Source organism: Euleptes europaea, chromosome 5 (assembly GCF_029931775.1).
Source record: "Euleptes europaea isolate rEulEur1 chromosome 5, rEulEur1.hap1, whole genome shotgun sequence".
Taxonomy (NCBI): Eukaryota; Metazoa; Chordata; class Lepidosauria; order Squamata; family Sphaerodactylidae; genus Euleptes; species Euleptes europaea.
Genome location: NC_079316.1, coordinates 62848254 through 62920342, shown reverse-complemented (window position 1 = coordinate 62920342; position 72089 = coordinate 62848254). Strand labels below are relative to the sequence as shown.

Genomic DNA, 72089 nt, shown 5'->3' with positions numbered 1-72089 from the left:
GTTATAATGCATTTTAAATGTTTGAGAAAGTTATGTTACAAGATTTACGGCGCATTTTATATGCAGAGTTACTTCCATCTTAGCTGTATTTATTTAGGAGATTTCTGTTCTCTTCGGAGTCCTGCTTGAGGCACCTTACAATTAAAACAATTAACTATCAATATAAAAACAACAAGAAATTAAAACAAGCTAAGGGAAAGCATGAAACAGTTTACAGAACAGCATAAAACTGAGACCATTGATTTGAGTGGAGTGATTCTGTAAAGGATTGCACTGTTAGAGATGTACATGCGGCAGCCAAATGCAATTAATGGTGTTTCTGAAGTTGTCTCTAAGCCAGCATGTTTTCTGGAAGGTCCTTAAATTACTGGGCTTCTGATCCAAAGAACATCCATTATTCCTAAATCTAATGCAACCTGTTTTATCTCTTAGTGCTCCTTAGTGAAACATTAATGAGATGCTCATGCACAGCCACTGAATTTGTCTGATTAGTTCATTCATGTTTAATAAGCTTGATGGTTACACTCTTGCCTAACAACAGGCATTGGACAGAGTTGTATTTCATAAGTCAGAATGCCCCTAAATTTAGATCTGAAATGGTAGCTGAGGGCGACTTGGCACGAGATTGATCTAAAAAACTCTGAATGTAATTTGCGCACAGTTGTTGCCATTTCCCCTTACAAATAAAAGCTCAGCTTATTAACGGCAGTCTCCTCCAGTTTCCTTCTCCTGGTAAATAAAAAGTGATCCTACAGAGGTAGCCTTTCATTCACTACAAATGAAATAAAGCCTATGTCGTATTTGCATTCAGTGACCGTGTCATGGTGGAGGTCCAGAGGCACCTGAAGACGACTAAATGCAATTTATTGCAGCAAACCTTTTGTGAGTTTCCTCCGATGATGCAAGATGTGCCTGGCTCATAATTGTGTTGGTCTATAAGATACCATGGGACTTTTTTTTGCAACAAACTAGAACTGAGACCCATTTCTTTGATCCAGAGATGTAAGGAGAACATAGTGAACAGCTCTTGCTGCAGCATCCAAAAGAAGCCAGGACAGGGCAGGGGATGACCATTTCAAGTAGTTTCATAATATATGAATGTACAGTTAGGTATACTGTGAGGTACAGTCTGCTCCAGAGCGGTCTCCTGGCACTCCTCCATCTTGAGCACCCCTTTTTCCCCACAGAGGAAGGTTCCCACAGGCCTCAGAATGAGTGGGAAGGGGGTTGCACCATCTTGTTCCTCCTCCTCTCGACTGGCCACAGCCCCTCCACATTCAGGGACAGCCAGTTGCTGCTTCCTCCCAGGCCTGCCTCCAGAACCATCCTTTTATACCCTGACAGCTCCTCCCCCAGCTGCCCCAATCGCCTCCATGATCCGTCTTCTCCCCCCTTAATCCGCCACCTACTGGGTTGTCACTCACCCAATCAAGCTGCCCTGGCCCTGGGCATTCCCTAGTGATGACGTCACCGACACTTGTGTTTTCCTGCCACTTGTGTAGGTTTGTCCCATGCCACTTCTGTAGGTTTGTCCCATGCCAGCCTCTGCAGGTGAGTCCCAGGGGGTGTTGGGCCAACCTGGGAGGTGGAGGAAGCCACCTGGCTCGCCATGGGGGCAGCCAGCGCAGGGGAAGTCACCTGGTTCACCCAAGAAGCGGCTGGAGTTGGCGCAGTGGTCTCCATCGAATGGGAGCCCAGCCCCGGCTCCAGGCTTATACCCTTCTGGGGAACAGTTACACTCCCGTCCTAAATGGGATTGGCAGTCAGTCCTACAGTTTCGTACGAATTACTTCAAAGTAAATACAGTTAAGATTATAGCCCAATACTATGCACATTTACTTAGAAATTAGTCCTGTTGGCCTTTACCCAGCTGGGCACACCACTGCACCTAGTTACATGATTAGTCACTGACCAACCATTTGTGGGATAAGAAACAAGTTGGTTGGCAAAAGAAACCCTTTCCCCGAGATGCCAAGTCCTGACCCAGAAAACCAGCACAATGAGCCATAATTTTGCACTTCGGAAGCAAAGCAGGTTCCACTTAAGAGACATAGGACATCAGGAGTTGAGCATCAATGAGGTATGGCAGGAAAGAACTTACTTATATTCTTGGTTGGAGAAGTTAGAATGTGTTGGTAGAGCCTGCACATAACTTCAAGGCAAAGCTTTTTCTTAATTGGTTTGAAGAAACAGGAGTCTTGTGGCACCTTAAAGATTAACTAAATTTTGTTTCAGCATAAGCTTTGAGTCACATGAACACATGAAGCTGCTTCATACTGAATGGTCCATCAAAGTCAGTATTGTCTACTCAGATTGGCATCGGCTCTCCAAGGCCTCAGGCAGGGGTCTTTCACATCCCCTACCTGCCTGGTCCCTTTAACCGGAGATGTCGGGGATTGACCCTGGGACTTTTTGCATGCCAAGCAGATGCTCTACCACTGCTCTACCACTGAGCCACAGCCCCTGAGTCAGACTTCATCAGTTGTGTAGAGTGCACAGTGGGGATTTATAGCTGGGTTTCCCAACTATATGCTGATAATAATGATACTGCCAGAAAATTGTTTTAATGATGGCTATAAAAATAATTATCATAAGACAAACTTACCAGTAGTAGGGTGGTCCAATAACTTTGCAAACCTGTGTCTCCATGAGGAATAATATTTTGACTCCACTGAAATCATGGCATATTCTTTGTCACTGATGCCCAAGTGATTCTGAGTGTTTGGACACTCTTCTGTTCCTCTTGGCTGTCAAATGTTTCATATGCAAATGCATTATCAGAAACTCCGTTATGAATAATAGTAATTAGTCAAGTTAACAGCCTCAAAGTACGTAATCTCTTACATGTTCTGTCCCTGGAACACATGTAAGGACAGCTTGAACCCTGCAGAAATAATTCCCATAAAAGAACACTTTGGGGAAAGGTCACTACATCCAAATCTTCTAGTTGGGAGCCAGCTAACAGATGGAAGGAACTAAATGTCCCAGAAAAAAGGACTTTGCGGACATGGTTGCTGCTGCAACAGGTTGATACCCTGCCAAATGTAGGGCCCTGATCAACGAGCTACAGGAAGCTTATGGGGAGACAGCTGGTGTAACAGGAATTGCTGTAATGAATAAAGGGCAATTGGACAAGCTCCTACAAATGGGCAAGGCATCATGTTATCTTCTCATCTCACACCCAAAAAAATTGAACAGAAGATTCTGAAAAACTAATATTGCCAGATTTTATAGTCAGATCTGACCGTTGTCATGGTTGAAAAGATCTAATGCAATTGACACACCAATGGGTGATATTCAACACTACACAGTGAACAAGCGTCAGATCTAAGCACCTTTTTATTTACTTATTTATTTATTTATTTATTTGTATATGGCCGCCTTTCTCCCCAGGCATCTGGGATGCAAGATGATCCAGTTTGGGATCTTGGTATTAGTGGGGAACAGTTACAAGTTATGTGTTTTTGACTTTGGCTGTGAAATTAGTCCACTCCTGTATTCTCCCATAGAGGGGCTTTTGTCAAGATTGTTTTATGAACAATTTTATTTTTGTTTTATTTTGTTAAAATTTTTTTTACCACATCCTCTCCTATACAGTCTCAGAGCAGTATACAAAACATTACACAATAAGCATTCAATACAACATGTCTAAACATTAAAACAGCACTAGCTAGTCAAACAAAAACAATGAAAGATTCATTGAATAAATATAAATAAACAAATTCCTGAAGAATAAGCCATTCAGCAGTTTCCAGGTACAGGCAGTGGAAGTTCACAAAATTTAACCCAAAGCCTGACGGAATAGAATGGCCTTACATGCCCTGCAGAACTAGGGTTGCCAGGTCCCTCTTCGCTACGAGGGGGAGGTTTTTGGGGTGGAGTCTGAGGAGGGCGGGTTGGGGAGGGGAGGGACTTCAATGCCATAGAGTCCAATGGCCAAAGCATTTGTTTTCTCCAGAGGATCCAGACGTCATAAAAATATATGTCCTTCAGGGTAGCTGAAGAAATATTGAAACAGGCAAAGATACCGGAATCCTGTTCTACCCAACTGGACTCAAGGACATTTATGGACAATATATATATAACTCAAGAAAGAAAGACACCACAAGTCAATTGCTAATTTCTGTTGAATTTTATTTCTTATGAATTTTGCCTTGTTGTATATATAATACTGTACATTTAATTTTGTTGTTTGAAAAGGCACTATGAAGCAATAGTGCAATCTGAGGAAATTATATTTATAAACATTGATATAAGTGAATTGTTAGCCTACATCTGTGATTTTTGAATACTACCAATTTACAGTTGAATTTACATTTTTTTTGAATAGTACCTGGAGGTTGGCAACACTATGCAGAATGCAGAAAGATCCCACAGAGCAGGAGCCTTATCAGGGAGTTGGTTCCAAAGGGCAGGAGCAACAACTGGGAAGGCCCTGTTGGAAGATAAATGGGCAATCTAGGGGACATACACCTGCAAGAAACCCCAAGATGCTGACTGGAGGGGGTGTGGGGTTAAATTGGGAGAGGCAGTCCTGCAGATATGAAAGCCCTGTTAAGGGCTTTATAGGTTAAAATCCAACACCTTGAACTGGCACCGGAAACTAACTGGGAGCCAGTGCAGCGGCCACAAGGTAGGGGTGATATGAACCACAGCCATTTTCTCCAGGGGAACAGATCTCTGTAGTCTGGAGATCCGCTGTAATTCTTGGAGATCTCCAAGCCCTGCCTGGAGGTTGGTAAACCTAGAATTACTTGAACTGCTGAATGTAACATGTCTGAAATAAAGTCCTGGCCCATTGCAGAATCATGTTTAGCTAAAAAGAAATGCTATCACTCACTCCTGTGTAGATCTGCCTGCTTAAACCAGATGCATGACCAAATGGGCTTCCACATTCAAATATAACATCCCAGACTTTCCTGGCACTTTGCTCATCATTCAGTGTACAGCCAGAAGAGATGGCATATAAAATTACTACTCTTTAGATGGTGACCACTTTTAGCAGTTCTTTTTTTATTTCATCTTTATGGGCAATTATAGCACACAATCAAAAGGCAGTTGTGTGGTCAGCATAATGGTCTCTTGTGTGGCCAGCATAATGGATATCTAACACAAGAACATTAAAAGGTAGGAGAACCTTTATATAGCTTACATTGTCCAGAATCATTAATTTCCTTCATTTATATACCGCCTTTCTCCTCAGTGGGGACCCAAAGGGGCTTATATCAGTCTTCTCTCCTCCATTTTATCCTCAGAACTCTGTGAGGCAGCTAAGGCTGATAGTGTGCAACTGGCCCACAGTTACCCAGCAAGCTTCCATGGTGGGGATTCGAACCTGGGTCTCTCAGATCCTCTTAGTCCAACACTCTAACTCCCCCCACAGTGCACTTGGTGTATACCCTCATTTATACATTCTTAAGTGTGTTAAGTAGCTTTAAAGCAGAAGCAGGCCTCCATGCTCTGAATATGTAGTGTAGGGTTGCCAACCTCCAGGTACTAGCTGGAAATCTCCTTTTATTCCAACTGATCTCCAGCTGATAGAGATCAATTCACCTGAAGGAAATGGCCACTTTGGCAATTGGACACTAAGGCATTGAAGTCCCTCCCCTCCCCAAACCCCGCCTTCCCCAGGCTCCACCCCAAAAATATCCCACTGGTGGTGAAGAGGGACCTGGCAACCCTAATTTAGTGTTAATCCTTATATTCTAAGAAGCAGAGATGTAGGCACACAAACAGTGTAAAATGGAATATCTGCCCTACTCAAGGGCGGTGTCCCTTTTATGGATCACCTTGGCAACACAGTAAGTGAAAAGGAATGCTCCAAAAGTGTGCAGATTCAGCACCAAAAAGATGCAAAATGACAGCACAAGGGATGACTCGACTGTGCCATATCTGCCTATCCATTGCTAGTAACACCCTGAGGGAAAGGTTATTTAATGCACAGATATGAAAAATCCATTGGGTGCAATGGAAGTAAATATTCAAAAGTATTCCCAGGTAAATATTCAAAGGACTGTGCTGCACAACAGGCAGTCTCAAAGAGTACCACTTTCCCACCTGCAGTGGAAGACAGGAACCCTTTAGCCTCCCAGCAGTGCCATTATGATGCAGTGGTTAGTGTTGTGTTAAGATTTGGGAGGCCCAGGTTTGAATCATCCCTCTGCCATAGAAGCTTGCTGGGTGACTTTGGAAAACATTGTTGTGGCGAAGTAGAGAATGAGTCAGTTGTTCTGGATCCCTACTAGGAAGAAAGGCAAGATATATCTGAAGTAAATAAATAAATGGAGTGTTTTTATTTTGATTCTAAATAAGTTACACGTTACAATTATCTAGATATATTTGGTGTATGTGCCCTTTCTGGGTATAAGAAATAAAGAACTGCCATGCGTTTCTTGATGTGACCTTCTTCCAGGCTTTGCATCTGAAATCCATCCTTAGGGGAGTTTGCATATTTCCTCCTTGCCTTGAAAACATAGATTGCTCAGTCCTTGTGCTTTGAGCCAGAGTTTTGAATTCACTCTGCTAAGAACTTTAGTTCAGGTGTGCCTGGAAGTGTATGCACAAAGAGAAATACTGTGACTTTATCTATCTGTGACTCTGGATGCTCAGAAGTGATTACTGGAATTTAATGATGACTTTTTGTTTTAAGAATTTCTTTAACCAACAGTATTTTTTTTAACCTGGTAAATATATATGGCCCAGGCTAGCCTGATCTCGTCAGATCTCAGAAGCTAAGCAGGGTCAGCCCTGGTTAGTATTTGGATGGGAGACCACCAAGGAATACCAGGGTTGCTGTGCAGAGGACGGCACTGGCAAAACCACCTCTGTTAGTCTCTTGCCATGAAAACCCCCAAAAGGGGTCACCATAAGTCTGCTGCGACTTGACGGCACTTTACACAAATATATATACCATTCCCCATCCAGATATCTTGCCCACCAATGTTGATTGGTTCTTCTGGCTCACTATATCTTCTTCTTAAAAAGAAAATGTGCGAGACTCATAGGATTTTGCAGGGAAAGTGAGATAGACAGGTGCCAGAGACAGCAGCTGGGGCAGGAAGCCATTCCTCTCTTTCCCACGTTGAAGTCCTTCAACGTTTAACAACCACCTGCAGAACAGATTATTTAATCATTGTACATTATAAACTGTTCCAACCCTAGTGCAGTAGTCTTCCAAACCACACAGGTAATTTCCTTGAAAAGAAACACAGACAATATAGGCAGCTCTGAGTTAGCAGTGACCATTTGTCTGTGCAGAGCTCTTTGCAGTATTTGTGCTTGACGCTTAGGGAATCCATACAGGTTTTTTTCTTTGAAGTTGGCACTTGCTTGCCGCTTGCCTTCCAAGTTCTTTTATAGTTCTTATTGCGAGATTTGTTTTCCTTTAAAGAAAACAGCAAATCAATTCCTAACCCAGAGTTGGAAATGTAATGTGCTTTCTACCCTCCCCCAATGCAATTCGATGCAAAAAGACAATCTTTCTGTTCATTACAACCTTTTTTTTTATCAACCCTTTACTCAAAGGTAACTATTAAATATCACTAAAAGATGGATGTCAGTGTGTTACTGGAATTTCTGTGGCAGACTGCAGCACTTATCAAATCAAGCAGCTTTAATCAGTATTGGTGAATTCTTGCTGAAAAAATAAAGGGGAAATATCACCCACCCAAACTTGCTCTTCTTGCCCTATATCTACTGATCTTTGCAGTCACTATTGTCACCAGTAGTCTCCATGGCTTGTTAATGTGGGACCAATCACAGAGAACCTGTTTCACTTGAACGTCAGCTTTCTGCAGGGAGCCAATGCTCAAGGTTTCACTAATCTAATAGTAAAGAAAGAAAACAAATTTTCTCACTGCCTTCAATGTCATTACCAGTGGAACTGGCTTAAGAATTAGAGTTGTAGGTCACTTGGTGTTTTGGCAGAATAAAGTTGTGAAATCTAATGTCTTAAGATGTCAGTATCTATCATCTAGCTCACTATACTAACATTTTGTAGGTCCAGAATTCTACCTAGATCTTACTGTTCCGCTTCAAATATTGTTCTACTCTACCGATAGTAGCTTCAGTGAAACTTTTTGAATTAAGGTTAAGGTATAAGGTGAAGGGAGCTTTGACTCTCAAAAGCTTATACTGGATTCAAATCTAGCTGTTCCACTGTAGACCAACACAGCTACCCCCTGAAACTATCTTTTGAATTAAGTAATTGGATAGATGGAAAGCCAGTGTGGTGTAGCGGTTAAGGTGTCAGACTAGGATCTGGGAAACCCAGGTTCGAATCCCCACTCGTGCCATGGAAACTTAGTAGGTGATCTTGGGCCAGTAACACACACTCAGCCTTGACCCTGGCAAGTATTTGGATGGGAGACCTCCAAGAAATACCAGGGGTGTGACACAGAGGCAGGCAATGGCAAATCATCTCTGAACATCTCTTGCCTTGAAAATCCTATGAGATCGCCATAAGTCAGCTGTGACTTGATGGCAAAAAAAAAATTAGACTGATGAGTATGTTGAAATTCTAGCTACTGTCAAAACAATATGAGCTGGCTAATTTCCATATAGCCAGGCATAATGTAGCTTTCCAGAAAACAGCTTAATGACAATAAAGATATAATGAAGTACACATTAAGTCTGATGTAATAGCTACAAAAATACTCAACAGTGGAGAGGTTTTGCAGTGGAACTTACCTGTCCAAGCATCAGATATATCAATGAAAATTTTTTATTTCTCAGCCACTTGTGCAGAAAAGGCCTTCAACACAACCAGTTTTGGAATGCGTGGCCCCTGCAGGGCCATAAATATTCCAGAGGTGCATTGTACTTGCCATAAGAAAACTGAAAGCATGGGCCAGCTCTCTCTCCAAAGGCTGCCTGGGATAGACTCCAGAGACATGGAGACAAGAGGTAATATGAGTTAGAGGTTCTGCTCAAGATCCATTAGAGTGGGTTTGCCTTCTCAGTACCTTTAAACCCACCCTACTGAAGGTGGTTAAATCTGATTTGCCCATGCTAAGTCTACCACTTTGCTCCAGCACATAAGCTCAGTGAGTCCAGCATGAGAGGAAAGGAAGAAGACTAGTGGAGACCAGCACCAATAGCAAGAAAAAGGTTAGTATTGCCCTGGAGAAAAATGTTCTGTCCCTTTAATAGAGGCTTAAGGTGTGAAAATGAGCAGATAAAGTTTTTCATGGCATGGAGGTAAACAATGTATTAAGGCTCTATGAAAAGGACAGGGCATTTTTTTCTTCAGCTAGTTGGCAATCCTAAATGCACATTGGTCTTGAGGACCAAGGGATGAAACCGGCACTAGTGTAAAATCCTGTTCCTTTGGTCCTAGATTCAGGTCTTTTCCTCCAAATGCAAATGTTAAAAAAACCCACAGAATTCTAAAAAAAGATAAAAGATCGTTTTTGTTTAAATTATATTAATTTATTTTTAAGAATATCCCTTTTCATCCTTCATGCATGCTTTTAAAACCACAACTGAATTTGCTGGCGCTTTTCTCCATACAAGTTATCACGGTTTGTACTGTAACATGACTATCCCAACTGTTCCCCGTGGGTCGATCACACCTTGGCAAACATTGTTAGCAAGCGGACTACACAAAGTTCAATAGAAAAAGTCGGCTAACATTTTCTGTTTAATGTAAACAACACAAGAGAGAGAACAAAACCAAGAGAATATATATATGAGCGATACTTTGTAGCACTAAATCACAGAGCACAGGGATTATTAATCATGGTTGTACAGCTGTGTTTGTTGAAAGGTACAGCTCTTAATTTCTCATTCAACAGAGAGTAACAGCGACTAACTTTCACAATGTACTTCGCAGGTGCTCTTCCTCAGTTAAAAGAGGAGTTATTTCACAATGCAAAGATTTGAAGCATTCAACAGCTCATGAGGATCATTCAACAGCTCATGAGGATCCACTCTCCTTCATTTACACAGGAATGCCATGATTACTGTGTCCTGTAACTTTGTGTTACAATCTTTGCACCGGTAATGTTGCAAAAGCAGGATTTCATTCCATTAGTATACAAATATACACATGTAAACAGGTGATGTACAACCAAGCTGAAGCTGTGTCTTGTATCACAGCTCCCATATTGCACCGATAAATATCATAATATCAGATTGCTACATAGCGAAGATCAGAGGGGCAGGTAGATGACAATAATCATAAGAAAAACAGAGAAAGGAGAAATGGCCATTCTATTAGATGTGGCATGTTTCTTATTATAAAGTTTCCAACAATGGAATCTATATCAAATACATACAATAGTTGGTGGAAAGATGAAAAAGTGTCTTTATTTACACAAGTGTGCATCAGGGTAAAAATAAAAACAACAACAACTGGATCTGTGTTCTCAAAACCAAACAATTCCAGCTTTCCCCATCCATTTACATATATAAACACTATTAGTTGTATATTTTATAGCACTGAGTAGCCAGTAGTGACCATTAACACCTTGACAAAGTATGGTTGCTCAGTATTTCTGGAGAACTGGTCGCATGTTCTCCAGTGTTCACTGTTCGGTAATAAATAATCACACGTGCATCTACACATACACAGAAACACACACACACTAGCCAGAATAAGAGTGGTTACAAACATGCATAGCAAACAAAGACTCAGCTAGCCTTTAAAATAAAAGTGCATGAAAAAAGAAAGATATAAAAGTTAAACTAGTTTCATTCTGGTAGGAGAATTCTACCATTTTTACAAAAATAAAAGGTTGTTGCTATAATTTACAGGATCATAAAAACAACTCTCATTCCAGAAGCAAGGGCTACAGCTCTTCCTGGCTTTGTGACAGGCATTATGACAAACAGATTCCCTTCTTAAAAAGTTATCGGAAATTGCTGGTGTCTTGAAATGACACCACTGGGGCTTTACTGACAAACTTAACATATCGTGAGCACAAGTATATTAAAAGTAAACCCCCCTGTCTCTGTTAATATGCATAACCTATGAAAACAGGCTCAGATAAAAACAAAGTGAACTTTCATGTTACAGTTACTCTGCTTGAACAAATCACTATATCTCTTGCCAGAAAAACCCCCTGAAAATCTGGATTTAACATTGTTGGAATAGTTATATAACTGAACGATGGATTAGAAGGCTATAATAATACAGAGATTGTTTAAAGAATAATCTCTGTATACTTCTGAACTGTTAAATTCTTCCCACTTTTCATCTATCATAAGGGCATGGGGCCATTCTAAACATTAGCTTTTACTTAAGAAAGTGAAAATAGTACATCTTTAAAAATTAAGGCTATCACCCACTTACTTTGGGGAACTGTATGGATAAATCTAATCACCTTCTATGTAATTTCCCAACAATAATCTCGTTTTAGATTTCATACTACGATCTACCACAAACAATGAATAATCTACAAGAACCAATGAATATAGAGCTCAAACATTTATCCTACAGCATGTACCTCAGGAGTTTTGACCAGAACTTAAATACATGCTTGATTTTTAGGTATCTGCTCAAGTACTATTTTACTGAAGAGACCTAGTTCAACATGTGTGTGCATTAATCACAATTGTATCAGACTAGCTTGTGCTACCTGTGTAGTTTTGAAAAGTTGTTTTGCTAAAATATTTTCAGATGGGCCAGCTTCCATACCCTATATCATTTACCTCTTTCCTAATATCTGTCTGGTGCTCAGGAATGGTACTGATCCCTGCTTTATATTTATTTTTACAACCAGATTTGTGAGTCAAATTCTGTGGCTTTGGCGAATAAAGGCGTTCTACTGTGCTCCTGATTCCTACTAGGCTGCCTATGATCTTGTTGAGGAGAGGGGCACTAACAGAGATAATCTGTTGGGTCATGCTGCTCCTTGGCCAGGTTTTTCCTGTCATAAGAATGAGCCTTTTCTTTCTCGTACAGCCTTTAACTCTGCTTGAGTGTGTGGGCCCATAAGGGTTTAATGCTGCAAGGAAGAGGGCCTATCATTCGTTTTAGTCCAAATTATGCTGCTTTCCAACATTTTACCTTCATGATTTGATGTACCAGTTGCTTGCTGTTTAATAGCTAGTTATTACCGCATTAGAGCACAGCAATGGTAGAAATCATTCAGGGCTTTGTTTTCAGCTTTGTTACAGGACAAGGCAGAGTTCAGGACATCATTGAGACAAAACTCATTCCCACGTAAGCCGATTCAAATAAGAATTTAAGTGAGCAGCAAATATGAAGGGACAATTAAGAAGAAAGAATTTTAAAATCATACTAAAATACCTAGGAATGGGATAACCAAAACAACTATTTAAGAATTAAATTCTGCTTTGTTGCTCCCATGGTATTTTGTCAGTAGGGGCAAATCGATGAACAGTGGCACATGCTGTCTTGTCTGACCATGGTTGCTCCTCCTCGTTCCTACAGAGAGCGCTAAGATTTCAGAACCAGTATACAGACTAAAGAACACAACTAGTTTCCCTCACTTCCTCACCAATAGTGTGCAACAGCTAGCTGAAATGCAAACTACGATCACCCTGGCAGCTCTATAAACTGAAACAGGACACTATCATGACTGTGACCTTCCACTTAAAGGAGCAACGCAGTCACTTCACGCATGGCTTCTATTCCTATGTTTCTCGTTCCATCTCAGGGAAGACAGTATACAGGTTTGAAGTTCGCAGCTGGCAGCGATGAGTAATGTCACAAATTCACAAACCAAAGCATGCAACAGCTTATAAAGAATTTGGCTTCATATACAATGCTAGACATTGCTTGGCCTGGATGCTACAACCATTCCTATTAGATAAGCAATAAAGTATCTTTAAAACCACACAACATCGATACTGCCAATCAAGGCACAAATACTTTTCAACCAATTAATCTTAGAACCTTAAAAAAACTTGTCAAGTGTCCTGTATTACTAGCATTTGTGTAAACAGACATTTGGATAATACAGGCTAGGGCTACAATACAAAACAGAAGGCAAATTAAATTATGCAACATAACAAAGTAGAACAAATAAAGATTCAAGGAAAACCAACACTTAAGCATACTTGTGGTCACCTGTTACTCTAAAGTAATGATACATCAATAATAAAGTGAAACAATACAGTGGATATAGGATTCAGACAACATAAAATGATAAGCAAAAGAACTTATTGTAGCTGTGTGCTTACAGCCTCTGTTTCTTTTCTGCTTTGCTTTAAATACTTTGGAAGGATTTAATCGCTTGCTGGTTTTCATTTAAAGAGATAAAACACACTTCAGCTATCAGGCAATTTTTTTTAAAAAGCCTATGAATTCTAAAGTATATAAAAACCCCTAGAGGTACATCGAAATAAGAGCACTCTTCAACTGAAGTCCTGATGTGTCCTCATTGAAAGCATTCTATTCCACCAATACATCTCTTTGATTGCATTGTGGGTAAAATGTCCATTTTTCATTCCTATATGGTCATGCCAATGAATTAGGAAACCAACAGTATAATTTGAATGTGCCCCATACAAATCTTCTAAACATATGCCAATACTTTGGGGTTTGGTTTTCCTTTTTTCCTTTTCTTGCTTGGGGATAGTTATCAGTCTTTTCTGATTGAAATACGAGATGACCTCCTAGTTGGACACTTAGAATAGATACTTATGGCGTTGACGAAGCATGGTATTTCACAAATGCGATTGCAGCCAGCTCTTTACAAAACTCTTCTAACACAATGACACCTTCTAGTAACGTCATGTGGTCAACACTGGAGAAAGAAGAGAAGGAATCAATCAGAAGCTAATACAACATTCCCTCAGAAACAATTTGTCGTAGACTGGTAGTTTACTTACATAGGCCCTTCAGGTTCTAAGCCAAGGAGACGCTTCCTGACCAGCAAAAGTTTAGGTGTGAAGTCAGGTATGCGCTGGATCCTTACCATGAGATCCCCAACAACCTGAACACATTATACAAGACAGAAGTGAGTGAAATGAAACAAGCAGTAAGTCAGTAGATGAAGGAATACCAATAACTATCTAATGCTGACAGCTCAATATCCATCTAAGTATCTTCAAACAAAATCTGTTACAGTTTTCCTATGCAGAGATAATCTCTGCCCAAGAAAATATTTGTACACTGTTACATTTGAAGTACAGTATGCTTGAGCTACCCAATTGCATCTTTGTAGGAAAACCAGATGTTCTGCCCTTTTAGGAGTTCCAGTGAACACTCTCCTACATGGAGGTTTTTTTTATTATTTGAGGTTTTTACTCAAGAATCAAGAAGAAGAAGAAGAAGAAGAGTTGGTTTTTATATGCTGACTTTCTCTATCACTTAAGAATCGAACTGGCTTATAATCACCTTTCCTTCCCTTCCCACAGCAGACACCCTGTGAGGTAGATGGGGCTGAGAGAGCTGTGACTAACCCAAGCTCACCCAGCTGGCTTCGTGTGTAGGAGTTAGAAAACAAATCACCAGTTCACCAGATTAGCCTCCGCCGCTCATGTGGAGGAGTGGGGAATCAAACCCGGTTCTCCAGGTCAGAGTCCACAGCTCCAAACCACCACTCTTAACCACTATACCATGGTGGCTCCCAACACATTGATTATGCAGGATACAAATGTTTCAACTGCATTTATTTCCTTATTATTTATTTATTTCATTTATACCCTGGCTTCCTCCTGAATGGGGATCCTAAGCAGTTTACATCATTCTCCTATCCTGCATTTTATCCTCACAACCACCCTGTGAGGTAGATTAGACTGAGACTGGGTGACTGGCTCAAGGTCACCCAGCAAGCTTCCATGGCAGTGGAGATTTGAACCTGGGTCTCCCAGATCCTAATCTGACACTCTTAACTACTACACAACACTGTAAATAAGAGTTTCAAAAAACATACTGAAGCTGACTTCATTTACTACATACAACCTCAGTAACTTTGCAAACAGTTCTACAGCAGACCCCTCAGAACAAAGCCCACCTTCTTTGATGAAATATTATCATGACTGGTTTGTGTGTTACCTAAATTAAAACACAGCAGTAAAATACTGGGGCACTGAGAATAGGTGGACACAACACAGGTTGCTGCTGCAGAGAGGGTAGCTATTTGTTTACAGCAGCAATGAATTTGGCACTATAACAGCCCATTCCTGAGGTTGGGGGCTGAATCGGCTTAGGAGGTGGCGTGACCCCTATGCTAGCGTCCATGATACCTAAGCCGGCCCCCCCTGGACTGCGGCGGCAGTGTGGCCCTTGGACGCCAGCTCGGCCTCCCGCTGGTGTCCTCCTGGTACAACTCCTTGTGCCGGCATCCCGAGGAGTATCCAGGGGGCGGAGTTGCCATTAGGCAGCCTCCTAACCCTTTTCAGCCCAGGAAAGCCCCCTTAAACAACAGCGGTGCTGTGCCAGCTTTTTGTTGGTGCAGTGTCACTGTTTTTAATTGGACTATTTTCCCTCTTTCCTAATTTTTAGTTAAAAATAGCCCTTTTCCCCCTTCACTGCAGCAGCGAAACCTCTTTGGAAGTGCTGTAGCACCGCCATGGCCACACCATCCCTGGCTGCTGGAATGGGCTGTTAATGTTGCATTTCACTAGTACCTTACCGGTGAATGAGAACCTGTTATTTATTGTTGTTGTTTTAAAATGAGCAAACAGAAATGTGGTGGAAGTGGCTGGCCACGTATTATTTGCATGTTGCTATCCTGTATATGTTTTAGAAAGCTATCTAATTTAGTAACATTGGACATTGCATGCTGTTGATTTACTCACCCTAACAATCACTGAAAAAAGAGACCGGCACCCTGAAGCTAGATTTACATAGGGATCCAAAAGGTATTCATGGATGTGTGGGTGGGGAAACAAGGACAGCTTGGACAACACAGATGTAACTTGCAGATTGACATCATATGGCTGTAGGGGGGAAAAGCAAAAGAAAATCATGAATCGACTGCCTTCTTTCCTCCTCTCTCCATATGTTCCTATCCGTTACAATATGCCTGGTTTTCAGGTGAACATTAATAGCTTTGGGGGCTTCCCATATGAAAAAAATTACCGTATGTCATAACCATCAGCTGCATAAGCATGTTGCTTTAAACCTCCTGACTCATTAGCCACAATCTCGGTACTCTGCACAGATCTGGAAAAACAGTAACAACCCAATTGCTGTGTTCAGTTCCAATTGGCAATTATTTATCCAAAGCAATCAATGTGGGGGAAAAAAACCTCTCTCAGATTGCAAGCAGAAATGGGAAGGCAAACAGGGAATAGAAATCTGTGGTTAGTTTTGGGCTGCTTGTAGATGGAGGCTATTTCTGTGTCAGGCACATTGATTCAGCCCACGCAGCACCTACAAGCCATATACAGGAATTGTGGCACTCTCCATATTGATCACGGTAATCCAAATGGCAGAGTGGGGGCAACACAGAGTGACACCCCTCAATCCAGCTGGGGGAGAGTGGAACTAAGAAATCATGGCTACAGGACTGAATTCCCCCCCCCAAAAAAATGTGTCACCGCTTTCATAAGCTGGACCTGAATTTCAAATTCACTTTTATTTGCTGCCACTGACTGCAGGTGTTTCCCCAAAGTCATTCCACAGCCTTTCCTTGACTTTGCTACAGCAACGTGTCATGTGGCAACAGCAGGAGGGTCAGGGCTGCCAACAGCGCAGCCACAAAGGAATACAAAGGAGCTCCCAGACTGGGTGGCTGGGGATCGATTATTCAGTCTACCGAGCTGCTGCTTGCAACAATATCAGCAGCGCGACAAACCGACACGAGGCAGTCGGCAAAGCGTCACCCATCTCAGCTACTAGGATAAGCAGACAAGAGGAAGGTATCTGCGAGCGGCCTGATAGTCAAGGAAAAAAAAACCTTGGGGAGCAATGATAAGCACTGATGTTGCAATTACAGACAGTGTTCACAGTCGTTGCTGATCTCGCAGCAGGAAGGGACGTGAGAACAAGGGCCAAAGAACCTAGAAGTGCAGGCAAAAGGGCATGGACAGCAAATTAACACTGGGTTGAGGCTGTGATTAACTGGGAGCCTCTCTGGCCTACAAAGCTATTAATAAATGAAACAGAGGATTATATTTTGCTTATTCCAATTTACAGTCTAGCTCATGCTAAGGGCTTACTGCATGTAGTGTTAGAAAGGGAAGGGGGCTGTGGCTCATTGGTGGAGCATCTGCTTGGCGTGCAGAAGGTCCCAGGTTCAATCCCCGGCATCTCCGGTTAAAGGGACTAGGCAAGTAGGTGATGTGAAAGACCTCCGCCTGAGACCCTGGAGAGCCACTGCCGGTCTGAGTAGACAATACTGACTTCGATGCACTGAGGGTCTAATTCAGTATAAGGCAGGTTCATGTGTTCAATAAACACAAAAGGCACTGCCCTGACTCCCCTTCCTGTTGCAGACCGCTGAAACATCCCCAGTGCTGCAGGCTTCACTCCACTGGAAGTAATCAGAACCCAACCCTTTCTGTATTTAATTGGCAGCACAGCTGAACTGGGATTTTAAGCGGAAAATTCTTCTCTGCATAAAAGAACAAAAGCAGGATAACAGGCCAGAGATGTATAAAATTGACATATAGTGTGAACAAACCCACACAAAAATTAAGAACCTGCGTCAAAAGACTTTCATTCAGTTGTATCAGATATTTCATCTGACATAATTATTACACTAAGTGGTTTTAATCTGTATTAACTAAACCAAGCGTTTTCTGTTTGAATCACATTAGCATTTTGTAAACAATTTACACCTAACCCCCTCCCCAAACTCTGGCTCCAAGTGAAGATTTTTAAAGGGTAAGAAAGGGTTTAGGGATTTTTCTCATCTTCCTGTACAGTTTAATTCCCGGAGCATCAAGTATTGCCCTTGACGCAAGAGAGAACAGCATCATGCTTGACTGATCCAGAAATGTTGTCATTCTGACAGGTACTATATCAAACTGACATCATGCCATAATAACCCATAGTATTTTTTTGCAATGCTGCTAGATATTTTCTCGCCTGACAATCTTTAGGTAAGGTATTTCAGCCTTTTTTTCCTCATCACTGGGACCAGATTTTCATATGCACAAGATTAGTTTTCTTAAAGCTGCTGAAACTCGGATTTAAGTCTGAAATCCAATCACCATTTCAGAGGAAGCATGTGTGTGTCTAATCAAGGCTGCTTTAGTGTCATACTGACCTGCCAGTTATTTAACAACAGAACGAAGGGGACCAACCAAAGGCAGAAAATGGTTTCAGATAACAAGTCTTAATAATACGGGGATGGCCAGAGTAAACATTGGCGGGCAAACTACACATGTGGCACAGACTCATTTCTTCAAGTAAAAATCTGCTGCAGACAAATGTTCAGCAGGCAGCAAGTGTGATTAAAAACATAAAAATCAGCATGTGGAGAGAGGCGTGCTGGATTCCCTTGCCTGGCCTTTACATTCTGGCCCCCGAGGTCCTTTTCCTTCCAAGCCAGGATGGAAGCAGGATTGCCAGCAACCTGGAGGAAAAAAATGTCCTGCTGCTTTAACAGAGACTAAACGAGATGTTATTTACTTCCATGCCATGAAAGATTCAGCTACACAGTAAGCCTCTGTAAAAGGGGCATTTACATTTTTCTTCCAGGTTGTTGGCATCCAAAGATGGAAATGAGCCTAGCTGGCAGCAAAGCGGCTGGGATCCTGCGCTCACATCCCCTTCTGGCACTTTACTTCAAGCCCCTCGTCCTAAATCCAGTTAGGGTCTGGGTCTGTTGCCACTGCCACGCGTATACAGGTGTTGGACTCAAAAAAATAACAGGTTCTCCCTCCTGTGCAGAAAGGATGTATTTCGCTGCGATCGAGTGTGCTTGAAAGTCACCGTATCCTGCTGCTTCACAAAACATAATCAAACATAACACACGAAATCAGCCCTGTGGCACGGCTCTAGCTAAATTCCCAGAACCTTCCCTGCTGGTCATGCAGCTCAGGCTCAGCTCAGAGAGTCCCTGCATTACAGAGCAGCTCATCTGGAATAACTTTCAAATTACAAACAAGGAATTGCAACACCAGAAGAGGCTTTGCAAGTCATCTCATCAGCAGGAAGGTTCCTTCAGGTTTCTCCTGGGGGGAAAAGCCTACAGAGGTACAAAATTAAGCACCTTTCTATATCCATCAAATATATTGCCGGCATTATCTAAATCTGAGAACTCTAGTGGACCTGTATACATTTCAGTTTGATCTGGGCCTTACTAAATTGCATACTAAAAATAATATTACAGTAGCACCACTTGATCACATGAACACATGAAGCTGCCTCATACTGAACCAGACCCTTGATCCATCAAAGTCAGTATTGTCTACTCAGACTGGCAGCGGCTCTCCAGGGTCTCAGGTTGGGGTCTTTCACATCACCTACTTGCCTAGACCACGGGTCGCAAAAGTGCGGCTCCTGAGCCACATGCGGCTCTTTGAGCCCTTGAGTGTGGCTCTTTCCAGTCCCACCCAGCTGGCCGGCGGGGGTTTGAAGTGCTTCCCGCCCCTTCCACCTTCCCCGAACTTCCAAGGGCACTTCCGGTTTCCAGCCCCGCCCCTTTCCTCTCCGGCGGGTGGTCTGGTCGGAGGGCTGTCTGGTGTCTGTCCGGGCCCGTCTTCCGGCCGGCCGGCCTGAGAGCTACCTCCTCCCGGGGCCTCCTCTAGGCCGCCCCGCTTTGGCTCCCCTCTCCCTTGTTGTAAGGGCCGCCTGGTGCTGGAGCCGTCAGCATCTGCGCGCCGGCCCACTGGGGCGTTGCCCTGCCCCAGGTTGCTCCTGGCCTCGCCTCTCAGCCCCGGCATGCTGGCCAGGAGAATGCCTTTCCCGCCCACCCTCCTGTCAGGGATGGCTGTCGGGGGCCCCATCGCTCACCCCTCCCTGCTCGGCCCGGCATCGCGGCTTGGCTCCGTCCATGCCGCGCTCCCGCCGCGCTGCCTGTTCCCCGGGCTCGGAGGTAAGTGGGACGCGGGGCCTGTCAGTGTCCGGCCAGGGCAGTCCTGGGTCGGGTCTTGAGGGAAGGTAGGAAGGAGCCCAGGGGACGAGGAGGAGATGGTCTTGGATTTGCCACTCAGATGCATATTTTCCCCATCCAGATTCTCAAAACTCTGCATGGGGGTTATTGGCCATTTGTGAATGGGAGGTTTTGCATTGGATTTGCCACTCAGATGCACATTTTCCCCATCCAGATTCTCAAAACTGCATGGGGGTTATTGGCCATTTATGAATGGGAGGATTTGCCACTCAGATGCACAACTCAACAATAAGCCCCCCTGCAGAGTTTTGAGAATGCAGATGGGGAAAATGTACAGTGTTTGTCAGTCATTGTCATGATTTAATTTTATGGATGCCTTACTTACTTTTTTCCCTCCTCCGAGGCTATGTCTACCCACTGGCTTTCTTGTCGGTAGACCTGTACTCTGAGGAGGGGAAAAAGTCCCCCTTCAGAGGCCAGGTCTACCAATTGGCTTCTATGGGCCTCGGGAGGCCAGGTCTACTGCCAAGAAAGCCAATGGGTAGACCAATGGGACTCAGCCGGAGGCCTGGTCTATCAATAGTATTTTATGGCTGTAGACCAGGCCTCCAGACGGGGAGGGGGAAATGGCAGGGACTTACAATTTAATTTTTATCAATAAAAAAGATCATTATTAAGTACGATATCAAGTTTTATTCAGTGTACCTATAGTTTAATTAAGACTTAAAACTTTAATTAAAGTTTATTAAGTTAATAAACAGTGTACCTACCTATATAGTTTAAGTTTAAGAAATTTGGCTCTCAAAAGAAATCTCAATCGTTGTACTGTTGATATTTGGCTCTTTTGACTAATGAGTTTGCCGACCCCTGGCCTAGACCCTTTAACTGGGGATGCTGGGGATTGAACCTGAGACCTTCTGCATGCCAAGCAGATGCTCTGCTTCTGAGGCTCTGTAATAAATAACAGGCAGAGGTCCACTAATATTAACTTGGCCTATTAATTAACCTTGAGTGCCCACACACCTTCCCCTCACCATGGCCCTCTGGCATGCAGAGTGTGCTTGAAGGGCAGGTAACACATAAAGAAGGTAAGAAACACGGGAGAGGGGGCAGACTTCTACTCCTTTTTACCTTCTCCAAACCACAAAGAATGTGAAAGGTCATAAAAGGGAATGTGTGCTCTTTGGCATCCTTCTCAGGATGCCAAATCCAGGGTGTTTTAACCCTGGTAAGCCAATCTGTGGATGCCTCCTAGTTGGTCAAACTGTAGCAATTTTCAAAATACACCAACATGCACAAGCATATGGGCAGAGCTTTGATATTCATTCTCATTAACGTAGGCCAACAAAGCCTCCACCCTAAAGAGCAAATGTCTTTTTGTTCAAATTACTACAAACACCTAATTTTTTTAGAATATGTGTTAAAACAACATCTTAGATCGGGGTGGGGAACCTTTTTCCCGCCAAGGGCCATTTGGATATTTATAACATCATTTGCGGGCCATACAAAATTATCAACTTAACTCGTCCGTCCGTCCCCGCCCCGGCGCATTCTGGCCCTGCCCTCTTTAACCCCTCCATGTCGCCACTTCCACCCCCAGCCCTCTTGTAGTACAGAGGGAATACGTTTCTCCATGGCCTCGATGGGAAAGGGTTAACACCGTTTCTTGGGCGGTCCTAGCAGCTCCATAGCTAAGGACTCTTCTGCAAGGGGGGGGAAAGGTTCCTTTTCTCGGCAAAACAAAATCACATCTGCCTCGAACAGAGGCTATTCCTGTCCGCGGGAGGGGGCGGATCGCCAGTCTTAGATTTTTCTGAGCTAGAGATCTGCCATGACCCACGAAGGGCCAGAACAAATGATTTTGAGGGCCTTAAACGGCCCCCGGGCCTGACGTTCCCCACCCGTCTTAGATACTGAAACTAAACACTAAGAAACTAGATAAATACAAGGTTGTCCCGCGGTGGCCCCAACCAGGGCGTCTTGGGCCCTCCTCAACACCCGACACCTACCTCAGAGCCAGGGAGGCCCAGGGAAGACGCCTCCAGGACTGCTGCTCTCCTCCCGACGGCTCCACCCACACCTCGTTTCTCCCTCACAGGCCAGGCTCCAGGACCCCAGGAAGACCAGGCCCCTTCCCCCAAGGGCTCAGAGGATGGCAGAGTGAGCCGGCAGCCAACCCCCGTCCAGCCGAGCAAGCGGCGCCGCACTCAGGCCCAGCCTCGCCACTTCAGGGTGGGCCCGCCGCCCAGCTGGTCGTTGACTGGGCGCGGGGCTGAGGAGCAAGAAGCCCCCACCACCCTTCCAAGACTGGCTGGGGACTAACAGAAGCCCCAGCCCAAGCCATATATAGACTCGGGGGGTGGAGTCAGGGGGCAGAGGCAGGACAGGAGGGGCGTGGCTGCAAGGCCCAGCCCTTATATAAGGCCAGTTGAGGGCTGAGGCCGGGGAGGATGGCCACGGGTCAGGCTAGCTCCTGGAAAAGCCTGAACCCTGGCAGACTCTGAGGGAGAGGCTAGCTCCCTCTCCCCCTCAGAGTGGGCTGAGGAGGCTCTACTGGCCAAGCCTCTCCTGGGTCCTGGTAGCAAAAGGGGGGTCTTCTCCCCGAGCCGGTGACCCACAAAGGTAATGCCTAAATTATACTGAAGGATATCTGTGAAAATAGCATCTCTGAATATATAGGTAAAATTTCACCTGTCTTACCCAGGCAAAGTGGTACTAGAGCAGCTGAATCTCTGATATTGTTTTAAGTTATATAATTAAATCATATTTCATTCAAGCTCTCTGAAGAGCTGCACTCAGCTGCAGGGTGACCTGTAGCTACAGCGTGTATATATTAAGGATTTCTGTGATCAGGCAAAAACCAACCGTGTCTTTAAAAAAAATAGCCTCAAGAACTGTAGGCCTACCTGATCAAGAATTCTTCCCATTCTATCAAACAGAACTTTCAGGAAATGTCCTTCAAAGAATGAAGCTTCTAAATTGCACTTTTCCAAAGGTTTAGGAGAGCCGGGCCATTCCCATCGTAAGCATATGGCGCAATAATCCCGGAACTAGAAAAAGCAAAATATTAATCAACAGCTCATTTATGGCGCAAATTTTAGCAGGCAGTTATTGCAGTAAACAATAGCAATTACTTGTTTTTGTCTATTAGGCATGTTTAGCAATCAGTCATTCTCAAGAATGCAAACTAGAGTTTTGTAGGATTTTCCCCCTCTCCCTAAACAGCTATTGAGAAATATTTTCAGGGTCCTATCTGGCATGGGCTCTATCTTCCATAACTAGATACCTTAACTTTAGAAACAAAAAAGCTCTTTACACCAGTGTTAGGATTACTTCACATTTTTCCTACATGGGAAAAAAAAACCTTGCATGCACACAGCCATGCACACAGCCATGTACATAAAGAACAAAAATGCATATTTTACTATTTTTTTACATCTGTTCATTGCATACCATATTCTGAAATGTTTCTGAACATGAAGCTTCTCAGAGGGGGGAAACTGTACCTTGTTTTCTTACACAGAGGTTAATCTCCATGTAGAAAAAATTGTATGCATGAAGTAGCTTTTGTTCAGAGCACAAATATAACTAAACCCCTTTGGCCATTTACACAAGCTTGGAGGGCACCAATGAATCCTGTCACCCTTCCCAAAGGAAAAGGGTAAAGGACCCAAATGTATTACTTTTACATTTTTAACCAGCTCTTCCTCCGAGGACCTTAGGGTAGCATACATGGTTGTGTGCCCCCTCATCCCCATTTTATCATAACATCAGCAGCCCCAAATGGTGGGTTATGCTGAAAGAGAGTAAATAAAAGCACTCAGGGGCTAAATGGGGATTCAAACCCAGATCACCCTGGTCAAATCCAGCCCTTGACTCTGCAGCCTCTTCACCCAAAACGCTGCCACCCTTTAGTGCAGTCAGAAGGCATTTGTCCATTTGGTACAAGTGTACAAAGGTAGGAAACAGGTACAATCAAGCCATTAGATGCAATCAGAGCTGTAAGATTTGATTGTGAATGTAATGTACTACAAGAGCCAGTGTACAGGTGAGCATTATTCTGTTCTGTTGGCAACTATTTTCTTCCTTCTTTCAAGGGAACCACCCTCAAAAAACTGAATGCTATTTTCTGCTTCCAGGTTTGGAGTTGTGCAGGTTTTCAGTGGCTCTTCCATCTCCCCATTTTCTTCATATTCAGGAAGGTTGGAGAGACAAAAAATGCAAAACTCAGAGCATAAAGGAAATCTTTTCTACTTGACTGGACAACCTATTGCATTTGTTTCTGAAACCGTAACATTTCGAAAATTATCATTCCATGTATCTGTGTAGCACTTGTGCGGTTCCCGAACCCACTTTTTGTTTTACTGCATATGCTTGGAGCAGTTTCGCAATCTGCAAGTAAATCACAGGGCTGCAATCAAGTGCAATTTGTCCTCAGACCACAGAGACTTGAAGTTTTTTTTTTTAAAGAAATGTGTATTGATGTTACAAAATAAGAACATTAAAGTACTCTTTTTTCATGGTTATTGTGCACTTCAAAACTGCCTGCCTGAGGCTACCCATTACTTGTACTGAATCTTTAACAAAGCTATGGCTTCAAAAATAACTTGTGTAGCATTTCCTCAGTGACTTGCCTCTGTCAAAGGCATTGCCATGAAAGGACAATGCAGATAAATACAAAGGCAAACTTGAGAACCATGGTGCAGTGCAGAGTAGTGTAGTGGATTCTTAAAAAGGTAAAAGTAAAGATAGTCCCTTGTGCAAGCACCAGGTCATTACTGAAGTTTACGGGGTGGATTGCCATTGCCTTCTCCAGTCATTTACACTTTACCCCCAGCAAGCTGGGTACTCATTTTACTGACCTCGGAAAGATGGAAGACTGAGTCAGTCTTGAGCTGCCTACCTGAAACCACTTCCATCAGGATCGAATGCAGGTCGTGAGCAGAGCATTTGACTGCAGTACTGCAGCTTACCACTCTGCGCCACAAGGCTCATAAGAAAAGTAGATTCTTAGGATTATTCTGTTTTGCATCATTGCACCTACAGCCTCTTCTGCACACAGAAAGTAGCACAAGTAACTCAATTGGAAATTTGGTGTGCAGACAGGGTGTTGGACCAGGACTAGGGAAACAAAGGTTCACAGTCCCACTCGGCTATGAAACTCCTTGGGCGACTGTGGGCCAATCACCCTCTCTCAACCTAATCTATTTTACAGGACTACTCTGAGAGTAACATGGAGAAAGGGAAAAACCATGTGCCACACCTTTCTCCTGACACAGAAGACATTCTAAGAGACCCAGCCCCAAATATCTGTACATTTCTATAAATATTTTACTTTTATAACACTATATGCCACTGGTTGTTGCAGAGTGAGAGCTCTCAACTCATACGTGGAGGACAATGTAGAGCTGTTGTAATTTGTTTTCTAGAACCCAGACCAACTCTTTTTGGAGTAGAAGTAGAGTTGGTTTTTATATGTTGACTTTCTCTACCACTTAAGGGAGACTCAAACCGGCTTACAATTACCTTCCCTTCCCCTCCCCACAACAGACACCCTGGGAGGTAGGTGGGGCTGAGAGAGCTCTAACAGAGCTGTAACTTGCCCAAGATCACCTAGCTGGCTTCGTATGTAGGAGTGGGGAAACAAATCCAGTTCACCAGATTAGCCTCCGCCGCTCAATCAAACCTAGTTCTCCAGATCAGAGTCCACTACTCCAAACCACTGCTCTTAACCACTACACCACGCTGAACACTTAGAAAGCTAAATAAGCAGATAGTCAGATCTAAACATCAATGAACTCTCATACAAACCAGAGAACATAAACATTAAGCTGGGATGTTTTTGAAGATGATGGAGGGAATGTCTTTGGAAAAGGATGGTCTCAATAGCAACTGAATACAACTGAGACAGAGTAGCGAAATCAGGACTTCAAGGACATCATCCTTGCCTGGCACACTTTCTCAAAGGCCACTCCTTCAACTACCAAGCATTCTACTTCTGTCACTTACCTGCCGGTGAGCATCTCTGAGGTAGGTATCATAACCTGTGCCCTCCACATGGTAAGAAGATTTGGCTTCATCTGGTACTAGGCAAAGAAAACTGAAAAGAGAAACAAGAAACGAATCAATGTCATTCCCCCCCCCCAAAATCATTAGAACAATGGGTATGTCAAACACTGTTAAGCCCCTGCAGTTATCCATACTGCTGTGCAATGAGGACAGATGAAGGAATCAGCAGAGGCATTTCTGTCAATCTGACTACTGAGATTTTGCACTGCAAGAAGAGAATTCTGTCTTACTGTTCACCCAAAGCACGTTCAGTTGTCACATTAACTTCACAGTGGCAGTGCACACTAAGGGGTAAAAAATATCTGTGAAGAGTTGTGCCCATTTTACATTCTGAGGTTCACCCCTGGAGTCTACGTTGCATTTCTTTCTGTATCCAATACACAGAATGTAGATAATTCACAGTGGGTAGCCGTGTTAGTCTGTCTGCAGTAGTAGAAAAGAGCAAGAGTCCAGTAGCACCTTAAAGACTAACAAAAATATTTTCTGGCAGGGTATGAGCTTTCGTGAGCCACAGCTCACTTCTTCTTTAAGGTGCTACTGGACTCTTGCTCTTTTCTACTACTACAGAATGTATAGTTTTCTTTTTGCTGAAAAACACGCCTACCATTTTTGTACTTCAATTAGTCACGAAAGATTTGCAAGGCCCACTAAAGCACATATCTACTTTTCTGCACTTCTTTTTTTTGGGGAGGGGGCATTATGGGAAAGTAAAGAACTGGCTCTATATGTGTGGTTCTTGGTCCTTTTCCAGTTTCAGCTGCCTGTGTGTGTCTCCTAGCTGTTTTGGACCTACTTGAGTACGCTGTGTTGCTTTGGTATTACTCACAATGGAGTCCTGTTTGAGCTCCACAGGGAGAATGAAGTACTGGATCCACACCACTGGATTTTCTTTCTCCTGTTAATGCTTAGGTACCACTACAGACTACCTTTGTTAGTTTGTTTGACTTTCCCTGAAGGGCAAGTACACGGTTTGTGTGAAGCTCTGGTGTGTGTGGCTCCCCCAGTACGAAGGATCCAGCAATTTATCTCCTTCACCAGCTGCTGTGTGCATTACAAGCCTTGGAGTCTGAGCTCTGAGAATCAATGGTGCCACCACCTAGATTGTGGCTAAGCATATGGTCATTTGCCTACCCTGGACTGTGGTAACTGCTTCAAGCTCCAGAGAAGGAAAGCTGCCCCAAACCTTGGTTGATTGGGGCCAGAGCCTCCTGCATGACCAATACAGGCAGGCCTGATTTAGTCATGGCAAGGAAGGAACTTGTGGGAAGGGGGAATCCCGTTTCCTCTTCCTTTCCTTCCTCCCCACCCGCTCTGCCTACCTACCCTCCCATCCTTGGTGGCTCCTCCCTATGCCTTTCCTGCCTACCCTCTCTCCCCCCATCTCCCCATCCTCATTGCTATGTCTACCCACTCACCCACTTGGCACCACCTGCCCAGAAGCCATGGCAGAGCCAGGGGCAGCAGCAATGCCAGGAGCCATGCTGGCCATGCTGGCGATGCTAGGAGTTGTGCTGGGCCTGGGGGTGGTAACAATGGGGTAGAAGTAGTGAGCCACAGTGGGCCTGGTGGTGGCGATGGACAGAGACGTGTGCAGGGCCTGGGGGCTGTGGTGGTGATGCTTAGAGCTGTGCCAGCCACAGTGGCAATGCAAGGAATTATACTAGGCCTGTTGGGGGGGGGCAGACTCAAATCCAGCGCAACAGCAATGGCTCCTGTCCTAGCCAGGTATTGGCTTCTCATCCCCTTCCCACCCCACAGCAATGGGGACCTGTCTCCTTCCCCGGCATTCTGCCCTCCCAGCCTCTCTACCTCACTGGGCAACCCAGTTGGCAGCCAGCCAGCCCACAGAGCTGAAGTGCTGCTGCCTGTCTATAGCTTCCCCCTCACCGGTCCACCAGACTGGTGTTTTCTGCACATGCACAGACACTTCACTATTGGATATAGGATGCTGCCGAGGCAAAAACTCTTGCCCATGGAACTCTACACTCACACAGCATCTTGTTTAATTTGGCCTGCTACCCATGCAAAGCTACTATGAGTGCCTAATTAGCACTCCAGCACAACCCCAGCCTGGGTTATGGGCTTATGGAATACTAACAACAGAGAGGTGCTTCGTACATGCCCCAGCCCAGTTTAAACAAGATACAGAGTCCCCTGGGTCAGTGTTTTTATCTTGTCAGAATCATGTCTAAATCAGGCTTTAACTGGTGTAAGGGAAGGCTGTTCATCTGAGATTACTCCATTTAACCATTTTCTTGCCCCATAAAAGGCAAACAATTAGAACAAAAACCATACTATCCAGCTGTCTCAATACAAGCGAAATATGTGGACTTCACATAATTTATTCTGATAGCAGAACCTGGATATTCTGGACAGAGAATACACACAGCTCTAATTTTAGTGCTACACACTTGTCATCGCCAAAAGAACATCTTAAAGATTGAAACATAATTGTCATGTAATAAATGCATATTTCCCCTATGGATGTAACTTGCAAAAATTTATCAGAACTTAGACCAAGTTAATATGGATGGCAACAACTGAGAGAGTGAGGCCAGTATCACGTTTTTAAAAAACCCCAAAGAAAAACAAAGAAAAAGAAAAGTCAAATGTGCTATATCGAACAAGTATAAAATCTATGTTAAAAGCTACTGCAGTTTGTGTTTAAGTAGCTTGTTACTTAGTACATTTAATATTTAGTAAGCTGTTACAGTTTGCTATGGTTCAAGAGGAGAAATGGAAAAGCAGAGAAAGGGTTACAAAAAAACATCCTACCAAATTAACTAACCTGCTTGCCATTTACTTTTTCTTTGTTAAAGCTTGAGGGGGAGGGGGGTATTGAGATGACTTGTAAAGAAAGCCCTGCAAATGTTCCAGTGATTGATGATATAAAAAACAGTGTAATACTAACAAAAGTACGTTTACAATTCAGCACTGAGTTTTCAAAAACAAAAACCTTTAAAGAGATGAATAATGCAAGCAAAAACATGAATTGTATTTTTAAACTTTCTTTCCTGCATGCTTGAATTTGTCTTCGATAACTACGAATTCCACCCACTCTGTGAGCAAAGAACGTTTGAGCCAAGAAACGTCATGTGGAATCTATTATCTACAAAAATGGTTTAAACTGTGCCTTTAATGTTCCATCTGATAAACAAAAGATGAAAAATACAACCAACCATTTTAGGAAATACTAGTTTTTTATCTGGGTTAATAGTATATGGGAACTATGATTATAGTAAGTCCATGTTAAGCAACTGATGGTACTAGGTAAAAAGTCCTTTTGTAAAGATAAGTATCACCTGGCTTAACATCATTATTTCTGGCCTCACATTTGGATTTTGCTAAACTGCTAGTTTTCATGAATGTGGGCTTTATTTGTGGGTTTTTTTGCTTAATTTAATGACTGATATACAAACCTGAGAATACCAGCTTTCAAATTTCTAATCAACAAGATTGTGAATATATTCTGAAAATGTGCAGGCAGGCAGCATTTGTAAACGTTTCCAGGGTTCAAAAGATGAAAGCTTCTGTGCCCTGCCTGACCACGTACCCTCCTCATTACTTTATTCAGGCTGTAATCATAAGAACGCTTTTCTGGGAATAAGTTCCACTGAATAAAATGGGACTTCCTTCTGAGAAGATCTGCTTAAGTTTGCTCTCTTGTTTAACAATAGTCTTAAATTTCATCCCCTTTTCCTCCTGCTACTAGAAGGCTGTTGCATTGTACATGTTTTCCATTCTGAAAATTTTCTTGTCACCTTTTCTATTTATTCATCCTCATTTACATGTGTTAATTATAGAGGCATCTAGATATCCCATGCTAATGTCTAATTTAGGTTTCCTATCTGGAAATGCTGCATAAATATAATTTATAATTGCTTCAACATTTACCCAGGTTGATGAATACAGAAATTGGTTAAACAGAGTGTGAATTTATCTGGCATGGGGGGAGAATATGCATGTGGCGATGTGTGTGCACAGTGTAACTCTTAACCTGCTGCCTAGCTGAGAGGCTTATCCTTCCCACATCAACAAAAACTCTTACGAAATTCAAATAAAACCTGAACTGATTATTCTCTCAACCGCTGTTGGAAAAGCACCACCACCTAGTGGCATTTGTCTTTTAGTTTCTTCTTTTCTCTTTGAGCTGTCTGTTTCACTGTTTTACTTGTGCATATTACACAGCAGTATGTCTGCTCATTACCTCATGATCAAACCCCAAATTATTATATGAATGAAGAACATGTTATAGATGAACATGTTACAGAAACATGATGTAGGTTACGAATACAGAAATATTTTTTTTAGAGTCTGAAAAACCGTTTCTTTATGATTTCAGGGAGCCTGGGTACTATACCTTAGGAACTGTCTTGACAGAATAATTTCTTTCCACACAGCCAACTCATTTTTTGCTTTTCCCCTTCCTCCACTCACTCCCCCTTTCACACTCCCTCACCCCCAAACAGTGGCAATGGTCTTTCCTATCCCACAAAACATAAACCTCTACCATCTTTTGAAAAGCCAGAGATATACGCCAGCTGGGCTCCATCAGTCCTACAACCCTACTTTTTGATGGGGGAAGTGGAGAGGAAAGGTCACAGCACATCCAGAAGAACTAGAGAGGGGTTGATAATATATGTTTCATGATTATTTATTTTAAAAGAAAATTATTTACTTATTAAGTTCAACTCTTACCTATTTACAATTTTATGAACTTCTGTCTTCCCGTCACTTTTCAGATGTTCTGGGCTGGCAGGTGGAGAAGCGCTAAGCCACTCTTGGTTTGACAGCATGGTATCAGGAGAAAGATCAGTAAATAATGGATCTTCTTCCAAGTCTCTGTGAATTTGGTATAAAACAAGGAAAGGAAGGCTTTGTTCTTTATTTTTTAAACCCAGAACATTATTCACTATTCTGATGAAAGCCAATTAATCTGGGATACAAAGAGCTGCTTTAGGCAAGTTCAAAGGTGTGTATTAATTCAGTGGAACTTTGGTCTTTTTGGCCAACCATAAACGGCTTTAGAAATTAGCCTCAAAAACAGTTTGCAATGTGGTGCCGGCATTGGTGTGCAAGGAACAGAAATACAAAGTTCCTCTCTGGGTAGGCAGAATTAGTCCCACAGTCCTTTGGATACTGCCCTGGTTTTACTACTTTAAGCGCCTTCTGTGTGTTGAAGATAAGCAGACAGTATTACTAGTTAACATTAATAGAGTTCATTAGAGAGCCAGCGTGGTGTATTGGTTAAGAGTGGCATACTCTAAGCTGCAGAACTAGGTTCAATTCCCCATGCCTCCACATGAAGCTTGCTGGGTGACTTTGGGCCAGTCAGAGTTCTCTCAGAACTCTCTCAGCCCATGCAGAGGCAGGCAATGGCAAACCACCTCCGAAAGTCTCTTGCCTTGAAATCCCTACGGGGTTGCCATAAGTCAGCTGTGACTTATGGCACATGCGCACTCACAGAGTTCATTAACGACAAATTGACTGGCAGATAAATAAAGCAAGAAAGCATATTCTTGTGGTCTGAAGGGGGCTTACAAATTTCTGATCCATTAGAAACACGGTCTATAGTGCAGGATAATGCGCAAGATTAGGGAGTTCTTAATGTTTGCCACAGCAAGCCCCTAAAAATTAACAGCTTGAGTCTAACATAAAGGCTTCCAGAACTTATTCATGTAAATCAATCACAAAGGGAAGAAGCAATTTCAGATGAGTAAAATATATTTAAGGTCCTGAAAATAGAACCCAGAAAAATAATAATGAACCCTGCAAAAATTAAGGAATTTTTCCATATTATTTCCACCATGAAATAATGCATGTACTAAGGCACCTAGCCACATGTGTTAAACTGAAGGAGATGATCAAAGTGTGAAAAGGAAGCTCAATTAAGACATACACAAAGGAAGAAGGATACAATACCATTGCTGTAATGACCTTAACATGGTATAGACACTATACTATGAATGATTTAGGGATAAAGCGTTGTATATAACCCCCCTCCCCAATCATTCAGAATTTTCTTCCAGTGTTTGATTGTTCAGAAACTGCTATATAATGCTGGTTTGGTAACAATTTGGAAGATACTCCAAATACTGCAGAACTGTTCAGTGACACAGAAGGAAGGGGGAAGAGGGAAAAGAACGTACACAGCTCCTGCTATCTGGCCATTCTCCACCACATCTTTATCTTCTTGGCAGGGTGGTTTATATTCTGTGTAGTTTCTTTCCTCTAAATTTCTAAGAACCAAGTTATAAAGAATGTGCTCATCAGGCTTTTGCAAAAGGTGCTCAAACATTCTTAGTGTCATTATGCTGATCTGCAATAGTAAAAAAGAAAATGGCATTAAAGACAGTGACCCAAGATCCTGCTTGACTGGGCTCATGCCTACATGCTCCACATACTGAACAATATTCTACTTCTTTAATTTTGTTTGTCTTTTCCACACATCTTCTCAGTGCTGGTAGCTTCTGATCACTGAGAAAGCCAACAGATAAAAGACTCATCCCCCAAATTATCAGTCTACATATTTTACTTTGGTTCTTTTCATTTGATATACAACAGAAAGACTTTGACTTGTCAGGCAGCCATTATCGAAAGCTTCAGCAAACAATGCCATCCTAAGCAATCTTACACCCTTCTAACTGACTTTGTGTAAAGTGGATTAGGATGGCACTGAAAGTCTAAACCATGACAGAGGTTGCATATGTGGAGAAATATAAAAGTTTGAGGTGATCAATTTAAAGTCTAGCACAATACTCTTGAGTCCTACACCCACACAAACATCACTGCAGAGCATAAGTTTTAATTTCTGTTTTCTTAAATGATTATAATCTATCATATCTCTAGTACTTTTAATGCAGGGGTGGGGAACCTTTTTCCTGCCAAGGGCCATTTGCACATTTATGACATCATTCAGGGGCCATACCAGGTATAGATCTCCCGGTGGTGGGGGGGAAGAGGCTAGGGTTGCCATGTCTCCAGCCACCACCTGGAGGTTGGCAACCCCAGGGGAGGCCACACAGAGAAGGCCTGCAGGGTGCCCCCACTCCCCCCTCCCAGGCGGAAGGGCAGCCAGCAGTGGGCCCGAGCAAGCGAGGTGCCAGGGGGGCGCAGCCCACAGTCGATCGGCAAGGGAGGAAGGAAAACAGAGAAAGAGAAAAAGGGAGGGAGGGAGAAAGATGAGATACACAAACACACTACGTTTTTCAAAGTTGCTGAGCATCTGAGGGACTGACCTAAGGATCTAAAGATAGTGGTTTACTGATGTGATGACACTGACAGTATTTTGGAAAACACCACGTGATAATTTCTTACCTCATCTGAAATGTGATCGCAGTGTTCGATTAAACGATATCGCAATGGATGCCTGTTGATGTCCGTCAGTGTTTCCGGCTCCCTTTGTTCTCCAAGGATGAAGCAAACCATTTCATGCACTAGGACGTTCGAAGTGACTTGACGAACGATACGATGCAATAGAGCGGTTGATGTGAGAATCCCAATCTCTGAACTAAACACAAGAAGGGTATTAGGCAAATGTGGGGGAGCCCCATCTCTTTCTCAAGGGAAAAGATTACTTACGTTTGCATTAGCTGGGGCTCCATGACGCCGATGAAAAAACGGTCTCGTATTGAGCTTGCCATGGCAATGGCCGTGGTCTGAAATAAAGAACACAGAGAAGTTGCCTTTCTGATTCAGAAAAGTTTTCCAAACTCATTTTAGATGGTACACAAACAATGGTTAAGAAAGGCATCTCTAACCTTCTGAGCTTCCTTGATGAGCTGATCACAGTAATCAAACCAGGAGAGAAATGAAATCAGGGCTCTTTTCCCTGGAAAAGCGGATGTATCTTCTTTGTGGCTGTATGAATCCAAGCTGAATGGCAGCAAGAAAAAAACACTGAGCACATACAATTTGGAGCGTACTCGGTTCTCATCACAAATCAACCAGAGGTAATCTGACTACAGTTCAAGAATATTGCTGGTGTTACTGATGCCTCCATGTTTACTATTTCTGAGCTACCTGAAGCTCAATGAATAAGGTGGGATGTAAATGTCTAAAAAAAACCCTAATTAAAATGGCTCAGGGCATAAGATGGAATGCAAATAAAGACAATATATTCTTACCCCCAGTTAACACCTTCCACCGTTTCGATATCTAAGGGATCCACTGACTGAGGGAGGGCTTTGTACAGGGAGGCCAGCCGGTCCGTCAGCAGTTCGCACAAGCACGTACTTTGTGTCAGGCATCTGGCAGCAGCTGGCTCAGGCAAGCTTACTAGAAGCATGAGGCCTTCACAAGCTTTCACAGCTATTCGGCCATCCTGTCACACATGAGAAGAAGGCAAAAATAACATTTTCTTGGGGTTCAAAAGTTCAATGTTTAGAGCAGCTGTTTACATTACTTTTGTTTTTGTTCATAAAAGGAAAAAGCAGAACTCTGTACAACCAGCACTACATCCTAGAATATATCCCAATAAATCAACAAAGTGCTGCCTCAGCCACTTCTATCATGCTAGTTTCCATGCCCAGCTAAATACTTCAAGTAACTACAGCTTACCTCTGTCCTAAGCATACAGCTCACCCCATCCTAAGAACTTTTACTTTGTTCAATGGGGCTTATTTCCAAGAAGCACCTGCATAAGAATGCAGCCTAATGTAGTGAAGGTGGCAAAGCAAAGTGGGTGAATGTGAGAGGTGGGAAGTCCTGGTTTAAATCTCACCAGGCCCATAAACTTACTATAAACCACTACTCACTCAATACAGCTCCCTATCAACAATATGGCAAGGATTACTAACATAATGGATATGAAACACTTTGACCACTGTCAGTGCTATATCAATAGTAATACTTAACATCATCTCCACTGACACATGAGTAACTGCAGATAACTATTGGGTAGAAAATGAGACTTGCAATCCCGAGGAATGCTGTCAAGAGCACCAGTTTGGGCACCAGTAGTAAAAACACGTTCACACACAGTGCAAATATTATCTTCTCACTTATGAGGGTAATAAAGCTTCTTGCTCCAAGCCTAGCATCTACTACTTGCTTTCTAGTGGAGAGCCTATGGTCATTTACACAAGGGTTGTTTGCCTTGGCTTGGATGCTATTCGCAAGCAGGTTCTCCCCCACCCCGCCCCCACTTCCCCACAGGGTTGTGGTGCTTATGAGCACCTCCTAGGCATTCCCTGTCTTCCCTGAGATCTTTCCCAAACCTGCTTTGTGACAACACTTTGGAAAAGAATGCAGCAAAGCCAGGGTGTCACCCACGTAAATAGGAAAGCTCGGGTCTTTATTTTCCCATCCATATCTGCATCATTTAGCCTGCCTCAGCCCCTCACAACAGTCATTTCCCCCCGACCACCTGTATCTCCACTTCCTTGCACCAGGTCACCATCAGCCTTTGCTGGAACAACGTTCACGCTGTAATGCTGTTGGCGCCAGCAACCTCCCTAGACTCATGGACCTTAGTCTCAAGCAGGATGGGGGTGGAGGGAATGTAGAAACACACTGTGTATTTTCTACCAGGACAGGAATATTTTCCTTCAAAACTAAATGTCACATAAAGCGATATTCATGCGTTTGAATAGAAAAAAAATACAAGCTGTCTACCAATAAAAGTTAAAATGCATTCACAATATATGTGCAAAATATGAAAATGGATGCTACCAAATTACAGAACATTCAGACCCTTCCTACAATGGAGAATTTCTGTTCAATCAAGGAAAGCCTTCTGATCTCAATACATACACACTTCTCTCCTCAACATCCAAATGTAAATTTGGCCTCGTCAGACAGAGTCAAACACAACTCACCGGGCTTTTGGTGAGATTGAGTAGAGAATTCACCAAATTATAGTTCCCATGTGGATGAACAGCCAAAGCCTCGGGGGATGTAGGGACACTTAATTCATCCAGACTTGTGGACAGGTCATCTGCCAGCTGAGGAAGGTCATTTCCTCTCTGTCCTTGTTCCACTCTTGGTGTTTCTTTGAGCTGAACAGATTGTTCCGGATCAGTCATCCCAAAATCCTGGCCTTTTTGAATGTCTTCTGCAATTAAGCTGGCTGTGCTTTTTGAAGCCACTGCTTTTAGCTTGTTCTGAAAAGTGTAAGATCCATACAGAGAATTACATAGACAAATAAAATGGTGTTTGCCCTAAAAGAGAAATACATCAAAAGGAACACTTCCTAACTAAAGCAGTCACAAATGCAAAGGACGTTATCCTAAATGAATGAAGCAGCAGTGAAAATACAGGCAGATGGTTCTGTGGGGGCTAAAGTACTTTTAATAATAAAAGTTACATTATCTGCAATGTACTGCAGCTCAGATAGTACTGAAGAGATGCAGCATTTTATCTTTTAAAGAGTGGAGAAACTTTCAATCCCAATTGGATCTTGATATGGATCAAGTGACGAGTTGCTCATTTAATACTTGTGATTCATTAACTTTCTTCCAGCAATCTTTCAACGTTGAGCCCTCATTTATATATCTTACATTGTATTTCATCCATTATTATCTTGTGGTTACTTGAAATGTATACATAATAGACTTGTATGATTAAAAAACATTATTTGTTCATGTTCCAGCCAAGAAAATACTAATGGTGCTTCAGATGTGTGGACTGTATTCCACAGAGGTTGTTGGCTATACAGCTATGATCAAAAGACCAGCATTAACTCAAAGGCTCAACACTTCTCCAACATACATCTTTTAAACAAGCCTCTGTGTCAGTCAGTCCAACAGGTCTGCAAATAAATGTCCTTTCCTTATTCCATCAAGTCACTGAAACAAGTGGCTGCTGCTTGATTTGTCCTATCTTCAGTACAAATGTCACATTGACTATATGAAGTCAACCTTTTGACACCAACAGATGCAACAGAAAATGTGGATTTTCAGGTCAAGACCCCAATCCATCTTATCATTGTAGTTCTGGAAATACCATTTCTGATTCCAATCTAATCATGCTTCTATGCAGCATACCTCTAAGAAAAACAAAAGATGTTCTAAGAACCAGGAGTTACTGTCAGGAAATGGATCAAAAGACAAAAAATGTGGCCATATTCCCCTACCCATGAAAACTATTACTGTGCACTTGGAATGATAACAAAACCTTATGAATCTTACTGAAGGTCTTGGAGATGTCTTGATTCATCTTCTTGAAGTGAGAAAATTACACTCCTGCTAATAAATCTTATCCTTGAAGATGAAATTAATGCATCTTTCATGGGAAAGCCAACAGGATGGAATTCATCTATTAAACTAAGCCCGCATAAACACCAGTTGTGCAAATAAATACCCCTGAGCAATGCTGTATGGTCACACAAGTTTTTCTTTCTGGAGGAACGTGCGACACTCCATGCATCAAAGAAAACAAACTCATGGCACTTAGATATATTTAAGTCTGTATCCACCCTATACTAGTAATTCCAATGTATGTATTGGGCAGAAGAGGAAAGAAGAGGACAAAAAGCAAAAAATAAATAAATAGAAGAATTAATGAGCACAGGATTACAGTATATCACTGCAATATCATTTCTACAATATCATTTGCACTAAAACATCTCACTCCACATACATTTTTTATCTTGGTCTTCTACCAAGGAGTTCAAGATTGCATACGTGGTTCAGCCTTGCTAACCATACATGGCTTTCTGGCATCATAACTAAATTACACTGTTGCCTACATGTGCAGCAGTAGCACATCAGGGCACATCAGGAATTCATGGCCACACACTCAAGAACAGCTGCTCAATTTAAATGTGACACTGGCTGAGTGTTAACTGTTGATGACTAGGTTTCTTTTTGAAATTTGGACCTAGAGAGGGGAAGTGGGTCAATGATATAAAATAGCCACAACAAGTCATTACGTTACTTTCCCAATAAATATTGAAAATTAGCACAGCTGTAAGATAAAAATAAGACATAGACCATAAGGGCTATGCCTAGAAACAGAATTGACCCTCCGAAAGCATGGCTTTATGTATTCTTTGACCAGCTCCAGGTGTCTTTTGTTTCCAAGAGTTAGATACTAAAGACCTCCTCAGTACTGCGGCTGCAGACTGGAATCAGCTCACAATAATTCAGTTAGTTGGTTAAGAAAAAGCAAAACAAAACTCAACAACTGTCAGTTGATGCATCAACTCAGCAAAACATTCAAGGGTCACGAGTCTTTCATGCAGTCCTGAGGCCCACCTGCTCACCTGCCTCCTGGAAGTATGTAAGACTGAACCTTGAACCACCTAATAGGAAAGTTTAATGAAAGAGGCCATATGTTTTCTGATTCATGATTACCACCAAGGAACTTCATTGCTAGCCCAGTAAGGATAGTAAAAACAAGCAACAGTTTGCTATATATAATAGAAAGAAGGGGGGGGGGGAACCAACTAAGTTCAGTGGCAAATGGCAAGCAGTTATATTCTTCAGATCTTTGTAAAGACTGAGCAAGATAAAAAAGTCCCATACCAGCTTTTAAACAAACCTGCACAACCACAAATAATATCCTAATAAAGTTCCCATAATAAAAACAAGTATCATACTCTGATAGGTCTTGTATGGACCACTATTTTCAACATGCTATTATGTATGCATAAAAATATTATATTATTTGATCTTTGCCTGGATATCATTAATTTTAAAGATGTAAGGAAGTTGACATCTCGTTTATCTATCTGCACCCCTTCCCTATGCTGCCGTCTGTAAATTAATCCTGAATGCCAGTGACGTCTACAAGTAGGAGACAAGTGTAGACTGGCTTTACAGAAGCTATGCCTTCATTTGTTCCCCTTCAAGCAGAATTTTTCTACTCCTACTCTCAGCTTTAATTCCTGTAGTCTAGAAAGTGAGAGGGAGTCTATAGAAATGTCACTCTCTCTGTAACAGAAAACAATTAGATATTGTAGAATGTAGAAAGAAATACTGGTAAATATATCAGCTAAATAACTAAACAACATATACACATAAGGCGTGCAGCGATACATAAAACCCTAGTAATACCCAGTGTCCCAAAGATGAAACAGAAAACAAAGTTCTCAAACCCATTTCTAAATGCAGATATTCCCACAACTCGCCAGCATTTGTTACTTCCCACTCTTGTAGTGTTGGCTTTCATCAAAGGTTGTCTTATGGGAGGGGAGCGGAATCAAGCTGGGGAAAAAATCCTTTCTAAGATGATGACTTGGTTTTTTATACCCTACTTTTTCTACCTTAGAGAGTCTCAAAGCGGCTTACGATCACCTTCCCTTCCTCTTCCCACAACAGGCACTTTGTGAGGTAGGTGGGGCTGAGAGAGTTCTGAGAGAATTGTGACTAGCCCAAGGTATCCAGCAGGCTTCATGTGGAGGAGTGGGGAATCGAACCTGGCTCTCCAGATTAGAGTCCACCACTCTTAACCACTACACCACACTGGCTTTCAAGTCATGGCAGGAGTGAACTGATACTTCCTAAATAGCTTGAACGCATCTGACTAAACCACAAAAAGCAAAGATGGATGTACTCCTTTGGTTATGTGCAGGAACAACAGAGATTGATTACACTGTCCTGATATACCTAAAGCAACAGAGTCCCTATTGGAAAAAGACTGATGAAAAATGCCTTCATTAAATAAATGTGTGTGTCTAAAGTGCCGTCAACTCACAGCCGACTTATGGCGACCCCCTTATGGGGTTTTCAAGGCAAGAGACTAACAGAGGTGGTTTGCCAGTGCCTTCCTCTGAATAGTGACCCTGGAATTCCTTGGTGGTCTCCCATCCAAATACTAACCAGGACTAACCCTGCTTAGCTTCCAAGAGCTGACCAGATTGGGTTAGCTTGGGCTATCCACGTCAGGGCAATAAATAAATACTAGTTCACCTCTACGTGGGATGTAACTTTAAAAAGATCTAGACAGCACAACCCGTATTATACCATTCTCAGAAAGCCTCTTTTGTACCATTACAACTATTAAGCTATATGAGCCACCCACCTCAAGGAAGAAGTTAACTAAGTATGGATCCTGTTTCAGCTTTGCACACACTATGCAGAGAAACTGTATTTCTTCATTTTCTGTAGGTGCAGCCAAGACTTCACCACAAAGTCTGATTAATTTCTGTCAAAAGAAACAACAAACAGTCAAAACTAAAACTCAAAGGAAAAACTCCTACATCTGTATCTATTGTAGAATTGTAAAACAAAAGTATAACACTGGGCACTATGATATTTTTAAAATAGCAATACTGAAATGCTACATCCAGAACACAAGAAGAAGTGATTAAAAATTTCTTTTAAAATGAGATCAGTACCTGCACAGGTCTGTGCACATTTATATGTGGAAGAAGAGGCTGCCGTATTCTTCCCAGAAGTTTTGTATAAAAAGACAGAACCTGCTGCTTCATGCCTGGCGGACACTAAATAGAACAACAAATACACAACAAGGATCACATGAAAAATGGTAAAAACTGGTAAACAACAGCAACAGTGAGTCTAAGAACATTAATTTAGTAACATCAAATATATCTGACATCTTAATGGTTTTAAAATATCGACAACTGATGCAAAGCTGTTGATCTAAATCAGTGAAGAATGTTAACTCTTGCTAATGTATTCTATGAAGTTCACATCAGCGTTTTGATTTCATTAACTGAGCCAACCACAAAATGGCTGCCACAGGAGGCGGAGTCACACACACAGAGGAAGCCCAAGCGAAGGGGAGAAGAGGGGTAACTTAAAAATACAGCGGGAAAGAGTGAGAGAGAATAAAACCAACACTGTGGTGGCAGCAACCACTGAAACAATTTTATTTTGATCTGCCCAGCCAATAGACTGCAGTGGTTTGGATTTGATGAAAAAGTTGTACGAACACCATAAAACAAAGTCTTCAGTACTGAATTTGGATAGGACAAGTACCCTATTGAGGGCACAGTATGTATACCCACAAGCGTTCTTTGAAGTTCCCTTGTCTTATGCTATCCCAAACTACTTAAAAGACCTAACGATCCCTCATTATAGAAGAGCATTTATGTTTGCTTGATTAAATTCTTTTCCCTCAGCCTTACCGGAAGGCCGATTTGCAGGCACAGTGTATCCAGACAGAGTTTGTAAATGTGGATCTGGTCAGAACACATTTTAATGGAGTGTGGAATCTGGTCTGATTTGAGAGAAAGGTATTTGTCCACCCTCTTAATAGGTTATGTGAATTTTAAAAGGTAAAGCACCGGGGTCATTACTGACCCATGGGGTGACATCACATCCCGACGTTTACTAGGCAGACTATGTTTATGGGGTGGTTTGCCATTGCCTTCCCCAGTCATCTACACTTTACCCCCAGGAAGCTGGGTACTCATTTTACCGACCTTGGAAGGATGGAAGGCTGAGTCAACCTCGAGCCGGCTACCCGAAACCGACTTCTGTCAGGATTGAACTCAGGTCGTGAACCGAGCTTTTGACTGCAGCTTCCATCTTAAAAGATGTCCAGTTTTTCCTTGTAGATGAGGATCAGACAACTACCCTAGCAGTCGCTAAATATTTAGCTGTGTTGATTGCTTTGAAGAGGGCTGGATCATGATCTGTTCAAGACCTCTGAGTCAAAAGAACAGTAAGATAAGTTAGTAAGCAAGCAATCTGCCCAGCCAATCGGATCTCCAGTGGCCAGTCAGAAGCTATGCTGGATGAGTGCCATATCTAAACCCATCCACTTTCTAAAAACACTTGGTGGGTGCCAGGAAAGGTGTTGGCGGACACCATGAGGGACCCTGGTTTATACTGGAATTGAATGAGTGTCTTTATACACTCCCATTCTCACCACCACATCTTCACTAGTCCTAACATGTGCCCTCATTTTTTTTCTCAATGGAAAAATAGGAAAATTCCACAACCTGAAATAACCATTTATACTCATTCACAGAATCTAGGCTTTCTGTAGTAGAGCCTGACATACTTACGTCAGCCTTGCCCAGGGTGTACAATGTCTCCAAGATCTTGTGATGTAGCAAATATTCCATGCAAGGCCCTGTTTCCCCAGACTCCCTCTCATTTTCCTCCTGAACTAAAATATCCAACATCTGCTCCAGGTGAGATGGAATGTTGGTATCAGTCACAGGAGCTTTGTCATCTACAGAAAGAGAGCCCATTAAAAATACAGCCTTTATTTTCAGTTCAATATCTGTATGACTACATTCATACAATCACACATATTTTGTCGTTCTTTTTCACTTTCTCCTATCATAGGATTAACAAAAAAAGGCAAACTATTTTTTTTTGTTATTTCACCTATCCTTTGAGATGAACATGCATACAATATAAAGCTCAGCTTTATATTGAAGGGGGATAATTATGCTGTTTTAGAGTTCTATATGCACAAGGGTATCCATCAAAACAAATACAATTTTGTAGTTACTATCTAGTAATAATAACTTTCCAAAAACAATAGAAAAAATATGATTGTGTGTTTTTAATTGCTTGAGGATAAACTCAGCTGCACACCTCCTACTTGTTATTTACATTTTGCACAGCCCTTTTCTGAGGTTAAATCCTCGTATAAAACCTAGCTAATTTAGCTGAGATGGGAAATAAAAAGCATTTTTGAATTTTATACTGGAAGAAGTTGACATCACTGAAGTCAATGAACTCTATCCTGCATTAATTTGCAGAGCAGCTGAATTCAGAGGTGATATCATTTTATACAATGAATCTGGAAGTAATTTTCACTGCCATGCTGCAAGCATATAAATAATCTAGTGGCAAGTTAGCTGTTCCCTATTATGCAAGTGTCTACAAATAACTGTCATTTGAATGCAAAAGAGGAACAAGGTCAAAGGAATGAATTGCAACATCCAAAGACAACTGAACTCTAGACTGGCACCATGAATATACTGGAGTGCAGGCAACTGTGATGTGTCATAGACAAGGTCCATGACTAACGCACATGCCTGATGATTTTATTATTTCCCAAGATCATTTATTACATGGGTAACACACAATAAAGCAGCATTTATTTGACGAAGAGGCAAAGAAGTTTCTCTTACCAGAAGTCTCTATGTAGTAATGGGTAATAGCCTTCCAGTGGTAAACAAAATCTTCTTGCAGTGGAAGGGATGGTGCAAGCTACAGACACGAGAAGAAACAGAAAGCAGACATGACAAAAAGGAAGTTTTAAAAATTGTAGAAAATATACAACGTTTATTAATGCTTCACAACAGAAGCAAAGAATATAACTTACAACAGAACCTTTGACCAAGATCCACTGAAATAGTGGAGATTTTTCTGGTGTAGATATTTATTGATTATTTATTTATTGAATTTATATACCGCTATATCCTGGAGCTCTGTGTATACTGTGAGCTCTGGAGAATGGCCACTAGCCTTTGGCCTTCCTCAGTTTATTCAACAGACCATGATGAAGCAATAATCGATCACCCCAACCCGTCTTTATTTTATGACACTCATGAGCTGGCGGCTACATATATTTCAGGCCCCCTTAAGCTATCCCAACAGTCTGATTCTAATACTCTTTACAGTGTACTGAATATGTACTTGTACCAGTAAGACACAGGTTATATTCTCCATTCAGCACCCTGAAGGATTATGATTCTAAGCACAAACCTTGATATAGCCACATAATCCTATTTTCTATAATGTACATAGTGAGACCAATCGTAAACTGGTCTACTCAGAAACAAGTCCCATGTTATTAAATATGGCTTAATACCAGGAAAGAATCCTTATGAATGCAGCCAGTCTGAATAACAATTGTATGAGCACAAGAAGACTATGTTAAATAGATAGAAAATGTGTGCACGAGATTCCCCCTTCATATTTTATCAACCCTCAGAGTACGGAAGCATTTCAAATGGTAGCCAGAAATGGCTTACAGAATAACTGTCCCCAGCTGTCCCCTTTCCATGCTAGTAATCATCAGAAATATATGGCACTGGCATGGAAACTCACCATGCCATCAGAGATTACCACAGGGAAAGCTATTTTGAAACATGCTATCAATTGGAAGCGTTTCCCTACCACTGTCACCAATGGTCTCCAAATGGCCCAAAATATTCCAGATGCTATGACACTCTGGCAAAAAAACCACTGCAGTTAAAATAAAGTTTTTAGCTACATATTTCCTTTCTAGGTGACTGTGAATAAGTTAAAGCCAAGAGATACAATTTTGTGTCAGGCTTTTTTGCTGGACCACAAATGCTACTATTAAATACAAATCAGTTTGTTGCTATGAATACCCAGGTTCAGTAGCCTCTGCCCCTTAGGAAGGACTGCAAAGAACTACTTGTGGGGACATTAAACAGCAACCCTTGACAGATGCATTTTTTACTCTTGACATGTAGTCAGTCCTCAATCCTTCTAGGTGAACTCAGGATTCATAAAATGTGTCAGGATGGCAATTTCCTTTATAAACCCAATAATTCTTCATCTAAAAATGGCAGGCCTGCTTGACCCTGATCTTTCACACGGAACTTCAGTTTCGAAAGACTTTTTCCGGAAAAAGATTATGTGACTTTTACTAAGTATCTGGAAGATAAAATTCAGTCACTGCATGTTTTCCCAACATCACATCTCCATGGTGCAGAGAAGTATGCCTGTTTAGTTTCTGCATGACTCACACTATTGAAAATATTGAGGGAGTGTGCCCTTTTTATTCTTAATGGTCAGAAAAACGAACTGGGACCAAAATCCTGGAATCTTTATTCAAATGGAACTCTTGAATTAAAAGCCGTGTTAGAGTAAAGGTTGCAAGATCAGTAATGATAAATGTAAAAAATAGAAAGAAAAGCAACATGAGATAAGAAAAGCACTAACTTAGTGGCAAGACTATCTTATCTTGACAGTTTTGGAAAAGGAGGTTCTATTCCACAAAGATTTTAATTTGCCCTCTATATACCTCCTCAAATGCAATGAACCCTGGGCATGGAAGCCTGCACTGAACACCCTAACAAGGAGTTCTCTGCTGCAGGGAGAGAAGTAATTTTTTTAAAGAAATGCTTGCCCACCTGTAGCACAGCATGTGCCAAAACATGCCACTAAGGATCAGATCAAAAAGGATCACCAATACTAGTAGTAACCAATACTAGTAGTAACAATCTTCCGTTTAAAAAAGTTCTGTCAACTTAGGGTTTAAAAATATAGCTTATTGTGTTTAGTACTATTGGTATCAGAACCCCTATTTCTCCCCATAAAAAACCATCAGCATTATCTTGTATCAGACAGACTGTCTTTCCTCATAAACTTGGCATATGCCTCATTTGATGTCATGTGTCAACATCTGACTTTCCTGAGAATAGAGCACCAGGAATCTTCATCGCAGTCTACAGTTACCAAGGAAGCATAGTTGTGGTTTTGTGTATATGAGATCAAAGTGTTGGAGTAGCACTATCATTCTCTAAAAGACAATCTCTCTTAAAGAAGGTCAGTTTTTACAGTATTTGGGCTAGTAGAAGCCGGGTACTTCTAAACCACACAAGAACAGAAGTTATGAATCACTTAGCTCCAAACCTCAGCACATTTCCTTATACCCAACCCTATAATAGCCTTAATATCATCATACAAGTGCACTTAGGATTCCAAATATACCCCCTATAATGTGGGGCTCTTCTTTTTAAAAAACAAAAACAAAAAAAAACTTCTGCTGCTGTAGTGTATCTGAGTTGCCCAGAACTTCAACAGTCTGATCCTATGCAGAGTTAAGGTATATCTAAACTCACTGATTTTCAGTGGAGTAAAGCATGCTTAACTTTTGCATAGGATCAGGCTGTAAGATTCTTTTGTGGTTATACTGCACCTCTAATTCTGTTAACGAACATATCTAGAACTATGATGATCCTCAATCATCCTCATCTTTGGAACTAGGAAGAAATACAGTCCTCAGTTTAACAAACAAAATATTTTTAACAACTTCTAAGAACAGATATCCAGCAGAGATTCTTTCTAACCACCTTGTTTGATACCAGCACCCTTACTTTAGACTACTCAAGAAAACGTCAATAGTACAAAACTGGGAAAAGTACACAAAATCACAACCCAGCATTGTTTCTTAATTACAGGGCCAGGGTCCAGTAACAGACTATGGACTTTTTCACTGATCCCTGATTTTTTAAAAAGAGTCAGAGGTTGCTGCTGCTGACTTAGCTGAGGATGAGAATCCAATGTAATCTAATACATGGTTTCAATTTTTATGATGGTGACAAAAGAATCCACTGCTATCAGACTCAAACCTGTGCTCTTTCATGTCTAATCATGCATTAAGATGTTCAGGGCTCACTTTTAGAATTATGTTTGTCAAAAACAATGATGCGACACTATGCCATTTTCTGTTTTCAAGTTTTATAGGATTTTACTGTGCACTGTTTAGAATTTTATACAAAACTGGCAGTACAGCAATAGTAATTTATTATGTTTTAATATGTCTGATAGTGCAATCCTAAGCACATTTACATCTTTTTAAGACCATTGAAGTAAATGGGTTTCAAAGGGTATACCTATGCCAAAAAAAAAAGATGTACCTATGCTTAGGATAGCACTATCAGTCTCCAAATGACAACTGATTGATTTACTATACAATGACAAACCTGGATTGGCCAACAAGTCTATATTCACAAAGGAGCTGCAACCAGTCCTAGTTTCCTGGTGGGTATACCAATACAAGATATGCTTGCACATCTGCCTCATTCACCCTTTAGATTTTGAGTGTGTATGAAACTACAGAAATACCTAAAAATGCGTATAGAAAGTATGAATTAGGAGAACAAAGAGCCCTGATGCTAAGGAACTAGAATGAGGTAAGATGCCGTATAAACTAGGATTTACAACTGCCTATTTCAATCTAGAAAGATGGGGGGGGGGTTATAGCATAGGCCCATTCTGAATTAAGCAGCACACAAAGCTGGAGAGGAGCACAAAAATGCTGGAGTTTCATCTTCAGTTTGGCTCATAACGCTTACAGAAGAATGTGTTCAAGCAAATCAAAGAGCAATGCAACTGTTCAAAGACAAGCCCTATTTCGCAGCATATAATCAACCTTTGGAATCCTTTGCCACAGGTCACAGAATCCGCTATAGTAACCTGGATATTATATGGAAGGTAAAAGAGTAATTGTAATGAATTTTTATCCCCCAAAGTGGAAATAGGTTGGCATATGAAGTGCCTCCTAGTCTATTACAGAGGCTCAAACGAACTGAAACGTTATTTTTTTTAAAAAATCTGCTTACTGGAAGGATGGTAAGCCTCACACATATCTAACTCACTGCCCAGTTGACAGGACTGTCATCATGCATCACTGATAGGAAAAGTCTACTCAACTCTGAAGCATCATGTTTTAGCAAGCTATTCTTGTTTTTGACATCATGTTTTAGTTGGCTTATCAACCAAATTTTCAGAGCATAAAGTGCTGCTTATTTCAAAGTATATCTGTTCGTCAGGTGTTCAGAGACTGGACATATAAGCGCTACACTTGGTCGTGGTCTCACATGGTTCTTCTCTGTCTATACTTGTCTTGGACCATGGAACAAAGATGTCGGGAGCCTGGGGATCACAGGTCTATTTGAATACAAGCTTATCCCACCAATACCTTTTATAACAGCTCCAGTACCAGCTCATCCCACCAGTACCTTTTATAACAACTCCTCTCAAAAATCACTAAGTAAAATAAATGTACACACAAATATAGACATACACTAGGGCTGTAATACGAAGTGTTTGGAGAGCCTCTTTAATAATGAGCGTGTTCTGGGGGGGTTCATGAAAGGTTCTATGCAGGTGTAAACAGTTGACGTTCTCATCTAGAAAACGGGAGGTCATGAAGATAAAAATGTAACTGTTTACAACGGGGAAGAAAGCCAAATGCTTAATTTCGACAGAGAGGAGACACCCCCCCCCAACTTTAAGCATAGACTGTGGTGGCAAGAGGAATCAACCCAAGCTGAGATACACTGGCTTTATTACTCTAGATAATTTATCTTGCATGGCTCTATGAAAGGGTGGGTGCAGACACAGGAGGTGTGTAGCTATATTGGGGGGGGGGCACTTGGCTAGGATAATAGGGGAACGGGAGAGTGGGGAGGCTAAGGTGTTGCTTGAGCAGGGCCAACATTTAGTGCTCTAGTAGAAAAGGGCCAGAGTCCAGTAGCACCTTAAAGACTAACAAAAATATTTTCTGGTAGGGTATGAGCTTTCGGGAGCCACAGCTCTCTAAATGCAAAAATATTTTCTGGTAGGGTATGAGCTTTCGGGAGCCACAGCTCTCTAAATGCAAAAATATTTTCTGGTCGGGTATGAGCTTTCGGGAGCCACAGCTGTGGCTCAGGAAAGCTCCTACCCTACCAGAAAATATTTTTGTTAGTCTTTCAGGTGCTACTGGACTCTGGCCCTTTTCTACTACTGCAGACAGACTAACAGACTAACTAAGCTGTGGCCCACGAAAGCTCACACCCTGCCAGAAAATACTTTTGTTAGTCTTTAAGGGGCTCCTGGGCTCTGGCCGTTTTCTACGACTGCAGACAGACTACCCACTGTGATTTAGTGCTCTAGTCCAGGGAAACATGTCCACAAGGATAGATGGCCCTCGGGGCCTGGTTTCAGGCGTCTTTTCATTTTAGGCGTCGCCTTTAGGAGAGACGGACGTTCTTGTTTATGGACCTACGGAGACCGTCCAACAGGGCCACGTAACCCAGCCTAAGCGATGAAGGGCTACCGGGAGCGGGGGGGGGGCGAGGCTTGGTCATGCCCAGATCTGCCATTCCCCGTCCCTCCCTCCCTTCCTCCGGGAAGGTGCCTCCCTGAGGCCAACGCGGGCCGCCCGGGTGAGGCCGGGGCCTGGGGCGCCCCCTCGCGTAGGCCCCGAAGGATCCCCGGACTCGCGTGGCGCGCGCGGCCGGCGGCCTTACCGCCTCCACGGCGTGCTGCAGGATGGAGGCGAGCTTGGAGAACATCCTGTCCCGGGACTGCAGCAGCCGCTGCCGGGAGGACCGCGAGAGCTCCTCGATCCGCCGCCTCCGCTCCAGGGTGAGGGCTGCATGCGGGGGGCCTGGCCGCGCGGACGGACGGAGGGAGGGAGGGACGGAGGGAGGGATCACACCGGCGGCCGAAGCGGGCCCGGCCGAGAGGCTCCGCCGCCGCGCCGCTCGCTCCCTCCGCAGCAGCGGCCAAGGGACGCCGTGGCGCTGGCGGAGCCCCACACCCGCCCGGGCCGGGCCGCCCCGGAGCCGAGCGCCTCCCCCCCCCCCGACGGCACAAACGCTCGTCCTCCCACCCCTCCGCCGCAATCCCTGCAGTGCCCGTTGCAGAGGCCTGACTCGGACGGCAGCCCGGACAGCCTCCCGCCCGCAGGGGAAGGAGGCAGGAAGAAGCCCCCTTGCCGACCAGAGAGAGAGAGAGAGAGACAGAGCGCGCGCTTCTGGGGGCGGAGATTCCTCCCCCCCCCTCACTGAGCTGTGTGGATCCCTGCAAGGGAGGAATCCTCGCCACGCGGCCACCCGAGGCCGCCGCCAGCGTCATCAATCAACCTTTGTTTCCTTGGTTCCAGTTCCACGCAGGTGACGTCTCCCCCCCTCCCCCCCTCATTGTCTGTCTGGGCCGCGGTTGTCACGCTCCCTTTATCCTGCGGTAGTTAATCTGGAATTGGGTCTTGTGGGTTATCCGGGCTGTGTGACCGTGGCCTTGGTATTTTCTTTCCTGACGTTTCGCCAGCAGCTGTGGCCGGCATCTTCAGAGGAGTAACACTGAAGGACAGTGTCTCTCAGTGTCAAGTAGGAAGAGTAATATATAGTCAGGAAGGGGTTAGGTTGAGCTGAATCATTGTCCTGCAAAAAGTAACAAAGGTAATGTGCTAACCATTGTCCTGTGAGTATCAAGTAAGTATTACTCTTCCTACACACTTGACACTGAGAGACGCGGTCCTTCGGTGTGACTCCTCTGAAGATGCCGGCCACAGCTGCGGGCGAAACGTCAGGAAAGAAAATACCAAGACCACGGTCACACAGCCCGGATAACCTACAAGAACCAATGAACTCTGAAAGCCTTCGACAATATTTTAATCTGGAATGACAACCAACATTAAGCTCATACCCCACCAGAAAAATATTTGTGTTCGTCTTTCAGGTGCTACTGGACTCTGGCCCTTTTCTACTACTGCAGACAGGCTAACAGAGCTGCGGCTCACGAAAGCTCACACCCTACCAGAAAATATTCTTGTTAGTCTTTCAGGGGCTACTGGACTCTGGCCCTTTCCTACTATAACATTAAGGGGGTTACCGCACTTGTATTCCCAGCGATGGATTAAGAGTTTGAAAACGTTATAAAAAAAATTCCTGTTCGCACTTTGTTTGGCCCCTTTAGCTGTGAAGACGTCTTCCAACCGTTTATAAGCTGTGATATCCAAACCCCCCCTTTTTTGTAATTAAATTTTTATTATTTTCTTCATTTCATTAACATATATAAAAACATCAATTATTTAGAATTTAATAAGGTAATAAAAAGGTAATAATTATAGTAATTAAAACATTAAATGACTTCCTCCTCACTCTCTTCCATCTTAATTTAAATTGTATGTACTTTTGCTAACAAAACTAATCCCCATCTTATTTGATTAGTATGTACTTATCTTATCTAATATTGTTAATTCAATACCTTGATATAGCCATAATACAAAAGATATATAGGGGATTAAACCAAAGAGTATCCTAAATGATCCCATAAAAAATTGCATTTCACAGTAAGTTCTCCACGCCTCCCATTCCCCCCCAAATTGTACATTGTCAGACTGATTTATCAAAGCTGTAAGTTTTGCCATTTCTGTCAGTTCCAGCATCTTATTTATCCAGTCTGCCAAAAACCCTTTTAAGGGGGTTACCGCACTTGTATTCCCAGCGATGTATTAAGAGTTTGAAAACGTTATTAAAAAAAATACTGTCCGCACTTTGTTTGCCCCCTTTAGCTGTGAAGACGTCTTCCAACCATTTATAAGACGTGGTATCCAAAAGCCCTTTTAAAGCAATGTTTTAAATAACATTTTCAAACTCTTAATACATCGCTGGGAATACAAAGTGCGGTAACCCAATTTTTTTTCACACTCTTATCACCTGCTTGGATCGGAATCCCCACTTAATTTTTGTATAATAGAATTGAAGTCACCATTTTAACTCCTTTTAATGTTTTTGTAATTGTGAGAATGGCAGTAGGGTTGCCAACCTCCAGGTGGTAGCTGGAGATCCCCTGCTATTACAACTGGTCTCCAGCTGATAAGAGATCAGTTCCCCTGGAGAAAATGGCCACTTTGGCAATTGGACTCTATGGCATTGAAGTCTCTCCCCTTGCCAAACCCCGCCCTCCTTAGGCTCCGCCCCAAAAACTCCCACCGGTGGCGAAGAGGGACCTGGCAACCCTAAATGTCAGGGTGGCTCAAGATTTGTAAAGAGTGTCTAGGTAAAAATGCATGTGTAAATTGCGGTCAAGTCACAGCCAACTTATGGCGACCCTGTAGAGTTTTCAAGGCAAGCCACTAACAGAGGTGGTAAATGCATAGCTGGGGGGGAAACAGGTATCAGATTACAGTTATTTCCTTCCATTATTATCTTCAGCGTTTTGGATTCAGCCTTCAACAGTAATACAGGACTACTAAATTTCAAACCTCCTGTGATTGCAAAATCTCTGGTAGGGTTGCCAATCTGTAGGTGGGAGCTAGAATTCCCCGCAGAATTTTAACTCCTCTCCAGACTACAGAGATCAGTTCCTCTGGAGGAAATGGCAGCTTCGGACTGCAGACATCACACCCCTGCTGAGTAGGGTTGCCAGGTCCCTTTTCGCATCCAGTGGGAGGTTTTTGGGGTGGAGCCTGAGGAAGGCGTGGTTTGGGGAGGGAAGGGACTTCAATGCTATAGAGTCCAATTGCCAAAGCGGCTATTTTCTCCAGGTGAACTGATCTCTATTGGCTGGAGATCAGTTGCAATAGCAGCAGATCTCCAGCTAGTACTTGGAGGTTAGTCAACCGTATTCAGTTACTATGGCTTATAAAAATAAAGTGAACCAATAACACAAAAATCATATAAGAAATGCAATTAGTGTACAATAATCATTTGTTACTTCACAAAGACCATATGGTTCACACTTTTCCTTAGTTGCAGCTATATAATATTGCAAAAATTATAAAAGGACTATTACAAACAAGACAGGGATCCGGTAAAGTATCCTGTTTCAAAGTCAATTTTTTCAGTTGCTAAGTATATGATAGTCCCAAATTATAAAGAGATTAATTTTTCTGTTCATCTGAATATCCTTGTTTTCTTTTGTAGGTTGCTGGTTTCCACGCTGCTCCTCTGTTAGTGATTGAAGACTTTCAGCACTTTGTGCAATCTTCTGTTTCAATAATTTTTCTACATAAATCATTAAAGAAATTTTTGTTTTAACAAAGGGTGTTATTGATTATTAATGCTAAAAAGATCTTTAACAGCAACTTCAAATAACAAAGTTGAAAATAAGTTACTCACCGACTTCTTATCACGTCTTACATACATCCTAGCATATGCCTTACAGTCAATGTTTCAGAAACATTATGCTGGATGATTACAATAGGAAACTTCCAAACTATATGGGGAATACAGGTTGCGATCATTACTACCAGGGTGGCGTTACAGAAAGGCTGAGTAGTCACAGGTGGCGTTCAAACCATTGGGGGTTACCGTATTCATCATAGTGATGAAGCGGGCCTCTTGCTGACTTAAAATTTTGTCCACATTTTCTTTGGTAAACCGCTTTTTTTGATACTGAGCTCTTTTCACTTCTGAGCCACTGCCCCCAAGGCATTTCCCAAACTGGAATTGGCAACACAATTTCTCTGATGTCTTCAGACCCCTAAGAAGTAGTATTCGTTTCATGCAGATGCTCCACTTGCATCTACTGTGCAGTTTTCCCTTTAAATCAGAGAAAGTGGGATTCATATTTTCTTCAGAGTAAAGGAGAAAAATAAAACGAGTCAGCCAGACAAATCATATGTGTGCTCTCCTTTCATTTCTGTCCTCTTTCACTGAGCTTTGACACTTCTTTTTCCCCTCCCCTTCTTCTCACTGCCCTTGCTGAGTCTTTCAGAAGATGAGCATTAAGGCAGGACCTTTTGTATTTTTCCCAGTTGTAAGCATCTAGTTGTAAATCATATTGTTTTAAAGCAATCAGTTCATTTCATCAGATGCTGGAAACTGTTCTGTTTTATTAAATTAAAAAGTTTCAAAGAGTCAGTCTTTATTTTCCCAAGTATGATTTCACTGATTTACCAAAGTAAAATTAAACAAAAGGGAAACTTTGTGAAACTAAAGGTAAAGGTAAAGGTCCCCTGTGCAAGCACTGGGTCATTCCTGACCCATGGGGAGACGTCACATCCCGACGTTTTCTAGGCAGACTTTGTCTGCGGGGTGGTTTGCCAGTTCCTTCCCCAGTCATCTTCCCTTTACCCCCAGCAAGCTGGTTACTCATTTGACCGACCTCGGAAGGATGGAAGGCCGAGTCAACCTTGAGCCGGCTACCTGAAACCTACTTCCGTCGGGATCGAACTCAGGTCATGAGCAGAGCTTTTGACTGCAGTACTGCAGCTTAACACTCTGCGCCATCTGAAATAGGCATTTCATTTGTTCTATGAAACTGTGAGATGATAGATCCTTCCTTTGACATCCATATTCAGTCTGTTACCAAATGATGTAGTTTCTCCATGTACAGTATTGTCCTGTCTCCTCTTAGCTAAAACTGGTTCTTACTAGAAGAACTGAAAACTTTTCTCACCTGTTCCCTGGTCAGTCTTCCATCTTTCCCCCAAATGATTAACCTCTTGTAATTCGAACTACAAGATACCACTCCTCAGATGCTTTATTTCTTATTCAGCACAAACTTCTTGTGCATCCTTTAAAGCTCTCCATGTTCTTGATCTACCTTTCTGTCTTCTCCCCCCCCACCGAGACATAGCCCAGTGATTTAATATTGCTCCTCTGCATCTTATCATTCTTTGTTCAAAGGCACCATGCAGTTTAAGTCTGTTGCAGAATGCCTAAGTTTATGAAAATTAAAGGGTTTGGACATGGGTATAATGGTTAGTGTTGCTTGGACTTGGATCTGGGAGACCCCAATCTGCCATAAACACTTGTGGGGTGACCTTGGGCCAATCAAAAGTGGTCAGCCTAACCTCACAGGGTTGTTGTGAGGATAAAATGAAGGAGGGTTTGTGACAGTCTCTTTAAAGGTAAAGGTAGTCCCCTGTGTAAGCACCGGGTCATTCCTGACCCATGGGGTGATGTCACATCCCGACGTTTCCAAGGCAGACTTGGTTTACGGGGTGGTTTGCTAGTGCCTTCCCCAGTCATCTCCCCTTTACCCCCAGCAAGCTGGGTACTCATTTTACCGACCTCGGAAGGATGGAAGGCTGAGTCAACCTTGAGTCGGGTACCTGAACCCGACTTCCGTCGGGATCGAACTCAGGTTGTGAGCAGAGCTTTTGACTGCAGTACTGCAGCTTACTGCTCCGTGCCATGGGGCAGTCTCTTTGGGACAGTCTTTAAATAAATCACGATAATGTTCTGTTTCAACCGTTCACCTGCAGAGTAATCTTACAACTTCCTAAATTTTGAGTTCCAAGTTTATTTGTTCAAATTTCTGTATTTTATTTGGAATTAGATAAACGGGGATAATTGTAAATAATAATATTGGGTTGGATCGTATATGTTTTTACCACAGCCAAAGAGGAAGGAGGAGCTGCGTTTGACTGCCACCAATGAGGCTCTGCCATGGATTATGACTACTATATAGATGAAAGTCATATGGAATGGAGGGCCATGGTGAGAAGTGAAACTCGGCTTCAAGGCAAGCTAAAAAGCAGGTAAGATCCAATCCATTGCCTTTATACTTACTGGAAGGGGCTTTCCATTCCGGCACAAACAAACAAACGGCACTCTAAGCAGTTGCTTTTAAGATACAGAAGAAGATGGTTTTAAATGCTGAGTGCCTTCCAGCATTCTTCATAATTAATGAAGTTATAAATCACCTGCAAACATGTGGTTAGATGAAGCAGAGATTGTGTGAGTAGTAGAAAAGCAGCTGGTTTTCTAAAAGTGCATGAGCACATAAACTGCTTTAACAAGCCCCTTCAGTAATTCAGATATGCATGGGCGTAAAAATGAGCTCCTGCTTGAAATAGCCAGGCAATAATTTTCTCAGCTTAAGGAGGGCAATCAGCAAACACAATCAGCCATAGGAGCCAGAGCATTAAACAGGTGTGATACAAAATGCTGATGTTTCCAAATCCCATTGGCTCATTGATGCTTTATGTGCACTACTGCACCTAATCAACTTGCCATCTCCCTATGAGTGCTTCTTTACTAATGTCCACAATTCTTGTGATTCCTCCCTATTCACTTCCATGGAGAAAGCAGCTCCAAACACAAAAACAACATGAGAGCAAGTTCAAACATCTGGATCTAGTCTCACAGACTTGCTTTTATGTCACAGGAACTGGAACAGGGCCCTGTCTTAATGAAAAACCACAAGACATTCTCTCTTTACCAATGCAACACATGGTTGACAACACTGAGTTGGGAAATTCCTGGAGATTTTAGGGGTGGGGCCTGGGGAGGGCAACATTTGGGAAGGAGAAGGACCTCAGCAGGGTATAATGCTGTAGAGTCCACCCTCGTCATTTTCTCCAGGGTAACTGGTCTCTGTAGTCTGGAGATGAGTTATAATTCTGCAATATTTCCAGGCCCCACTTGATGGTTGGCAACCCTAAGAAGCTGATTGCACAGAAAAGCTGGCTGACCCACACAATATCCCTTTAAACACTGTGTGTTAAGTACCATCAAGTTGCTTCCGAGTCATGGCAACCCTATGAATCAATGTCCTCCAAAACGTCCTATCTTTAACAGTCTTACCCAGGTCCTCAGGTCTTGCAAGTTGAGGGCTGTGGCTTCTTTTATAGAGTCAATCCCTCTTTTGTTGAGTCTTCCTCTTTTCCTGCTGCCTTCAACTTTTCCTAGCATGATTGTCTTTTCCAGTGGCTCTTGTCTTTATAATGTGACCAAAGTACAACAGCCTCAGTTTAGTCATTTTAGCTTCTAGGGTCAGTTCAGGCTTGATTTGATCTATAAACCACTGATTAGTTTTTTTTGGCAGTCACACCACCCAACTTCTAAGTTCTGTTCCTTCTGACAGCAGTGGTGGTGCCTGAGGAAATATCATCTCTATACCTGCAGCTGTGCTGCTGACACTGGGAGTAGCAAGGAGGGAGTGGGAAGAAGTGTTTTCAGGAAGGCATTCGATTTCAAAGCCATGTAATTACCATTGTTGCTCGTGCAAGATCTTTTTTTAAGAAAATAAAAAGAGTATTGGTGAGGCTGGAAAAGCCTCCAGTGTGTTAGTTTCTGCTGCAGAGAAATATGTGAGGGAACATACAATAAATAGAGAACAAATGTGGGGGATGTATGGAAGGAAGGCCAGATCTACCCTTCCTCCATACCTGGTGTGTCAATACCACTATGCCAGTTCACAAATGAAAAGAATGCTGCAATACATTCTAAGTGAGCACACTGCAAAAAAATGGGGAAAACACTGAAATATAATATGTTGAGGTTAATGTCTGGATTTTCTGAGAAATCGGCAAGTCAATGAGTACACTGATGTTTCATTAGCCTGTGCAGTATAATGGTTTGAGTGTTGGACTGGGACAATGAAGACCCAGGTTCAAATCTTTACTTGTCATGAAACCTTCCAGGTAATTAGGCATTCTCACTGAGCCTAGCCCATCTCATAAAGGTGTTGTGAGTAGATGGAGGAGTTGGAATCTGAGTAGGTCACCCTGAACTCCTCGGAGAAAGGGTGGTCCAAAAATGTACTGATCAGATCATTATGCATGGTCTTCAAAGGAGCAAAGATATCCAGGCATGGTCTTAGAAGGAGCAAAGATATCCTGGTTTTATTTTTTTATTTTTCCTGGGCATTACCAAATGCTGAATAATGGGGGTGGGTGGGGGAAGCAAACAAGTAGAATAAGGGGAAAACGTTTGATAAAACATATCATTGACCATATCAATGCCTTAAAACTGGGGCCTCTTGGCTACCGGTATATGATAAACATGATCATGTTGATGGCTGCAGTTATCTGGAGGCATGCCCTGAAGTCGCTTTGTGGTTGCAAAACCTTATGAAGAGCTTCTCTTCTGTAGACAGTACAAAATGATTACAGGTGTGATTACAGAACAAAGAGAATATTCAACCCATGTTAATTAACCTGTATTCAGTTCAGAGCTTCCACTCTGATAACACAAGCTCCAAACATACTCAGTGAATTTCCTACTAGAACTCTTACCCTCTCTGAATGTCCTATTCATGAAAGGCAAAATGCCAGGGAAGCACTCAGCTGTGAGTTCTGCAATTACTAGGCCATAGTCTTCAAAGTATATCAGTGTGATTGCTGTGTCAAAGAAGATTTATTTGCCATTTAGACTTCCATAGTTCACAAGCAGCAAGTAATGAAAAAAAAGGTTGTGACACAGAGGCTTTGCCTTTAGGATGCCCAAGGGGGAAATTGACCCTTGGATTTGCCAGGCCTCCTTCCATGACTGCAGAGATCACCCAGTGCAGTTGGGTAGTGGTGAACAGGACAATAGAGAGACAAAATGAGGGACCGGATATGCTTGGTTCCTGGCCTAGCCAGAACTGTAGCCTAAACAAACTGTCAGCGAGGGCATGCAATCGGACCCGGGATAGCGAGGTGACTTTCGTTTCATCTCTCCTTCCCGTGGGAAGGAAGAGGCAACAGCCAAAAGGCTCGAGAGATCTCCACTTCAAAGTGACTTCCTGATTGTAATCCTGCTCTGATCTTAAGGTGTGAATTCTCTCTCTTGGTATTGGGGAACCTCTGATGTTTTGCATTTCAAAGATGTTACTTGTAAACATGCTAGCGTGGGTACTCTATAAGAATACCCTCCAAATGATTTGGCGCCATTGTAACGTTGTGTTTCTTAGATTACTGTACCCTTCCTTTCAAATAAATTCTACTTTAACTCTCTGCTAACGTCTGGAGTAAAGTTGATGATTCCTGAGAGGCAACGGAGTCCTAGAATCTGACAGTACGTTACAATCCCAACCTTTTTTGTTTTCGGGTCAGAAGTAGTATTAGGATGTCTGTACCACCCTCGGGGCCGCTCAACGCGGGAGAGGAAAGTCGGCAGACTCCCGTTGATATTGAGGTTGGCCAAGGAGAAGCGACCCCGGAGCAGCGCCCACCCGGGCCTACCGATGTCCCTGGAAGGCTGACGTGGACCCCCCGACTCTCGGGGGCCGGGCAGCGGCAGAGAGCAGCGTCAGAACCAGGAGGCGACTTCTACCGGGGACCGCTGGCCGCTTGGTATGGAGAGGGGGAAGGGTGGAAGGACCCCACGCTCGCTCACACCCCTACCCTCACGGCAGAAGCGGCCACTCTGATACGCAGACAGAATCAGATGCTCGTTCTGCAGAATCGGGACCTGCAAACTCAGCTAGACACCTTGCAGCGGGATCTCGCAGCTGTTCTAGGGGCAGTGAGGGGGCTTGGACAGCCCGTGCAACCACCCCAAACGGATTCGCGGCCGACTACTGGACCGCTCGTTGTTGGGGAGGCTCCCACGCCCAGACGCCCTACGGCCAGAGACCTGAAGGTATCTTTCGACGGATCCAGCTCACAGTTGCCTCACTTCTTACTCCAAATTTCCGGCTTCATGAAGGACCAGGGGGAGACCTTTGCCTCGGAAGAGGCTCGGGTCAGGTATGTGATCAGCCTGCTGGAGAAGGAAGCGGTGGAGTGGGCAGTGACGGCGGCAGAGACTATGCCTAGGGTTTTGGCATCCCTGGATGAGTTCTTGTCCGCTCTGCGACGCAGGTTCGAAGACCCCCACCGGGGGGAAAAGGCAAAGGTTGCCCTGCGTCGTTTGAAGCAGGGAACCCGCTCAGTAAGTGAGTATGCACAAGACTTTTTATCTTTGTCGTGCAAGATACGGGAGTGGAGCGAGGCCACAAAGGTCCAGCATTTCCGCGAAGGGTTGCGGTGGGAAGTGCTGGATGGCTGTTTGACTTTGGGAGATCCAGAATCGGTGGAGGAGTGGATAAGTTTGGCAGCTCTGGTAGAGAATCGCAAGCTTACCCTCCAGTTCTCCAGGGATCGTCCTTCGAAGACAACCCCTATCCCGCCCGCGAGAGGGGACAACGCAGTAGGCCCCCGGCGAGAGGGAAGACATCGAGGAGTCTACAGTCTCGACAGGGCGCGTCGGTTCAGGGAGGGAGCTTGCCTTCAGTGTGGGAAGATGGGCCATTTTGCAGCAAAATGTACCAACACGCCGTCAGAAGGGACGAGCAACAGGGCGACACAAGAGCGGGAGGCGACACCACCTCGGAATCTGGAGCACAGGAGAGCGGAGGGGATGAACGGTCGCCGTGGGGCGGCGGCCCTGCAAGCTGAAACCTCATCGGATCTCCACAACCGTTGTACCCGAGATAGTTTCCGAAGCCCCTCACCGGCAAAAAACGAGGACGGCCTTCTGTGAGGGAACCGGCACAGAGGGCACCCGCGGAAGAAACCAAACCGGCTCCATGTAGGGTGAGTGATCAGGGAGAGACATTACTGATACCTGTGGTGTTACGAAACCCCCAAGGGGGGGAACCTGTGGCTGTTGTGGCTATAGTGGATTCCGGGTGCTCCCGGACCCTAATTGATCAGGCGGTGGTAGAGCGTCTGAAAATTGGGACTCGAGAACTGGACCAGTCCCTACACTTCCATCAAATGGATGGGAGTGACCTGCGGGGGGGGCCGGTTCATTTGCGCACTCGCAAGATGTGGTTGGGGGTGGGAAATCACTGGGAACAGATCCACTTCACGGTAGTTCCTAAAATTTCCTACCCGGTGGTGCTCGGCATCAATTGGTTGGTGGGGCATAACCCGAGCATTGATTGGGAACAAAGGCAGGTGGTATTTGGAGCTCCCCAGTGCGAGAGACACAGCCGGGATGATTTACCTGGAGGGGAAGGGGGAGACGCCGCTGCTTTGGAGACGCCCACGTTACCCCCAGAGTATAGTGACTTTTCCGATGTATTTGAAGGGACGGATTGTGATTTATTGCCTCCTCATCGCACAACGGACTGTGCCATCGAACTGATTAAGGATGTGAAACCGTCCAAGGCTCGAGTTTATGCCATGAGTCCTCACGAGAAAACAGTGCTGCGAGAATTTCTGGACAAGAACTTGAAGCGGGGTTTCATACGGCCGTCCAAGGCTGCATTTTCTTCTCCCTGCTTCTTTGTGAAGAAGAAAGGTACATCTGATCTCAGACTGTGTGTAGACTACAGGGGGCTTAACGCGATTACTGAAACTAATGCCTACCCCCTTCCCTTAATCCCGGATCTCCTGAGTGCGTTACAGGAGGGTTGTGTTTTTTCGAAAATTGACCTGGCGGAAGCCTACTACAGGGTCCGGATCAAGGAGGGGGATGAAGCTAAAACAGCCTTTTCTTGTTGCTATGGTTTGTTTGAATTTTTAGTCATGCCATTCGGTCTGTCTGGGGGGCCCTCGTGCTTCATGCAATTAATTAATGAGATCCTACACGACCTCCTATTTAAAGGTGTAATAGTATTTCTCGACGATTTATTAATTTACTCCAAGGATCCCGCAGAGCACAGAGAGTTGGTGCGGGAGGTGTTGAGTCGTCTAAGGGACAATCATTTGTATGCTAAGTTATCAAAATGTGCATTCAACCAAGACCAATTGTCGTTTTTGGGTTATGTGATATCTCCCCAAGGGTTAAGCATGGATCCGGAAAAAGTGCAGGCAGTGTTAGAATGGGAACCTCCCAGAACTCGCAAACAAGTTCAGCAGTTTCTGGGGTTTGCGAACTTTTATAGAAATTTTATTCAGGATTTCGCTCAAATAGCCTTGCCTATTACGGATTTGCTTAAAACCAAGGGGAAGGGGCAAGAGGCCACCTTTGCACAATACCAGGTACCTTGGACTGCCAGGTGTCAGGCGGCTTTCGAAATTCTTAAGGAGCGCTTTACCTCTGAACCCATTCTGGCGCACCCAGATTGCTCCAGGCCATTCACCTTACAGGTAGATGCCTCTGACAAGGCGATGGGAGGCGCGCTCCTTCAGAGGGATGATCAAGGGAGACTTAGACCCTGCGCATATTTTTCTAAGAAGTTCTCTGGCCCTGAACTCAACTGGCCAATTGGGGAAAAAGAGGCAATGGCGATTAAACATGCACTCACGGTTTGGCGACAGTTCCTGGAGGGGGCTGCCGAGCCCTTTGTGGTATGTACTGATCACCGCAACCTCGAATCTATTTTGGGTCAGCGGAAGCTGTCAGCCAAACAAGTGCGTTGGTCTACCTTTTTCTCTAAGTTTAATTTTACCATCAAACACATGCCTGGGAAAGAAAACTGCTTAGCAGACGGACTGTCTCGCATGCCGCAATATGAGTGTCAGGTTGAGCGGCCGGTGGGTTCTCTTTTCACACGGGAACACCTGGGTTTGACTGCAGAGGGGAATAGTGCAGGAGTTCTGACCAGAGCGCAAAGCCGCGCGGCGGCACAGGACTCGAGTTCGAGTTCCCCTCGTGAAGTGGTCGCTCCCACCTTCTCATCCCCAGCAGTCCCCGGAGAACTCTCAACCACTACCGCTGGGGAGGGGGGGGAATCTCCCAAATAGAGCGAAGGGACCAGGCTGAAGGGCCGGTACCCACCCCCTTGCCGGGGTCGGATGCTGCCATTCCCCGCCTCTGGGCAGTTCCAGAAAGCCTCCCAGAGATAGTCAGGACGAGGTGGGGGGAGGCCCTTCAGCGAGAGCGGGAGGAAGAATCTATCCCGTCCCAGATGACGGACAAAAACGGTATCTGTAAGAACAAACATTACGTGCCCAGGGAACTGAGGCGGGAGATATTGGAACGGAGCCACAGTTCAACAATAGGGGGACATTTTGGGTTTGCTAAATCCTTACATCTAATAAGAAGACAGTTTTGGTGGCCTGGGATGCGCCAAGACATCGAAGTGTTTATCAAATCCTGCCCTGTGTGCGCAACTAGTAAACGTTTGATGGGAAAACCCCCGGGATTATTAAAGCCCCTAGAAACTCCCGAGGCACCCTGGTGAGTGATTGGGATGGATTTCATAACAGACCTCCCATCCAGTCAGGGGAAGACTGTCCTGTGGGTTATCACGGATATTTTCTCTAAGCAAGTTCATCTCGTGCCGTGTGAAGGGATGCCATCTGCACATAAACTGGCTCGCTTGTTTGTGCACTGCATATTCAAATTGCACGGATTTCCACGGAAGGTCCTGAGTGACAGGGGCTCCGTGTTTGTGTCCAAGTTCTGGAAAGCGTTTTTAGGAATTGTAGGTGTGCAGTTGGGTTTGTCATCTGCCTATCACCCCCAGACGGATGGGCAGACCGAAAGGGTTAATGCGGTGATGGAATGTTATTTGCGTTGTTTTGTTAATTATCACCAAGACAATTGGGTTGATCTGCTGCCACTGGCAGAATATGCCTACAATAACTCGGTGCACTCTGCAACCGGGGTGAGCCCATTCAAAGCAGTTTATGGAATGGATTTTGGACCATTAGGGGCTGTACCCACCCCGCCAGAAGGCGATCCCCCCGAGGTGTCTAAATGGGCTCACACAGTGAGGAACACTTGGCCCTGGCTTGTAAAAAACCTGGAACAGGCTAAAGATAGGTACAAACTACAAGCAGACAAACACAGAACACCTCAGTGGGAATTGAGGGTCGGAGAAAAGGTGTATCTTTCCACTAAGAACCTCAGGTCTTTACGCCCGTGTAAAAAATTGAGCCAACGGTTTGTGGGCCCATTTTCTATCTCCAGAGTTATCAATGAGGTTACGGTAGAGCTGGAGCTACCCAAATCCTTACAAGGGGTGCACCCGGTGTTTCACGTGAGTCTACTAAAACCCTTTCTACAAGCACCAGAATGGCACCCCGAACCCGAAGCGGCAACTCCCATCATGGTACAGGGCGAACGGCACTTTGAAATCTCCAGGGTGCTCGATTCTCGGAGGCGCAGGGGCCGACTGGAATATCTTGTGCGTTGGAAACATTTAAATTCCAGTCACGATGAGTGGGTGTCCGCTGTTCACGTACAGGCTCCAACCCTTGTAGCGGATTTCCATCGCCATTACCCGGACAAACCAGGAAATCTGGAGGGGGGGCCTTTGGGGAGGCGGAGTGTCAGCGAGGGCATGCAATCGGACCCGGGATAGCGAGGTGACTTTCGTTTCATCTCTCCTTCCCGTGGGAAGGAAGAGGCAACAGCCAAAAGGCTCGAGAGATCTCCACTTCAAAGTGACTTCCTGATTGTAATCCTGCTCTGATCTTAAGGTGTGAATTCTCTCTCTTGGTATTGGGGAACCTCTGATGTTTTGCATTTCAAAGATGTTACTTGTAAACATGCTAGCGTGGGTACTCTATAAGAATACCCTCCAAATGATTTGGCGCCATTGTAACGTTGTGTTTCTTAGATTACTGTACCCTTCCTTTCAAATAAATTCTACTTTAACTCTCTGCTAACGTCTGGAGTAAAGTTGATGATTCCTGAGAGGCAACGGAGTCCTAGAATCTGACACAAACACATGGACCCAAACTGCCCTGCAATCCCCCCCCACACCCACAGTGGCTAGGGGGGACCTGGTAAACCTACTTATAATTTCTTCATTGACTGCATTTTTACTCTGCCTTTCTTGCCAGTACAGATCCAAAGCAGTTAACATCATTTTCGTCTCCTCCATTTTATCCTCATGACAACCCTATGAAGTAGATTAGGCTGAGAGTATGGGACTGGCCCAAGGTCCCACAGCAAGCTTCCAAAGTGGGGATTCAAACTTGGATCCTAGAGTGTCTGACACTGTACTACAAAGGCTCTTAACTTGTTGGGGGTGTATCATATGGGTCACCATGGAGATGTGGGGAGCAGCAGCCCCACTGTGCCCCAATGGGTTTAGTCTGGAGTAATTCTTCATAGGATTGCACTGTTGGTATGATAGCTAGCCCAGTAAGACCATTTTTCAAACACTATGGATTGTTCCACTGCTCCCTATAAAAAGGACATTTATTTACCTTTATAATCCTGTCTCCTTATCCTAAAGTGCAGGATGGGCAAAGAAGCGTTTTGAATTATAAAAGAGATACTAAAAACACATAAAATAACTGCTGCAGTGCAATCCTGTGTGGAGTTACTCCAGTCTAATTCCATTGATTTAAATTGGCTTAGACTGGAGTAACTCTGCATAGAGAAAAACAGAATTTTAAAATATAGGTGTTAATATTACCTGGGAAATAGTTCTCTGAATGTGGTGGCAGGGCTACTGAACCACTAGAGTTAGGGAGAGAAAATGCAGGCTGAGCCAGTAAGGAATCCAGTATGGTGCCTTGACTCCTCACCCCCCTTCAATACTTACAATAATCACTAGGATAAATTTCCTCTTTTCTACTAAAGAAAGCCAATAGTAAACTAGTTAAAAAATGTCAATAATGAATTCTGCACCAAACAAATAGAATATCAGCAAATCAGAAACCCAGATTTTGTGAGTTGAATCGATGATAAAAACAAGGTGCACAAAAGCATGCTAAATGAAACTGGGAATCTTGGATGGAGGAAAGCATGGTGGGAATTAAACACTGGAGAAAGTAAAATGCCACTTACTTTCGGAATGCCCTTTAGCCTGGTGCTGTTCACTTTCTCCTGCTCTCTCCTTATGATATACTACAGTGTGAATTGTGGGAATCAATCTGTGCTGTGTGGAGGATGCTCCCTTGGGAGGTTGTGAGGGGATTTAACCTTCTGGTCCCTTCCAGGCCTGGGATTCAATTATTCTAAATGCTGGGGAGAAAAGCTGTGAGACCCTAAGGTCAGTGTTCATTGCCGTAGTCCATCATTCAGTAGACTGCACCTGCGAGCCACTCTTGTGATGAAAAGCATCACATCAGTAAGACCCATTACTAGACTTGTCCAAGGATGGGGCTACGCATATCTATCTAACAATGAAGAAAGATATAAATCCTTCCAATATTACAGTTTTTTTAAATGATAGGAGTGACTTGTGGGTAGATTCTTGAATGAAAATTGTATCTTTGAAAGCAACCCTGAATCAAGAGGATAAACGACTAGAACTGAGGTGTGGGGCACAAAATGTTTTTAAAGCAGTCGCTGTTGCTCCCAGCCCCTCTGAGTCATAAACGGAAAGTTCTGGAGTACACTATTCGTCCATAGGTGTTCTTACCTGGGAAAATGGCTGCTAGCAAGGTTCATTTTAATGTGAGTTAAGGTTATTGCGTTCTTGTAATTACCCATCTATTACAATCACGTTGCATTTGAAGAAGTCTACCAAAGCATATTCTGCAATAAAATTTTGTTAATGTCCTAGCCTAGACTCCTGTTTGTCTGCAACAGACTAACATGGCTACCTCTTGGAATTGTCATGCATTTATTTCAGTATTTTGATTAGTTCATGGTATAATATAACCAACAAGGGAATGTTTGCGGTAGTTCTTGCAATAAAATAAAATAATACATGAAGTACTCCAAAGTGTTCATTTGTGAAGGAGGAGGAGGTCAGACAATACCCCCACAACTAGGGTTGCCAGCTCTGGATTGGGAACTACCTGGAGATTTGGGGGGGTGGAGCTTAAGGAGGGTGGGGTTTAGAGAGGGGAGGGACTTCAATGCCATAGAGTCCAATTGCCAAAGCGGCTGTTTTTTTCAGGTGCACTGATCTCTTGCCTGGAGATTAGTTGTAATAGTGGAAGATCTCCAGCCACTACCTGGAGGCTGGCAACCCTACCCACAACTGATCTAAAGCATGAAGACAGCACTAGCAGAAGACTATTTTTTTCCTGGTTACTGATTCAGTTTTTCTGACACAAAATTAGGGTTTGATTTACTGAGTTTACCTGAAATGATCTGTTTTATGTGTTTTGGATTTGTTAAAAAGGGAGGGTCATGTTCCATTTGGGTGGCTACATGGAGGGCGCTCTGCTCCCAAGCCTTCTTGTACTAGCCAGAAGGCTTGAAGGAGAGAAAGGAGAGCATCCTGTCCTCTAGCTGGCTTATGGGACTAGAATCAGCCCTGCACAGGGGTGGCCCATCACCAGCTAACCCTAGGCAATTGCCTGGGGTGCCAGAGGTGGTAGGGAACCAACCAGAACTCCCACCTCCACCCATGGCATCTTCCCCAGGAGATGCTTCAGGCCTCAGTGGGTTGCCAGCAGAGAGCTGTGCAGTGGGGGTGGGGGTGAGGAGGATAGGCATCAAATAACCTAGGGGGCTCCAAATCTTTGGGCCAGCCCTAACCCCATGAACCAGCTGGTGGGTGCCACCCCCTGCCTCTCTTCCTTCTGGCTGATGTCAGAAGGTGTGGGGACGGTCTTAAATTCAGAGTAGTTTTTTTTTTTTGGTCTTTAACCTTTTTTTTGGGGAGGGTCATCTTTTGTTCAAGGTCAACTTCCTTTTTAGTAAAGTGATACTGAGATGCTATCATAATCTCTGCATAGTTATTAAATATAACTTCTATATCTAATACAATCAAATAAGTAGAAGACTATGACTAGGGTTGCCAGGTCCCTCTGTCACCGGCGGGAGGTTTTTGGGGCAGAGCCTGAGGAAGGCAGAGTTTGGAGAGGGGTGGGACTTCAATGCCATAGAATCCAATTGCCAAAGCAGCCCTTTTCTCCAGGGGAACTGATCTCTATCGGCTCGAGATCAGTTGTAATAGCAGGAGATCGCCAGCTAGTACCTGGAGGTTGGCAACCCTAACTATGACAACAGGGTTCCTTTTAAACCCTCTTTTCATGTCACTGTGTCCTCAATGGCTCAGTGTTACGGGCTCAGACACCAGAGAGCCTATGTTTCCCTCTTTAGCTGCTCAAAAAGTGATACTTTGCACATTGACACAATTATTAAATGCAAAAGTAGCGGTGAAAGCTTTGGGGAACCTCCCGGAATTATATCCAGGGGCGATATCATGCTTGGAAAAGCTTGAAATACTTTTTGTTGGAGAAGCTGCTCTTATCAGCAAAGAAGCTTCTGGGAAGAATGCCAGAAGTTCTCTACCCAGTTAATTAGGTCAAAGTGGCAGGATACCAAATAGCAACAGTTTAAACGGCTACAGAAGAAAAATATATTTTTTGTCAGACTCCAGACTCCTGATTCTAAACAGCAGTACTGCCTGTGTAAAACTGACTGTGTAACTAACTTTATAATGTTATAAATTAAACTTCAGTCTCAGAGATGAGATACATTCAACATTAATACTTTTATGGCCTACGTAGGGTTGCCAGATCCCTCTTCACCACTGGCAGGAGGTTTTTTGGGGGTGGAGCCTGAGGAGGGTGGGGTTTGGGGAGGGGAGGGACTTCAAAGCCATAGAGTCTAATTGCCAAAGCGGCCATTTTTCTCCAGGTGAACTGATCTCTATCGGCTGGTTTTTGGCATTGAAATCCGTCCCCTCCCCAAACCCTGCCCTCCTCAAGCTCCACCCCAAAAACCTCCCGCCGGGCCTTATTTAAGCAGGTCTAAATCCACCAAGCAAACATAGTAACAGATTGCTTCTTACTCCCCAAGCTCCTTTATTGTTTAATTTGTTAATGATTAATTAAGCAGTGTGTGTGTGTGTGTGTGTTAAGTGCCATCAAGTCACCTCCGACTCATGACGACCCTATGAATCAATGTCCTCTAAAATGTCCTATCGTTGACAGCTTTGCTCAGATCTTGCAAATTGAGGGCTGTGGCTTCCTTTATTGAGTCCATCCATCTCTTGTTGGGTTTTCCTCTTTTCCTGCTGCCCTCAACTTTTCCTAGCATGACGGTCTTCTCCAGTGAATATGATGTGACCAAAATACAATAGCAGTGGCCATGTTCAAAAACAGAGCTAATTAATCTCACTCTTTTTGAAAGGTTGGATTTAAAGATCCCTCTTCCTGTTCAGGCCTTCCGAAGGTCCAAACATAATTTCTGTGGGCTCAGAACAGATTTATAAATACATCTGTTGATATAATCGTATGATTGAATTAATGGCAATAATATATACATTATCACCAGCAGAGGGCATCAATGGACAAGTTTCATGATTATTTTTGCATAGTTGCTCTCAAACAGATATTAAATTGGGATGACCATTGTTTTTAGTAGTACCAAAATGTGAAATGTTCAGTTTTCAAAACAAAGAGATAATTTTTAAAAACGTGAAAGCCCTTGAGTGTACTGACTAGTATATCAATAAGTCTTGAAAAGTGTCATCAAAGGTAAAAGCATACTCAATAATATATTTTGATCCTCCAGAAAGACATCCCTATATTGTAGGCAGAAGAAGAGTTGGCTTTTATATGCTGACTTTCTCTACCACTTAAGGGAGAATTAAAACAGCTTACAATCACTTCCCCCCCCCACAACAGACACCCAGTGTGGTAGGTGGAGCTGAGGGAGCTCTAAGAGAGCTGTGACTAGCCCAAGGTCACCCAACTGGCTGTAGGAGTGGGGAAGCCAACCTGGTTCACCAGATTAGAGTCTGCCGTTCATGTGGAGCAGTGGGGAATCAAACCTGATTCCCCAGATTAGAGTCCACCGCTCCAAACCACTATACCACACTGGCATGTAGAAATAGCAGAAATGGAATAAAGAGGAGTAGATCACTGAAGCTAGCACAGAATCAAAGTCCTTGCAAAAGTCTCATACATAGGGTTGCCAGCTCTGGGTTGGGAAATACCTGGAGATTTTGGGGGTGAAGCCTGAGGAGGGTGGGGTTTGGAGAGGGGAGGGACTTCAGTGCCATAGAGTCCAATTGCCCAAGCAGCCATTTTCTCCAGGGGAACTGACCTCTGTTGCCTGGAGGTCAGTTGTAATAGGGGGAAATCTCCATCCACCACCTGGAAGTTGGCAACCCTACTCATATACTAGTTGGCAACCTCTTCCTTGCTGTTATCTTGTGAACTGTAATAATTAAATGTTTGAAACCAAAATTATGTAAAGAATTATGGTTGCTAATCTCCAGGAGGGCAACAAAAAACAAAACAACGCAGGCACTTACAACAGTAACTAGACTTTCATAAAGAGAAATTCATTAAGCTCTTACAACATTTCCACAGACATAAATATACCAACAAAAGTCACATGTGACATTCAAATACAAATATCTCCACATGCAACCACTTAGGGCACGTTCACACAGAAAAGAAACTGTTCCATGTGGTAAAAGGTAAGTGTCCAATATCCAGTTATTTAACACATTGTAAGTACATGTCCATGTCTAATAAATTCTTCATGGTCCTTAACAGATCTCCGGTAGAAATTATCCTGTTTCAAGAATTCGTCTTCATCAGAAGATTCCCAGGGACGTTGTACCAGACTAAACTTGTTTGACGGAGCACGGCTCCTTCATGGCACTGCCATGGAAAACCACGCTTCCTGATCGTGATGCATATGGATCCTTACTGATGCCAAAAACCTGGAATTTCCCCAGAAGTACATCTGATTTCCAGACTACGGGGATCAGTTCCCCTGGAGGAAATGGCAGTTTTGGAGGGTGGACTTCATGGCATCACATATGTGTTCAGTTCCCTCCTCAAACTGCCTTTCTCAGGCTCCGCTGCCAGAATTTCCCAACCCTCACTTGGCAGACCTATTTAGGAAAGAAGCTGTGTGAAGTAATCTAATTATGATAAAACTGTTGCTGGCTGAGGAGGAGAATGATTCATGTGTACACCCTGAAGATGGCAGCACATTCACACATTTTGAGGTGAGCTCAGTCAAACTTCATCATCTACTACTACCTGTAACTCCTCTTACAAAAAATAACATAAAGCCTTATAAGGAAATAACAAATTTATGTGAGCTCAAGACCAATGTGAATAAATTCAAAACTGGGTCAGTCTTCTTTGATGGTCCTGTTCTCTTCCCATTCACAAAACATATGCGGAGAAGAAGCTAGTTACATTATTGTTGTTCATAAATGTATTATTCTTATACCCCATTATTCCTTAGAAAGCTCAGAGAGCCAACGTGCTATAGTGGTTAAGAGTGGCAGACTCTACTCTGGAGAACCGGGTTTGTTTCCCCACTCCTACACATGAACCCTGCTGGGTGACCTTAGGCTAGTCACAGTTCTCTCAGATCTCTCTCAGCCCCACCTACCTCACAAGGTGTCTATTGTAAGGAAGGGAAGGTGATTGTAAGCTGCTTTGAGACTCCTTAAAGGTAGACAAAAGCAGGGTATAAAAACTAACTCTTCATCTTCTTCTTAGCTCCCCGTGTTTCCAAGTTGTGGGTGAATCCTCCATAGCTCAGTTTGGAATCAGATCAGTATTTATAAGCTTTCTTAGCAAGCACTCAGAAAAATCTTACCTATTTTCTGAGACTTCTCTTCCAGCTTAAATCGTTATTTTATTGATTATTATATTATATTTTCTATCCTGCCCTTCCTACCAAAAGCTCTTACATATATAGTATCCTGTCCTTCATCCTTACAGGAAGATTGGCTGGGAGACCATGACTGGCCCAAAGTCAGCCTGTAACTCTCTGTGGCTAGCAGAAGACTTGAACCTGGTTCCCTCCAGTCTTAAATCCAATGCGGTAACTGTTACATCTCACCAGGTTTCAGTTTTGACACAAGTGTGCTCATGATCCAGCACATATACATCTTATCATATTGTCCTGTGGGAAACATAATTCCCAACTCAAGCCATGACTTAGAGCCACTTATGAATTCAACCTCTGCCTTCAAATGAACAAGCATACCTGCAAAGAAGAGATGCTTTCAGAGCTGGATGGGGATATATCAGCCACATAAAAAGCGGCAGGAAACCATCAAGCAACCTGACCAAACAGAGCAGATACTCATCAAACTAAAGGCTCTTAGACAGGGTAGTCTGTTCACACAGTTCACAGCAGGCAACTATAGTTTAACTGAGAAAAGGAGGTCAGTATTAAAGAATGTCTGAGTAAGCATCTGCAAGAAGCAGACTTCTAGGAGGGTATAAGAGCCAGTGTGGTGTAGTGGTTAAGAGCAGTGGTTTGGAGCGGTGGACTCTGATCTGGAGAACCGGGTTTGATTCCCCACTCCTCCACATGAGCGGCGGAAGCTAATCTGGTGAACTGGATTTGTTTCCCCACTCTTCCACATGAAGCCAGCTGTGTGGCCTTGGGCTAGTCACACTCTCAAAGCCCCATCTACATCACAGGGTGTCTGTTGTGGGGAGGGAAAGGTGATTGTAAGCTGTTTTGATTCTTCCTTAAGTGGTAGAGAAAGTCGGCATATAAAAACCAACTCTTCTTCTTCTGTAACAAAAGAACTCACATTTTGGATCAGGTTCTTTTGTCACTATACAAATATACATCTAGTTCTTTAATGCTAGTCCTTTTAAGAAATTACTAATGGTTTCCATCAGTTTCAATATGAAAAACATTGCTGGATGTAACTTTCCTACTATCAGTATCCAATTGGGATGAAATTCAACAGGACTATTTCCCTTACTCTTCCTCCCAAATTTCAGGAAAATAGGAGAATGTCTATAAAACAGGAACACTTTTAAAATACTCACTTGAAGAACAGGTGTGGGTAAATGAGCTATTCCTTCCTTTCCTGGGATCCTCACATGGAAAAGATCACTTTTTTGCCTTGCTGTACATGGTTGATTTCAGCATTTTCTCCCAGCTCAGCTGACTTCTGGTAGTGAAATTTACAGTGCATTCCTAAGGAGAGGGATGGGCTGTAGCTCAGTGGTAGAACATCTGCTTGGCATGCAGAGGGTCCCTGGTTCAATCCCCAGCATATCCAGTTAAAAGGACTGGGTGGTAGGTGATATGAAAGATCTCTGCCTGAGACCCTGGAGAAAGTATATTTCAAGCAGCCAAGTTCAGTGATTTGAGGTGAGAGCTTGCGGGCGAGGGGGGGGCAGGTTGGATTATGCTTTGCTTATGAAAAGATGAAATATATATTAGTCCCCACGGTGGCTTTTAAATGCAATAAAGACACTCAAATCTCAGATCCGGTTTTAACTGTTCTCTCTCTCACAGAGATGATCTGAGTCGCATTCATCACTGACCACTCTGTGTTTGCTCTTCACTAT

The 72089-nt window shown here is 43.4% G+C and overlaps 1 protein-coding gene across 1 annotated transcript; it reads right to left on the bottom strand.

Annotated features, from left to right (window-relative positions):
- Positions 1–13550: 13550 nt before the first annotated feature.
- Positions 13551–48987, bottom strand: FHIP2A (FHF complex subunit HOOK interacting protein 2A). The gene is made up of 17 exons (XM_056850672.1): positions 48859–48987; positions 42994–43072; positions 41911–42080; positions 40273–40377; positions 39957–40079; positions 35810–36094; positions 34118–34314; positions 33752–33866; positions 33573–33649; positions 33309–33501; positions 32141–32310; positions 30690–30833; positions 25932–26022; positions 22829–22972; positions 15715–15855; positions 13801–13904; positions 13551–13715 (listed from the first exon to the last, which is right to left on the bottom strand). The coding sequence occupies exons 1-17, from the start codon at positions 48901–48903 to the stop codon at positions 13610–13612; spliced, it is 2289 nt and encodes a 762-aa protein (XP_056706650.1). The 5' UTR covers positions 48904–48987; the 3' UTR covers positions 13551–13609.
- Between the last annotated feature and the right edge of the window lie 23102 nt (positions 48988–72089).

Coding starts and splice junctions, on each gene's coding strand:
- FHIP2A (XM_056850672.1), bottom strand. CDS start 48,903: ATGTTCTCCAAGCTCGCCTCCATCCTGCAGCACGCCGTGGAGGCG. Junction 32,311..33,308: donor GCGATCACATTTCAGATGAG/GTAAGAAATTAT, acceptor TTACTATTGCAG/ATCAGCATAATGACACTAAG. Junction 22,973..25,931: donor TCAGAGATGCTCACCGGCAG/GTAAGTGACAGA, acceptor TGCTTTTTCTAG/TTCCGGGATTATTGCGCCAT.